Below are 72089 nucleotides of genomic sequence, written 5' to 3'. Positions count from 1 at the left end.
TACATTTACTTTTTTCGCACATAACAAACATTTATAAGTATCGACATCGACTTCAATTACAACACTAAACTTGTTATAAGTGAAGCGTGGATTTTCAAACATGTTCACTACTTTTACATCATTAATAGCGATGTCTTCATTTTGACTTTTTAAGTAGTCAATAAAGACATCGGAGGAAAACTGATCGCTCATACCCACTATTTTCAATCTTGGCACCGAAGTGGGAACAACAGCACTATATTTTTCACCCAGATTGCTTTCAATACCATTTTTCACATCACTTACGTTTGCTCCTGTTGCACACTCAACAATAATGGAGCCTAATCTCGGTGGAAAAACGTAAACGTCTCGATGAAAAGATCCATAAAATCGTTACTAAATACATCAACAAATGGCATGAAGCTAATCGCACGAAAGAGCGTATTTTCGGAATTGGCTTGATGGAGAATTTGGCATCGAGGAATTCATCGAACAGGAGCAATGTGTTGCCTCAACCTCGGCCTCGGGAACAAAACGTGGACGACCTTCAAAACCTTTCTTGGATTTGAGTGAAAGAGGAAAACGTCACGTCATCGATAAAGAAGCAGTTGTTCCAAAATTCGATACCATCAAGAAAGCTTTGTTATTTGCAAGACGGACCGCTTATAATCGAAAGGATTTTAAGTTAGTTAAAGTTATTGGGCATATTTTAAAAAACCAAAAAAGCTCTAAAACCATGCTGGCTCAACTAACTGATCAACGAGGAATGATGTCACCAGAAGAGGCTTTTAGTGTACTTATCGAGGCTGGATTGAGTAGATTTCAATACGAAGTAATACATAGTGAATCACCTTCAAGATTTCCACCTTATTATGTGATCGGAGCAGTGAAAAAAATATGCGCCCCTCCTAGTGAATTCATCGAAGAAAGTGCGTTGAAAATAAGAGTGAAACTCCAGGCGCTGATGGAAAATACAGTGAAACGAATCGTCCAAATAATTGATGCAGAGCTCAACGAGTATATGGATAGCAACGATCTAGTTTCTACGGAACTGGTTCTTCTATGTAGCTGGGGTATGGACGGATCAACTGGATATTCGCAATATCATCAAGTGCTACAAGAAGGATGTCAGGACGATTCAGATGTATTTTCGTCCACTTTAACACCTATTCAGTTGTTCGTGTACAATGATCGAAAGGAAAATATGTGGTTTAATCCCATGCCTCAAAGTATTCGATTTTGTAGGCCATTCATCCTTGAATTCATTAAAGAGAGTAAAGAAGTTATTGTGGCTACAAAACAGGATGTAGAAAAAGAAATGAGTGAACTAACGCTAGTGAAAATTGAACTCTCAAACGACAAGTTTATACTTGTTGATTTTGTCCTCAGTATGATAGACGGAAAAGTCTTAACTTATATCACTGGAAATTCGTCGATGCAGAATTGTCCAATATGTGGGGCAACACCAAATGTAATGAATGATGCAGAGAAATTCGAGGAAGGATTTATATCAAACGAAGAAGCCTTGCATTACGGCATATCTCCACTTCATGCTTGGATAAGATTTTTCGAATGCCTTTTGCATATTGCATACAGAATGGATATCAAAAAATGGAAGGTAACGAAACCGTTCAAAGAACTAAATGAACAAAGAAAAAAACATGTGACGACACAGCTTTACGAAAAATTTAGAGTAAGAGTAGATCAACCACGATCGGGTGGAGCAGGTAGCAGTACTACAGGAAACGTTTGTCGAAGAGCATTTGGAAATCCCAAGCTTTTAAGCTCCGTGCTGAACATTGATGAAGAGTTAATTTTCAGATTCCGGAATATATTAATTGCTATTAACTGCCAAGAGCCAATAAACCCGGAAAAATTTGATGCATATTGCAAGGAAACATAAAGGCTCTATCTTAAATTGTATGATTGGTACAAAATTCCTGCAACCGTGCGCGTCTCCAGTATTTTACTGAGAAGCAGCACAATGTTTTCACTATCGAAATCAATTTCAATAGAAAATACAGACTACAAAAGAAGACTAGAGAAAACGATTCGAGACCGAAGACAAATTGAGACTAATACTTTTATGAACAGAGTTAGCCCTTTTTATACCGTTGAAAATAATCTTAGGTATGAACATGATATAAACCACAGGTAACATTTAGTCTGCTAGGTACCTTCTAGCACGATGTATGATGTTTAAGATTTTACCTGAATTAATTGCTAGTTACAGTAAATGTTTAATCACCCAAGTAACATTGCTAGTTTTATCCCAGAACACCAGAAATTCTGCAAAGATTTTATTTAATTATATTCAGAATTAAGTTCTTTTGAAATATGATCGATCTTTCATTGGAGCTCTCTCTCAGAATTATTTGTTTGATAAACTTGATTGATGATTTTGACTAAGATCGGTCTCGTGACCGTTGGCAGAAACCCACGTAAGATACTACAAGCCATCATCTGGTGAGTCAACCAAGCTTTATCTTTTTTGTGGAGTGTTTCCATCGCCACGGAGTAGTTATTTGCCAGTCCTAAGGCTGATGTAATTTGAGTTGAGTTTCGTGACGACTTGCCGAAACTCGTGACTCGTCGATTCCGCTGAAAGCATGCGCGCGTAATTCGACGCTGCAAATAATTGTCACAGGACAGGAGCACATGCCTTGGTAGAGCTGAGCTACCGATTTGTGACGACACCCAACAACACATAACACCGAGTACATGAGCCCATGAGATAAACGGCGCCGGTGGTGTAGTGGTAAGCGTGATTACCTCTCACCCCAGCAGGCCTGGGTTCAATCCCAGTCGGCGCCGCCGGGATGTTCTGAGGCATAACATCTCTGATCACGCCTTCCTTCGGATTGGTCCCCGGTCCCCGGTTCATGAGTTGATGGGTTGATAGGTAGGGTCCAGGTGTGGAAGCTGCCTTCCTGGCACGTCGGTAGCATTGGTGCTCAGCACGGAAAACCAGATCGACGGAAAAAAACAAACCAAAAGAAAAAAAAAATGAGCCCATGAGAGACAAAAACGAGAATGAGAGTATGCTAGGGAAAGAGAAAAACCGCACACAGTAGGAAAGCGAATAGGAACAAACACACAGAAACAGAAATAAAAACGAAATTTGTACAAATGTAAATAATCAGTAAGAGGCACTCAATATATCGTCGTTCATGTTATAAATAAATGTTGTTTTCCCGTTCCAAATTTCTATAGCTTTAATTATTTGAATGTTTTGACAATACTCCGCGTTCGTGTTAATTTTTGTTGCCCGTCTTCTTGTTGAGTTTAAATGGTAGGGAGTACATTTCACTACCAGATTAGGGAGACGTCTAGCGGCAGGTGACTGGCTGATGATGAGAAGTTCTCTCTCGTAGAGTTTTAGGGTATGCTCTACCGTTTCCCTGAGTGACTTTCTTGAGTGTGAATTCATGGGGATAATAGGGAATTCCCGTTTGGTCATTTAGTTGGAAGCTGCTGGAACGATCCGTAAATTCTTTCTAGAAATTAATGGACTCGCCCTTAGGAGAGCCTCATCCGGGTAAATTAACTTGGACGTGTGGTCTCCCTTGCAGAGTAGCGCTTAAGCCACGCGTATTTAAGCGGGATCGTCTGGGCTAGCTACAGGGTCGATAGGTAGGGTAGGGTCCAGGTGTGGGAGCTGCCTTCCATGCGTCGGTAGCATTGGTGCTCAGCACGGAAAATAAGATCGACGGAAAACAAACCAAACGAAAAAAAAAGTAAGAAATACTGATGGAAATTTATATTTACACAAATTCACATGTATGAGGAGTCGTGAACAGATTTAGAAATTCATATCAAATCATAGGGGCCTTGCAATAAAAAAAAGATCAGGGATCCCAAGGGTGGTTAAGACGGCCCTGGTCGCGACCTAAACTTTGAGAAACGCTAGTCTGAAAAATCATCGAAATCCGGGCTATCTTTGAACGCCAAATGGACTTGAAATCACAAAAAAAAATGGCTTTAACGTAACAAAAATTAACTAAAAATTGCCAAATTTGCTCAGAAATATAGTGATAAAATAACTCAACAAATCTAACATTCGTATTAATGAATCATGACAAACTGGACATGTGCCACAAATTTGGAAGGAATCCTTAGTGGTCCCTATTCAAAAAGTTGCTGGAACGATTAAAGCCGAAGAGTTTCGTCCCATCAACATGTTGCACACATTAGAGAAAATTTTAGAACTTTTGTTAAAGGCCAGCTGTTGGAGTATTTAAATAGTAATACTTTGTTGATACCAGAGCAATTGGGATATCGGGAAGGTAATTCTTGTGAAACCACGTTGAATTTTGTATTAGCGAAGTGGAAAAATAACTTGGAGTGTAAAGATACGATTGTTGCTGTTTTTTGGATCTTAAACGCACTTTGGAAACAATTTCTAGGCCGCTTTGGATTTACGAGTACTGCATATAAATGGTTTGAAAGCTATTTGTCTGACAGAACTCAACGGATGATTCTGTTTCCAGTCCCGTGGGGAATAACCTTGGAGTGCCCCAGGAAAGTGTATTAGGGCCCCTGTTATTTATTATGTATATTAATGACTTGCGACGTGTTTTACGATTTTGCGACATTAATCTTTTTGCAGATGATACTGTGTTATTCATTGCAGTTAAGGATTTAGATGATGCCGTTTTACACTTGAATGAAGATTTGGGATCTCTAAGTAGATGGTTGAAGTATTAGCAGTTGAAATTGAATACAAGTGAAACTTAATTTATGGTAATTTCGCGGAATCGAGTACATGAGAACGTTTCTGTTGTAATTGATGATGAGACTATTGATCGCGTTCGGGAGATTAAATATCTTGGCGTGATTATTGATGACACACTTAAGTTCAACTCTCACATTGACAATGTCATCAAGAAAATTGCCAAGAAGTATGGAATTCTATGTCGACTGAAAAACGATTTAACTATTGCCAGTAAAATACAGCTATACAAATCAATCATCTCTCCTCATCTTGACTTTTGCCCTTCCATTTTATTTCTTACCAATGCAAAACAAATATCGAGATTACAGCACTTGCAGAATAAAATAATGCGTTTGATTTTGAGATGTAATAGATTCACTTCCTCAACTTTGATGCTAGACGCTTTACAATGGTTGTCGGTGAAGCAAAGAATTGTATATTTGACTATGGTGTTCATTTTTAAAGTAGTTAACGATTTTCTGCCTCGATATTTGTGTGATCGAATTGAAAGAGGAAGTGACTTTCAAAGATATAATACTAGAAACGCGTTTGAAATAAGAACACCACATTTCTTGACTTATGCTTCACAAAATTCATTATATTATAAAGGAATAAATGTGTTCAATTTGATGCCTAGACATATCAAACGTTCAGCAACACTTACAGAATTTAAAAGACCCTGCACTTCATACGTTACAACTGTCTTTTGAACAGTTATCCAGTGATTTTTTTATGAATTGACAAATTATGTATCTTGACGAAGTTATCTCTAACGGATTATTTTATATGGATAGCTGTCATAACGACTTTTTAATAATTATTGTAGCACTGCAAAAACTATTTCTGTTCGCCAAGAGGGTGATGATGGATTTTTAATATATGATTTTATAGTAGATTAATTAAAAAAAAAAGTAGTCTACAAAGGTTTGAGCCTTGCGCGCGTATTACGGATATAGAGGACTGAATTTAACATTTGATAAAAAAAAAATGCAATTTTGAAGCTTATTTGAAAGATACCTTGAGTTAGTAGTAAGTTTTCTGGCAAATGTTGGGGGTTCGTGAGCATTCCTGACATTGCTGAAAATTATGATAGCATCAGATTGCGGGGTTGCTAGTGTAATAGGATGCTTTGTTGATTGTTCATTAACTCTTGATTGCTTGTAATACTTATGAATATTTTAGGTGGACAAAAAGGCGAACTAAAAGGTGGACGTCTTTTGCTTTTCCACATTTATATCGCTGTGAAGCAACTGTAAACTCTAGAGGGAATTTATATCTGTAACTGAAACCAGTTCGATTTTGTTTGCCAACCTAGTTAAAATGTCATATTTAATTATCTTATAGCTAAATCGTCCAGCTCAAACCTTTGTAGGGGTAAGAGGTGGGACCATCATCATCATCAACAGCATCAATGACAATGAATTTTCAAAAGGTCATTAATATTCTGAAATTGTTCGTGAATCGCTTAAACATATCTAAGGCTTTTTAAGTGGCCTCAGATAGCCTAGTCAGAAAAAGGCACGGTATTACCAAGCCATAGGCGGCGGGTTTGGTTGACGACCGGTCAAGGAAGTCTTTCGAGTTGGAAATTTTCTCGACTTTTTTTACCATACAGGGGGTTATTTCTAGTGTCGAAGTGACTTCATCACTAGTGAGTTGACAAAAGTTGCGTCGTGGTGATTTACAAGGATAGTCCCATTCCACCTGGACAATAGTCAAGATGTAATTGTAATCTATGATCACGATTCCTCCCTTAATGAGCTTTGTGGAAAGTTTTCAACTGGTGACGCTCTCCTGGTGTGTGGTGATTATAATGGTGGTGTTCAATTGACAACGTCATCCAATGTGATGTTTCTCCACTACCGCTGTCCAGTAGCACTATTTTGGGATGGTATGGATTATTTGTGTTTTGGCCAAGGGATCTTGTGCGCAATCCGCTCGATCGTATTCTCGATCTGGTTTTGTGTTTGCCTGATTGTGAGGCTACTGTGAATTGACTCTCACCACCCCCGCTCAAGATCACTCTACCAGCGCTTGTGGTGTGTGACGAACCGATTAAAAGACATAAGGAGCTACCTCTAAACTTTCAAATGATTGATTTTGCGGCCTATTCGGACTTTTTGCTAAACGTTGACTGGAATGTGATTTCTACTATCATCGATGTCGATGAAATGGCGGAAATGTTTTGTTCCATTTTGAACACTTGGCTTGTTTCGAATGTTCCACGCACTAGGCCGTCAGTTTCGCCCACCTGGAGTACTCTCCGTTTACGGGATTTAAAACGCACACCCAATGCTTGTCAACGGAAACTACGTCGTCAACGAAGGTCTGGCAACCAGTGCTGTAAATTCTCAAAATCAATTGAACATTTTGATGAAAATGAGAAAAGCAGCTATCCGGTGATATCAGTTGCTTAGTCATTTGACGAGGGCATGGATCATTCTCATTTGAGAAACGCTTGATATCATTCAATAGAGTGTAACCAACACATAAACGGAGCTCTGGTCGACATTCCAGCGAAAAAGCCAAGCCAACCCGACACCAACCTGACTACTACCAAACCCCAACCCGATGTTGACCCAACATAAACCCTAAATTGACCCGACAACAACACGAAATTGGGTCGACATCGACCTTAAATTTGCCTTACATTGATCCAACATCGAGTCGACTTGTCTGTTCGGGACCATTTTGCTGGGTTTCTTCCATACTCCACAGTCGTATATCAAATGATTGTGAGTGACTCAATTGACAGTGACGATGAGCTTCGAATGAGAAAGGGGCTATTCAAATTATGGTCATGTGAGAATTCGTTTTCACAGAATTGATTGAATGGTTGTATTGGTTCATCTTCAATCGAATGAAATGAAAATTATCAGCACTGCTGGCAACAAACGAAGTTTTCAATAAGCCAGCAATGCGTACCGGGTTTTGAATGCCACGCTCTACAAATCTTACGTATTGCGTGTTCAAATGGGTCTGAGAAGAAATTCACGTGGTTTTTGGCGCTCTGTTAACTCCAAACGGAAAAGTGCAGTGATCCCAACTAGCAATGGGCGATCTAGGATCGAAACACAAAAGATCGATTCTTTTGGTTCGATTAATCGATTTTTTGAATCGATCTAAACACGACAAAAATCAACTGGATCGATCCTTTTCATTCGATTTTTTTTTCGATCCAACAAAAAAAAAATCAGTGCATTTGCATATGCAATTTAATATTGACCTGTATCTGGAGTCTTCAGCTCACGCTCGGGCAGTTAAAATTGTGTCTGAGCAGATCTATAGTACCGAAAGAGTATACGATGATTGCACACATCTGTCCCCCCACCAAAACCAACCGGAGGCCTGTGGGATATTTATGACGAAATGGTAAAGAAAGTTATTAATCTACATATGTACAAACATTCACTTCTTATGATATATTTCAGGATCATCAGTCCTCTGCTATGTCAGAACTGGATCGCCATGGGGGCATATCGGCAGAATTACAAAATTTCTTGCATCAGCCTGTTTTCCCACGTTCTGTCGATCTTTTTCGATGATGGGAGAAAATCCGTAGAGTATATCCCCATGTAAATCCCATTGCTTGAGACTATTTATCAAGAATGGTGACAAGTGTTCCGTCTGAGAGGCTATTCTTCAGAACTGGTGAAACCACATAGAATCGATATCGGCTCAATGCAAAACGCATGGCCCAATTAGCTTTCTTGGGATCCCTCTTAGATGAGTTTTGGGATATCTGAATTAAGTACTTTCCGTACTTACCTGCTTTTACACTCCGACCATCTAATCGTTTTGTTCAATATGTTAATCTTTCGTTTTTTTTAAATCGTTTATCTAATACCAATAACACGAATATTATAAACAGTGAAATCATTAAACTAATCAAGAATCCTGAGCAAAAACTTCCACATGTCAAATATAGTCATTTACTATATTCTCACGTATACCATCCGTTAAAGAGTTCGATCCGCGGTACACGGAAAAGACCGTAAAGCATGGAGGTGGTAGCATCATGGTTTGGGGCTGTTTTTCTTGGTATGGATTAGGTCCCATTTTCCGTATTAATTCCATCATGACCAGATTTGAATACAAAGAAATCATGGAGAAGGTTATGCTCCCTTATGCAGAATAGAACATGTCTCTTATATGGCATTTTCAGCAAGACAATGATCCGAAACACACTTCTAAGTATGTAAAGGAATGGTTTCGTGCAAACAAAGTATTGGTTATTTCATGGCCTAGCCAATCTCCTGACATCAACCCCATCGAAAATGTATGGAACGAGCTTACAAGAAAGTTATCTGGTCGAGTATTTTCAAATAAGGATCAACTATGGACCCCAGTTCAAAAATAGTAGTATGCTATACCAAAGGAAACTTTTCAGTGCTTGGTTGAGTCAATGTCAAGAAGATTGAACAAGGTTCTACTTAACAATGGAGGGCACAGCGGTTGCTAAGCGTCATTAGTCTAATAAAACTTATACAATTCAGTGTTCACTCGGCTGTCGACAAAAGCAGACCACTCTCGATGTGTGCTACGCGATCGTCTGTTTTCTCGGCAGCAACCATTGTGTGGTCCTCCTCATTGTTCTTCATCAGCAGTTCTTTCGGTCGATGCGTCGTCGACTTTGGAAAGCAACCGTTTCGTGATGAGTGTGTGAGTGCTGACCACGTTTTGCGTCCATTGCTGCAATGGACGCGCTCTGACCCTCGTTGGCGTACAACAATTTGCCATACAATGAAACTACTGGAAGCGGCTCCAGTTCTGAGGGAGGAGGCTTTTTGGATAGCGGAAGATAAAGTGTTTATTGTATTGTACCTTTTGACTATATTTTTAAGATGTATTGTATAGTGACCAAGAATCCTCGGCTCTGTAAAGTTAATTCGGTTGAGCCTTACCAAATAAATTAATAAAAAAAAAAAAAAAAAAAAAAAAACTTATACAATTATTTTCAAGCTTATTTCACTGACCAGGCATATTTTATATATGATTCTAATGAGTGAGTCATTGAATATTTTAACTTTGAGTTTTCTCGTGCAATTACTTAATTTTTATTACACTATCAAATGCTTAACTTTAAAGTCGAATAAAATGCAGTTGAATGAACACAACCTAAAATTTCGCACTTATATTGCCTACACCACATTCACTGCGTACGTACAAAATTTATTTCTAAACGATATCAATCATCACACTAAATGACTATAGGTGAAATGTAATAACAAGATAGTCTATGTAACGTAATATCAACTCTAGGTTGAACTTGGCTTAATTTGCACCAACTTTCCTATAATCCGTTATATTTGAATCATTTTTCTGCCATTTTTAAAAATGAATCGATTCAAATGATCGATTCGAAATGATTGATTAAATCGGTGAATGGATTATTTGCAAAAAAATGAATCGATTCACTAAGATCGATTCTTGCTTCAAGATCGCCCAATGCTAGTCCCAACGAATGTCTATCTGAACGACTACAGCGTCAGCTACAGAGTCATGCCAGTTGTTTGTCAAGCATTTTGCATCCAGATACGCAACGAATCCCGCCTCAAACTTGGAAATTGATGAAGCCATCCGTGATGTTCCCGCTGATTTTGTTGAGCTTGGGCTATTTGCTGTAAATACAGAAATGGTCTCACTGGCTGCAGCTAAGCTGAGACGTTCGTTTGTCCCTTGTACTGACGATTTGCCTGCAGTTATAATAGGGTAGAGAACTACTTCGGCCTAATCACCCATTTTGGGCCTATCGAGCAGAAAACCTCAAATAAAACCATGATTTCAGAGTTTACAAGTCAATTATGCGTTTGGTACGATACTTTAGTTAATAAGCTACCGAACGAAGTCAATGAGAACGCGTCATATGAACGTTTGCACCCATAACTCCCAAAAGCAAAAGAAGCGCTCCGACCGAATAAATTTTTATCTTCATCCGATAGGCCGAAGTGAATTCATTATCGTTCCAATAGCGTTTCAATGCCTTAGGCCGAGTTTAGAATCCGTAGGCCGAGTTTGGTGTCAAGAAGCAGTGTTAGACTTTTGACAATATGTCAACGATTTGTTTTTCTGTATCAAATCTTACGGTACGTACGGAAAGGTAAATTAATTTGGAAGCCATCAGTAATAATAACATTCCGTTTGGTGCTAAACTGCGCTAGATTAAGAAAGACTAAATGCGGGTTGTGCTTAATAGGCCGGAAATGGGGTAGTTAACCCTATGTCATTGTATTGCCGCTTTGGCACAATAGTTGAGTGATATCTTCAATCGCTCACTTCAGCAAGCAAAATTTCCTCACATTTGGAAGCAAGCGAATTTATGACACACATTTTCAAAAGTGCACACTTAGAAAAGTTCATGTAAATTTAGGTGTTCTGAGGCTGACATATACGAGCGTCAATTTTGGCTTTTTGTTGAATTTTACGTCGTGCATAACGAGTATGGAGGAAAAAGCGCAAGTCGATGTATTTTATACCGACCTGAAGGCGGTGTTCGATAAAATTGATCATAACATACTGCTACACAAGTTATCTTGGAGTTTCTATGCAATTGGTGTCTTGGTTGGAATCCTGCCTTACAGAGCGTGTACTTCAAGTTAAGATTGAGAGTTGTGTATCTTCGCCGTTTTCAAACAAGTCTGGAGTTTCACAAGGTAGTAATCTCGGACCGTTGCTGTTTATTCTGTTCTTCAACGATCTGGGCGAAGGATTCAAGCTAGTATATGCAGATGATTTAAAGCTATACATTGTGGTGCACACACAAGAGGATTGTTGACTTCTGCAAAACTCGATGACTTTGTTTGCCGATTGGTGCCAGAGCAACGAACTGACCAATAGCGTGAAAAATGTCATATAATCACTCACCGCATGGTACATCCAATTAGGTTTGACTATCATATCGACGGCGATACTCTTACCTTAGTTACCAGTGTGACTGATCTGGGGGTTCAACTTGACTCAAAAAAGACGTTTGGTTTACACCATTCAGCGATCATATCGAAAGCAACGCGATAGTTTTGGACCCACATTGTTGGAAGTCATTGTTCAATTTTGGAAAATGCGTCCATCGTTTGGCATCCTCACCATGTCACGTGATGCCTAAGGATCGAACGGGTTCAGGAACAGTTCATTCGTCTAGCACTTGCCGTAGAGTGGTCCTGACAATTTGCCGCCATATTCTGATAGATGCCGACTGGGCTTAGACACACTGGGACGACGACGGAAAGTACAGCAATCGTTGCTTATTGCTAAGCTGTTGAATGATGAAACTGATGCCCCCGAACTGCTTGCAATGTTGAACTTTTGTGTACCGAGCACATCTCTTCGGAATACAACGTTACTGCAACCAAGTTTTCACCGAACCAGCCGAATCAGCGTGTATTCGTGCGTTTACGGCTGTCGAAGAGTTTTTCGAGTTCAATGAACCAACTGGACGTCTTGCAAATCAGATTAGGTCTGTGTTAAATTAGCTTTCATTTTATTCATTAATGCATGATTTTTGTTACCTCACTAGTGACAGAGAGTCACTTCGACTCTCGAAATAATCCCTAGAGTATGATTGTGCTTGCAATAGACTAGATTGGCATAGAAAGCTCTCAATTAAGAACTGTGAAAGAACATCTACAAAACTAAGATGAGAGCCGGAAAAACGCTTCCAACAGAAGCATAAAAAGCCTAGAAGAAGAAGTTATAATCGATTAAATATCAACTTCCAAGCTTATTTCGTAAATTACATCCTTCGGATCGTCGTACCGTAATGCTCTTCTGCCATTTCTTATTATCACTTTCATTACAGCCACTCACCTTTCGGTCGCCTCGAAAGACAGCAGATAGATCCATAGAATATGCCACTGAATGACTTTGAGTCTAGTCACGATAAATTTTCGCCATCGGAATAAGCTCCGGCACGTAAATATATGTGCACATGGAGGGATAGAAACGTGCGAATCGAACCTCCCACCGCCGCCGTCGGAGCCGCTGAAATAAATAAAAAGACAATAGAAAAACGGAGCTTCCCCACCTTGTCTCATTCCCATTTCAACTCTAAGCCACACGACAACGAACCGTTGGTTGCATGTTGGGATTTTCCAATTTTCGTATTCAACAGATGCTGTTTGATTATTGCCTCTAAAAATGTCTGACAGAAATCCAATTCTCAACATGCTTTTGTTTTGACGTGCCGGTGCAGCCCAGACAATACAACAACTTACCTGACTTCTAACAACAGCAAGACTCAACCTGGACCGGACCAACGACGAGGATACAAGGGATCCCCTTGGGGTGCCATCAGTCTTCTTTTAAACCTACGTGGGTAGGATAGTAGACGAGTGGATCCATCCTCAGTCCTTATCTGTGTGTACAAATAAATTTAATGAAAAAGGCTTACGCTAATCATCGGTGTTGGGACTCGACTTGAAATGGCCATGGGGACTACCCCCCCCCTCATCTCACGGCCAGCAGCTTGGACGAATTCATTTTCCCAAGCAGATGTAATGTTTGACCAAAGTCAGCAACCGGAGACTTTATTCCAGAACAAATAGCCGGGAAACTGCAGACGGGGTTTTCCATTTTGGGGTTGCTCAAATTGTTTGAGATAAGCTTTAGATGGGGATTCTCAACTGTTGGCCGATGTAATTCATAAACCAACTAATAAATTAGTTGGTAAAAAAGTGTTTCAATTTTGCAGACTACCCTACCGACGAGAAAATTTCATCCGAACAGTATTGACTTTTCCTTCGGATGCAATATTTATTCTCCGTTGCTTGAGTAACATTTACATTATTATTATACTGAAAAGTGAATATAAATTGTAATATTATACGGCACCGGTGGTGGTGCGGACACAAAAAATAACAAGACCTCGGTACATAGCTGAACCTTGCGAGAAGCAAGTACAACATTGCATCACCGAGAAGTTTTCATCATACCATCATACCGGCAGGTATCAACTGACTGCATGACTGACGTTCGTGAGGGTGGATGGTGATCCATTAGACTGATTCAAATTGACTCTACATTATGACAAATTGGCAACACTTCTAAATAAACTTGATAGCTGTAAATATTCAACAGTTCCAGAAATGCTAGGAGGAAATCAACAAGCGCAAACATTTGATTTAAGAAAAGTTCTGGTCTAAACCAACCTAGCTCAGATTTTGGGAAGTGAAGAAAGTTTAGAAATTTGAATCAGCTTAGTGATCCGTTCCTACATTTACATGTTTGCGCTCCACAAATTAGGTCCCGTCTTGGGTTTTCTCGGATGGATGAACTTACCCAGAGGGCAGCGTAGGCAAACATGGTAGGGGAATGAAACTGATTAAATTTATCTACGTCAAGTTGAAGTGATGCGTCGTCGGGTTGCGAAAATGAAGCAAGCGAACATCAGACTGTGATGGTACAAACAGTGCTAATTTGCGTAATTTATCAAAATCGCAATCGATGGAGCTTTCATCCTCTAGGCTTTTTTGACGCTTTCTTAGCGAGCGTTTTGCAGGCGCTCAATTGATAGTGTTTTAGATGTACTTTCAAAGTTATTAATTGAATGCTTTCTAGCCAACCAATGCATGAATTTGTATATTGTGTGGCAAGCACATATCCAGGCTTCTAAACTTCCAGCAAGAGTTTGCTGGGTAGAAAAAGGATGTGAAAATGAAGTACTGTTCCTTATCCTTTCGCTCCGCCGAAAAAGCTCAAGCAACTATTAATCTGTAAGCAAAGATATGGTAATAAGACGGATAACCACAGGTGGGTGGGAGCTCACGGTCCGCTAGTGTTTGTGAGTTATTTGCCGTTTTTGTTGATGAAAAGTTCCTTAATTTGCCATAATCAGTGCCAAAACAAAAACAAAAAACTTACGGGTGGAATTGGACAGATTTGGACCTGTTTCATACGACCATAAGGTGTATGCTGGTCACAAATGTCTTGCCGAATTGATTTCCTTCGTAAGTGATGTGAGTTTCACGAATAAACACGAGGTGGGTTGATTATAGCAAAACTTGCCATATACAATAGACTGATGCCAAATTTTAAATTTTCGCTCCACAGTGTTCAAACGGTTTCAAATCGGTCCTAATTAGCCTCCGAAAGTTTAAACTCATTTGATAAGAAACTGACTTATCACAAACCAGTTGAAGTTTATATGGAAATTACCATGGGAAAACAAAACTTTTTGTTCATTGTCTTTTAGCCTTTTTACATATTGTACTGTTAACAAATTCTATTGCTATTCTGACTTGAATCATTAATAACTTTTGTTCCTTACATTTGTTCGAAAACTGATCTTCAACAAAGTTGTAGCTGAATAATAAGCTTCAATATGCTTAGCTAAAATTTTCTAAAGTAGAGTGAACTGGTGAATTTTGAGATATTGTAATCTCTACCCAGTTTCCAACCTGAAATTCAATGTTTTAGAGGTAGTTTTGCAAATATACCATATTACAAAATTGTTCGTAAATATAAATCACATACAAGTTATGTTTTGGTTTATATAATTTAAAAAAATAAATGATTCAAGTAATTACTAAGTTTTTCATGGGATTTTCATATTATTTTAGTCTAGTATAGTAATTAAAGTAATGAAATTAAAATGTCCAAAAACACGAGCATGATGGCAAAAATAAGGGATGTGCCGTCAAAATGGCACTATACGCTACTCTACAGAGACTGGTAGGCGATAGACAGGGTATTTTCGAAAATAGGTAGTCTAGGCACTCTTCTGCTCGAATGGTCATCGATAGCTACGAACGAAGCCCGGCTCTCCCGAATGACGAAGAGCGCGCAATACCCGAGAGCGCGATTCATGCATCACGTGATCGTAGGTCATCCGATTTTGAATCTGCCCCCACTGAGCTATATAAGCCCAGCTTCCCCAAGGATCGGTCTCTTAATAAATTAGGTGTATATAGTAGTTGTAGGTTAGTTGTAGTTGTAAATAGTAGTTATAAATAGTCTCCTTTTTCCAATTCAAATCAAATCAATCCCACCAAGGTGGTCATACTTTAAAAACAGGCCTGATAGGACTAGGAACTGTAAATAATAATTAAAATCTCAAATGTACTAAAGTTGAAAAGACGCATCTGTGTCACTTGAAAATTAATACATGTAAACCACACAAACACAAGTAATAAAGATCATTTAAAGTCAAGGATCGGTCTCTTATTTCCTGGGAAAGCGACAAGTAAAGTTCGGTGATTTTATCTAAAAGTTTTTTTTTTCTAAAAAGTATTGCTAAGCGTTAAGGAGATAGTCTCGTAGTGTTATAGTGCTAATCGTATAGGAGTTTCGACTCGCACGTTAGTTGGCCAGTTAGAGCTAGTGGCTAATTGCAAAGGAGCTTCGTGCTCGCTAGGCCTAAGTGTTCAATGTCCCGAAACCACGTGAATATAGAAGAACGATCACTGTTGAAGAAAATCCGTGGTTCAGTGATAAGTGCTTCCCAGAGATCCGAACAGGTCCGTCCGTTACCATACGGTTCCTTCCACGGGATCTGTCTAACATCCCCATCACTTCTGGCAAGCAGTGCTGACAAACATGCTGGCCACGGTTCATCGATTACAGGTTGAGAACACAAAAAAAATTGAGTTTTTCGTAGCTACGGTGTGCCGACCCTGAGAGGCGTGAAAAAAGGTTTGCTAGCTAGCCGTTAGTTACAATATATATGAGCCGAAATGGTAATGGTTTATCCATAGTAATTCCCATATAAACTTCAAATGGCTTGTGGTAAGTCAGTTTCTCACTACAGGGTTGCTTCCACTCACTTGCTATAAAAACATATTTTTCGGAATTATGCAATCATTAGATGATATAATGATATGCTGTACTTGTAAGTAACGAGAAGAGGGTTTAAAGTATGTGTTTGACTCATAAAACTTGTCAATTTTGCTTTCAGAGCGTCACAATAAGCGATCTTATGATTCGTGAGCGTTCACTCAGAGTGAGCACTCACGAGTCGTAAAATTGCTAATTGTGACGCACTGAAAGCAATATTGACAGACTTTATGTATCAAACACATACTTCACGTCCTCATCTTGTAACTTACAAGTACTAATTATCACTATACCATCTCATGATTTCATAATTCTGAAAAACATTTTTTTATAGCAAGTGAGTGGAAGTAACCCTGCTCACTAAATGAGTTCAAATTTTGAGAGCGCCCAATTTGAAACCGTTTGAGCAATGTGGAGCAAAAATTTCAAATTTGGCATCAGTCCAATATACAATCATCATCGTTCATTTAAGTAAACAAACTAATATTTCTTCCTTCTGTGGCACCTTTGTTATCCGCCTTGTTTCCATGGGATTTCTAGAAACTTTTTAATACATTAACTGTCATCGGTACTGATAAAAATCATTTATTCAACATTGAAATTCGTTAAAAATTAAGGCAACCTCAAAAGATAAACCAACTACCTACCTGAATGAGTTTCGAGTAACCGTTTGTTTTTGTTCATTCGTGGTTGGACGTTCATTATCACCTGTGTTGTTGTCAATATCTATATTCATCTTCATCTTGGTAGGGATGATTTTGAGAATCAAATGCAAATTATCATTTCACACAAATATAGCACTGTAGAACGTGTTGTGTTGTTTTTCACACGTAGATCGATGGAAAATTGTTACCACATGCTAAACTGATGATAATACGACACAATCCACACACTTCTACGCCAAAGGGTCAACATTTCAAAAATGATGGCTCAAGCTTTAGAGAGTGTATAAAGGGGTATTCAACACTACACACCTTAATCTGTGCCAAAAGATTTAGCAGTGCCGAAAGCTGTGTCAAGCGTTGTGCCGATCACTCCGAAGTGGGCTGAAGTGTATCAATCAAGGTGTCAATATCCAATAAGTTTGGCAACCATGAAGTTAAACTGTTGTGATTGTGTTTACATTTAAATGTCTCTAATTCATGACCTAGGGGCATCCCACTCTAAACTATAGCTCTAGTATCAATTTAGTATTTCCAAGTATCTTAGATATTTTTAAATATTTTAAGTTTTTGATTTTTGTTTAATCGTAGTAACCGGTTTCTAATGTTGTTATTTGTTGTTGTATATTCTGTCAATGTATTACTTTAATGTGTTAAAATTAAATGAAGCAGTGTAATCATGTTTATGAGTAAGTACTTTAATTCTACCTATGAAATAGATCATCAAAACACAATTTTCTTTCAGCGAACCAGTTGGAGCAGAGACTGCTGTTGTGTCGAGAATTTATCCGATCAGAATTATTTGATTTCGATCTGGCTGATATCAAACTTTTTAATTCTATTGCTTAACTGGAGGTTAATGATGCCGTTGTCGTCCAGACTCGCAACCAGATTCCAAACGGACCTTCCTAACCTACCAGTCTGAACTGCCATAATAAAAGTGTATGTTGGACGGAATTTCGGCTAAGAATTACCGCAAGCTGAATGAGTATGGAATTATTGACTAGGATACTAGGACTACGCTCGTTATTTGTCAGAGAGCAATAGAAACACAATGAAGCATAACTGCCTTGAAATTGAACTGATTGCAATTGCCGCTGGCCACGGACTGGTGAGGGAGTTGAATGAGTATCCTGATAGTAGCCGAAAGATTTATGTGAAATCAACTTGATTTTCTAACTTTTAGGCATTGAAACCAGTAAGAATGAGAAGGAAGATAATAATCTGTTCTGTAATAATAATTAATTTCAAACCATTGATATACCAAATAAAACGATGTACTTCAAAAACTTAACTTATTTTTTCTCATTTTGTGTAAAATAATCTTAAAATAAAACATATGAATTTATTTCAAACAATTTCCCAAACAATGTTTAAAGCGATTCCGAGGTTAACACAGAGTGGATATGTTGGTTCGTCATGTCCAGCCTTAATAATAAGCCTTAACCAGGAGAGCATCGAAGGTTTGAATTCCGAGGAAATGTGATTCACTTCTACAATAAACTCATTCGGCGGAAATCTAGGAGATGTGGCTTTCCGGATGCCATAAGTACGGATGGCGCGGAAAGCTTTCACAACTTCGTATTCAGCTTCAATCAGCGTAAATTCCTGAGGTTATCGTCCCATGGTACAGATCCTAATGGATGAAAAATCCATCTCCAACCGGTTCACCTGTCATTCAAAGGAAGAATAAGGAGCTATTTTAAAGTTATTGTAAAAAAAAAAGTGCATTTGAAAGCAAATCCTCGAAACAAATTTGTCTATCCAAAAACCATCTATCGATAAGGTTTTTGGATAGACAAATTTCAGTGCCAACATTTCAATAACATTTCTAGAATAAAAGCTCACTCATGAAAAATAATGACACCACCAGGTAGAGGAATGTTTCCTCTACCAGCTAGCATAGTAATTTTGGAGAGGTAAGATTTCATTCGCGAGAAATCGACGGCTTTTCGGCTCATTGTTTACAAAAGCATTTACGCCCCTTTGAAATGTTGGCACTGATTTGTTTCGAGGGTTTGCTTTCAAATGCACTTTCTTTTACAATAACTTTTCAAATAGCTCCTTATTCTTCCTTTGAATGACAGGTTAATAGTTTGGCAATTTAATATTCCTTGAATCACAATGGTCTCCTCTTCGATTCCTACACAATAGGAATAAATTTAAAAATAATAGTTGAATTTCTAAATACACTCACACAAAATCCCAGATGACACCGGGTAAATAAACAATGAAATCTGTCTAGCAACGGTAGTAACAAACTAGAGCTAAATATTTCTTAAGTATTTTTAAGTATTTTCAGGTATCTTAGATATCAGTTAGAACTGTCTGAGTATAATGAGAGAAATACAAAGTTTAGAGTGGGATGCCCCTAGTTCATGACCATGGTTCATGGCAAACATTAAGCTTCATTCTCATTAGAACGAGAGCGGAGTGGACGGTGGAAGAGCAACTGGAAGCAATCCAACCTATACGGCCCATCCACAAGAAACATGTTCAGAAACGAAGGTGTAGCCTGATCGCTCCCCGACAAAATCAAACCCAGAACTCGAACGGGCGAAAGTTCAAGCCGACCCTAGAAACAATATCCTCGAAACAGTTCATCTGATTGACGCAGAAGTACGTGTCCTACCACCACCCAATTATACACGTTCAAACCTACCAAGTTCACGGTTCTTTGCAGTTATGATATTGTGTCGCCAGCACTAAATTAAAGTTCGGAAGTCTGACTTCCGACTTCCGAACTTTCTTCCAACCTATCTGTCAATCATGTCTTTGACACTTGACATTTGACATTTCTACACAAAACAAACTGTATTCTTTGAAAAATCTGGATTTCGATCATTTCGATTGAGTACATTTAAGGTTTTACCGTGATATAAAGGATTGAAACCGTGAAATATTTATCCTCAGCAGCAATGACCAATTCGATTATACAAACGGTGCGCCATCAACATGTATTGGGAACACGTGATCTTCCCTACATGCAAGCGATCTACGAATTCCTTTGTTTGTCTGATGTTAGAGTTTGATGTGACCATCCCCTCCTTTCCAAACAATTTCCCGCCATTGTGTCCCAGTCTTATTATCCTCCTGTTCCTGTGCTACTTGCCCCTGCCCAGCCAGGATTTGGTCAACCGTCCGAGAGTAGTATCTGAAGGAGGCTTCAGAAACCAGTTTCTTACCTAGATCCTTCCAATTGAAATTGTTACCCATTTACCTCGAGCCCGCCACGAGTAATTGGTACCCAATACTAACCTAGAAATACTGCTATTTAAAATGTAAATCAAACATTACTGATTTGGCTCCGCAAAGTGTCACACACAACTGAGCCTAGTAAATAAACGAACTAGTTAAAAAAAATCGTTAGCGACCATCAGCGATTGGATCACAAAATACGAACAAAACGGTTTTTATCAGCGAAAACAAAGATTGCAAGCGTATAAGAAATTCAGCGTAGAAATGAGGGAATGGCTTGTTGAACTCTATCATCGAGAACCTGTGTTGTTCCTTGAGGAGGCGAAACAGAGATTTCACCAAAAGTTTTTCATAGCGATTAGCGTGTCATCGATATGCATCATCTTGCAAGCAGCAGGACTAACGTGGAAGTGTATCGAGCGGAGAGCCATGCAAATCAGGGAAGATGACATTACACGATTCGTCCGCGACTTGCCATCCGTGCCTTGGGATCTTGGCAATCAGGTTTTTTTGGACGAAGTCAGTTTTGATAACCGTGATATGCTGCGGAAGAAGGGCTATGGTATGGTTGGTCAAAAAAAATCTGTATCGCGGTGAGTTTTGCAGAAAGCCACGAGTTTCCTTTATGTGTTTCCTCGGCGTAGATGGAGTGCTAGAAAGCTGCTGGACTGAAGGAACTTTTAACAGAAGAATTTTTTCGAATGCTGCCGGAAGTTCGCCTTGAAAACAGGGAGGTGGAACAGTATCCAGGTTTACATTCTGTTTGGATTCATGACGGAGCAAGAATCCATTGTGATGTGAATCTGATACGCTACCTATGTTCGATTGGCATAGTTCCGATATTTTTGCCTCCGTATTGTTCGTTTTTCAACCCGATTGAGGTAGTATTTGGCCTCATTAAACGGTTTTTGAAAAGACAACACCGCAAGGGTTCTCCAATATTGCCCGATATCTGTGATGCTGTTACTCGATGCAGAGTGGAAGAATTTTTCATTTCGTCTTGCTTGTGTGCTGGCGAGGAATGAATTACGTTTGCCCATAAGAGTCACGAGCTGTAATGTCCTATGTTTATCACTTTTTTTTTTTTTTTTTTATTTTTTTTTTTTTTTTTTTTTTTAAACTCTTTATTTGTTCCAATTTCAAAATAAATAACATTTCATTTTAACCTAGGTGCTCCAGTTACTGCAGTAACGTACCAGCCTTAATTGTTATGATATATATCTAAGTGTTTTTACATTGTTCATGTCTTGGCAATTCAGTATTTTAAACAGGTTTTTTAACCTGCATGTCAGTATAACAATTGATATCTTAAAACTAAAAACTAAAACTAAATCTTATCTAAGTATAAAGGGAATTAATCGTTGCAATTGAGGATTGCAACGATTTTTGCCTGAAATTATTAATTATTTTGTTGGACATTTGTGCTAAAGTCTCAACATTCGAAATTCTATGTACTTCGGTTGTACTGTACCAGGGAGGCAACTTCAAAATCATCTTCAGAACTTTGTTCTGAATCCTTTGAAGTGCTTTTTTCCTGGTAGTGCAACAACAAGACCATATTGGCACAGCGTAAAGCATGGCCGGTCTAAAAACTTGTTTAAATATTAGAAGTTTATTCGTCAGGCAAAGTTTGGATTTCCTGTTTATAAGAGGATACAAACATTTTATATATTTTTTACATTTGGCTTGAATGCCCTCAATGTGATCTTTAAAAGTTAATTTTTGGTCAAGAACTAATCCAAGATATTTCACTTGGTTTGACCAGGAAATTGGAACTCCGTTCATAGTGACTGTGTGACTACTACTAAGTTTCAAAAACGAAGCTCTAGGCTTATGTGGAAATATTATAAGTTGAGTTTTGGAAGCGTTGGGAGAAATCTTCCATTTTTGTAAATAAGAAGAGAAAATATCTAAACTTTTCTGCAGTCTGCTGCAAATAACACGAAGACTTCTTCCTTTAGCGGAAATGCCTGTGTCATCAGCGAACAAAGATTTGTGGCAACCCTGAGGCAAATCAGGGAGGTCCGAAGTGAAAATGTTATACAATATAGGCCCAAGAATGCTACCCTGAGGAACTCCTGCCCTAACAGGTAGTCGATTAGATTTGGAATTTTGATAATTTACTTGAAGAGTTCTGTCAGTTAAATAATTTTGAACTAATTTCATAATATAAAGTGGAAAATTAAACTTTTCCAATTTACCAATCAAACCTTCATGCCAAACACTGTCGAATGCTTTTTCTATGTCTAGAAGAGCAACTCCAGTTGAGTGGCCTTCAGATTTGTTTGAACGAATTAAATTGTTAACTCTTAAGAGTTGATGAGTAGTTGAATGCCCATGGCGAAATCCAAACTGCTCATCTGCAAAAATTGAGTTCGTATTGATGTGAAGCATCATTCTATTCAAAATTATCTTTTCAAAAAGTTTACTTATTGAAGAAAGCAAACTTATTGGACGGTAGCTAGAAGCTTCAGCTGGATTTTTATCCGGCTTCAAAATTGGAACAACTTTTGCATTTTTCCATTTATCAGGAAAGTATGCCAAATGGAAACATCTGTTAAATAATTTTACCAAGAAAGACAAGGTACTCTCTGGGAGTTTTTTGATGAGGATATAGAAAATTCCATCATCACCTGGAGCTTTCATATTTTGAAACTTTTTAGTTATAGACCTTACTTCGTCCAAATCAGTCCCCCAGGAATCATCAAAAATATTTTCCCGAGAGAAAATATTCAGAAAATCCCGAGCAACCTGATTCTCAATAGGACTAGTAAGACCCAAACTGAAATTATGGGAACTCTCGAATTGCTTAGCAAGTTTCTGAGCTTTTTCCAAATTTGTGATCAAAATTTTACCACCTTCTTTAAGCGCTGGAATAGGCTTTTGAGGTTTTTTCAAAATTTTTGTGAGTTTCCAAAAGGGTTTGGAACTCGGGTCTAATTTAGAAATATTATTTTCAAAAGTTTTGTTCCTCAGGGCAGAGAATCGCTTTTTAATTTGTTTTTGCAAATCCCGCCAGATAACTTTCATGGCAGGATCGCGTGTTCTTTGATATTGTCTCCTACGGACATTTTTAAGACGGATCAAGAGCTGAAGATCATCGTCTATTATAATTGAATCGAATTTAACCTCGCATTTTGGTACTGAGGCAGCTCTTGCTTCAACTATAGAAGTAGTCAGAGATTCAAGAGCACAATTAATTTCATCTTTGGTTTGCAAAGGAATGTTTGGATCGAAGTTATATTCCATAAATGTTCGATATTGCTCCCAATCAGCTCTATGGTAATTGAAAATAGAGCTGTTGGGATTACAAATTATTTCTTGGGATATTTCAAAAGTTACTGGAAGGTGATCAGAACCGAAGTCAGCATGGGTAACCAGTTGGCTACAAAGTTGACATGAATCAGTTAAGACCAAATCAATAGTTGAGGGATTTCTTGCAGAAGAAAAGCATGTTGGACTGTTTGGATATTGAATAGTGTAATAACCTGCAGAACAATCATCAAACAGAATATTACCATTGGAATTGCTTTGAGCATTATTCCATGAGCGGTGTTTTGCATTAAAATCACCAATAATGAAGAATTTAGACCTATGACGGGTAAGTTTCTGGAGGTCACCCTTGAGAAAATTCTTTTGCTGGCCTACGCATTGGAATGGCAAATAGGCAGCTATAAACGTAAGTTGTCCAAATTTTGTTTCAACAGAAACTCCCAAAGTTTCAAAAACTTTGGTTTCAAATGAAGAAAGAATTTTATGTTTGATTCGTCTATGAATAATGATAGCAACACCACCACAGGGTTCATCAAGACGACCATTTCTATAAATCAAGTAATTTGCGTCCTTCTTAACCTTATGGGCAGGTTTAAGGAACGTTTCAGTTATAACGGCAATATGCACGTTATGAACTCGCAAAAAGTTAAATAGCTCGTCTTCATTATCTTTAAGAGATCGAGCATTCCAATTAACAATATTTAATGCTTTAAAATCCATTACTGAATTTTAGAGTCATGACAATATTATTTGCAAATTTTACTCCAGTTTGAATAGCATCAAACATGGAGTTAGATTTAAGCATATCAGAAATCATGTCAATTAATGAATTCTGTAAAAATTCCATTTTGGGAGCAGTAATGCTTCCTAAGTCAAAATTGTCAAAATTTCCGTTAGAACGTTGGTTAGTATTTTGATTTCTACCCGCTGCAATAGCAGCATAGGTAGCTCCATTAACTCGCTGAACATTGTTAGCAGCGAGGGGAGTAGGTACAGATGAAACATTTGAAGCAGGGGAGATATTTGTACCTACGGGTACGAATGTAGAATTTGTTCCTCGCTGACCGTTGTTAACAGCAGAGGAATTTGTACCTGGTCGGAAACGTGGAGCGTTTCCTACCTGACGGTTAGAACGAGATTGTAGGATCGCTTTGCGAGTCTTACATTCCCAAAAATTGGATTTTATTCTAAGGCCTTAAGGTTGTTTAGTTCACTAGACTTGAAGTGAACTAAATAAAAATCATTAGAAATCCCGTTGCGCGAATCGCCAGGACGGGATTTCATTTTCATTTTGATTACTTGGAGTGGCACAACTCCAAGTAATTTTGCCAGTTCATCTTTGATCTGATCCAGGGATTCACCACTGGGCAGTCCTTTCATGACAACCTTGAACACACGTTCAGTTTTGGTGTCGTAAGTAAAAAATTTGTGCTTCTTCTCAGTAAGATACTTGAGAAGACATTTAAATCCGTCCAAGGTTTCAGCCAATACACGGCATTCACCCCAACGTCCAATTTGTAGTGAAAACTTAACTTTCACGAAATTCAAAAGTTCCATGCGAAGAGCATGGAAATCGGTAGTGGTTATCACAATAGGGGGAATCTTTTCCTTCTTGGCATTAAGCCGGGAAAGTTTACTAGAATTACATTCTCATCATCCGTGAGCAAATCAAATTGATTACTCAAATTAATTTCTTCAGAAGGGGGGTCAAGAGTTTGCCCCTTTCTTTTGCATTTAGGCGCCATGGCGGCAGTAAATTTTTTATCCAAATCGACTTCCAAGCAGATTACTATAAGAATCTGAAGGATCGAAGAGGAATTTTCCAAATCGATATCCAAGAAGGATTACCTCGGGTAGGGTCCAAACAAGGATCGATGAGGAATAAGAGGAGTTGAACAAGGTAGAAAATTTTTACAGGTTGAGCACTGAAAAGTGCTGTTTAAATTTGTTGTAGCTTTAGGTAGTAGTAACACTTCCTTAAGCAAAAAGCAAATAGATGCGCACGGCAAGAGAGCACGATGCGGACTGATGTCACTTTCATCCATTCTTTCTTTAACTTCAACTCGTTCTTAAACACCTTGGACGATTTTCGAAGTTTGGCCTTCATTATGGCCCAAAATCTTTCCACCGGACGAATATCTGGGGAATATGGGGGGTTGGCGGTTTTTGGTACCAAAACAACGTTATTGTCTCTGTACCAATCCAACGTCGATCGCGCGTAATGGCATGATGCCAGGTCCGGCCAAAATAATGTTTCGCCTCCGTGGGACCGCAGGAAGGGCAACAGACGCTTCTGGAGGCACTCGGTGCGGTAAATTTCGCTGTTGATGGTACCCATTGTGATGTACGGTTTACTCAGTTTACCGCATTGGCATATGGCCTGCCAGAGCAAGTATTTTTTGGTGAATTTGTCCACTTTCTTCTTCCTTATGTTTTCCGGAACATCAAACCGTGATTTGGCAACGTAGAACTCCAGCCCCGGTATCTGCTTTGCGTCTGCCTTGATGTAGGTTTCGTCATCCATAACCACACACATCGGTTTGTTAACCACTCTCGATACAGCTTCCTTGCGCGACTGTGAATGCTTATGTAAGTTCAAAAGCCTGCTTGCACATCGGTGCTAGGCAGTACCGTGAAGACTGCTGTCCTGTGAAGAAGGATCCTAAAAAAATCAAATGGTCAAATTGTGGGGAAAAATCGCAAAGCGATCCTACAATCTCGTTCTAAGCGACCGATAGGAAACGCTCCATGTTTCCGACCCGGTACTAACTTATCTGCTGTCAACAACGGTCAGCGAGGTACAAATTCTACATTCGTACCCATAGGTACAAACAGCTCAAAAGGTTCAAATTCCTAATCTATTCCTGGTGCTAACAATGCTAAATCCAAATGAAAATTCTAGCCATCATAATTCGAACGGATATTTTAATGATTTAGACTTGCATTACTGCTACTAAAATGGATTTTTTTTTTCAGAAATTTTTAGTTGACATGATTACTGATATGCATGAAGCTAACGCCATGTTTGATGCCATTCAAACTGGAGCAAAATTTTCGAACAATATAGTCATGACTTTGAAATTCAGTAATTTTCGAATGCTCGATCTTTTAAAGATAATGGAGACGAGGTATTTAACTTTATAGAGTTCATAACAAAACGTTCCTTAAACCTAACCATAAGGTTAAAAGGGACGCAAATTATTTCATTTATCGAAATGATCGTCTTGATGGTGCCTGCGATGGAGTTGCTATCATTGTTCGTAGACGTATCAAACATTGATATCCAAAAAGTTTCTCAAAGGTGACCTTTAGAAACTTACCCGTCATAGGTCTAAATTCTTCATTATTGGTGATTTTAGTGCAAAACACCGCTCATGGAATAATGCTCAAAGCAATTCCAATGTTAATATTCTGTTTGATAATTGTTCTACAGGTTATTACACTATTAAATATCCAAACAGCCCAACATGCTTTTCTTCAGCAAGAAATCCCTCAACAATTGATTTGGTCTTAACTGATTCATGTCAACTTTGTAGCCAATGTTGACTTTCTCGTAACTTTTGAAATATCCCAAGCAGTGATGGAAAAGTTCGCAAAAAATCACTATGACTCGCGAATGTTTCCCTTGGAGAACTTCGTGAAATATCGCGGACTTTTGCAACACTGATCCCAAGAAGCAATTTTTAATCCCAACAGTTTCAATTACCATAGCCAATATCGATCATTTATGGAATATATTTTTGATCAAAATATTCCTTTTCAAACCAAAGGTGATATTAATTATGCTCTTGAATCTCTGTCTACTTCTATAGTTGAAGCAAAAGCTGCCACATCCTAAATGAGAGGTTAAATTCGATTCAATTATAATAGACGACGATATTCAGCTCTTGATCGATCTGATGAACACCCGTAAGAGGCAATCTCAAAGAGCAGACGATCCTGTCATGAAAGTTATCTGGCGGGATTTCCAAAAACAAATTAAAAAGTGATTCTCTGCCCTGAGGAACAAAACTCTTGAACAAAATGTTTTGAAATTATACCCGAGTTACAAACCACTTTGGAAGCTCACAAACATTATGAAAAAAACCTCAAAAGCCTATTTTAAAATTTTGATCACAAATTCGGAAAAGCTCAGAAACTTGCTAAGCAATTCTAGAAATCCCGTAAATTCAGTTTGGGTCTAACTAATTCTATTGATAATCAGGTTGCTCGGGATTATCTGAATATTTTCTCTCGGGAAAATATTTTTGATAATTCCCGGGGGCTGATTTGCACGAAGTGCAAGCTCCAGGTGATGATGGAATTTTCTACCAGACCCAGAGAGTATCTTTCTTGGTAAAATTATTTAACAGATGTTTCCATTTGGCATACTTTCCTGAAAAATAGAAAAATGCAAAAGTTGTTCCAATTTTGAAGCCGGATAAAAATCCTGCTGAAGCTTTTAGCTACTGTCCAATAAGTTTGCTTTTATTACTTAGTAAACTTTTTGAAAAGATAATTTTGAATAGAATGATGCTTCACATCAATGTTTGCAGATGAGCAGTTTGGATTTCATCATGGGCATTCAACTACGCATCAACTCTTAAGAGTTACCAATTTAGTTCGTTCCAAGAAAGGCTGCTCAACTGCAAGACAAAGAGAGATTTGATTGCGTAATTGACGAAGTTTAATTTTCCACTCTATATTATGAAATTAGTTCAAAATTATTTAACTGACAGAGCTCTGCAGGTAAATTATCGAAATTCCAAATATGATCGACTACCTGTTAGAGCTGGAGTTCCTCAGAAATGCAATTTTTGAACTATGCTAATCTATTCAAATAAATTTAGTTCGTAAGATATCAATTCAATCGGTCGTAAAGAACGACAAAATGCCGCAGAAGTGATAAAGTTCCACTTATAAATAAATATAATGATAATAATAGTGACCCTATGGTCTAAAGGTAGTATATAAAAAAGTCTTATACGTTTCAAGTTTATAATAAACCACTTAAAATTCAACCATTTTATCACAATATTGTCTGGTTCCTTTGCTTACCCGAATAATGCTTGGTGTGGTTATGCTTTAACCTCCATCCTACTGAACGATAATTGACGTCCATCGTCAGCGTCAATCTCCATCGCTTACTGAAGGATCGGGGTTATTCGTCTTATACTGAATGAGCTCCTTTTTTACTTAGCATCGTCGAATACTGATCAACGCGGACATAAGAGCGTCATTTGTCTTTAACTGTAGTTCCCTTTAACTAATTATGTTTGTATTACTCCATACGTTTAGTTGACGATTTACCTAGTTTGAGATATTTAAGGACACGTATCGGACTTAAAGTGTTGTCCCTCCGCATGGACATGGAGGTTGACGGTACTGAAGCAAAGGGCTATGTTTAATTTCTTTATATTTGCAACGATGATGTTTTCCTATAGTGACACATATCACCTTCTTAATGCTTCAAGCTGCAAGCTCTTCCACAGCACAATAAATCACCACCATCATTTAAATATTTAATATTGAACATTAACCTTGGAAACTATTTGCATATCAAGCGAAAACGTAGTCCTGTATTGTCGCGGAGCGTTATGGTTCTGAGATGCTCGATGACCCTGGAGGGATCGTTTTTGTTTACTGAGCAGAAAGTCATGGGTTTAATCCAAGGTTGCAAAGACTCATTTCAGCTAAAACAATGTTTTTCTAAATTATGAAATAATTAGATGCCATTATCAAATTTTGAATTGGTAGGATACAAGAAGAGGTTGCAAAGAATGTGTTTGACATATTAAACCTGTTTATTTCACTTCATGAGAGTCACAGTCAGCGATTTTTCACAAACTCACTCACTCACTCACTCACTCACTCAGCGATCAGCAAATCGCTGATTGTGACTCATAGAAAGCAAAATTTACAGGTTTTATGTTTCCAACGCATACTTTGTAACCTCTTCTTGTAAGTTACAAGTAAAACATGCCACATACCATCTTTTGGTTTTATTATTCCGAAAAACATTATTTTAGCTGAAATGAGTCTTTGCAACCTTGGTTTAATCCCAAGCTCTCTGTCATGACTCTTAAAAGTCATGATCACTAAACAAAATGAATATGTTCTTAGAGAGATTAAATAAACAACAAATAAACAATACATACTTTTGGTTGCATCGCCAACTTGAGTTGAATCCTAACCGAATACCTTACCCAACCCTTCAACTCCGTAGCACTTATTAGAGTGTCGCTAAGTCGGTGGCCTCTCGTTAAGTAAGTACTACATCAACATGTCCTTCCCTATCCCTAGTTATGGTAAAGATGGGCGTGGCTGGGAATATTGACAGTCATGCTTCTGTTACTCTTGTTCAGATTGGAACCAATGTTTACTCCCCAGCACACTGCTGTGTAATGGACGATGAAACATACATAAAAGCGGACTTCAAACACATTCCGGAAAACCAGTATGTGACTGCGAAAGACAAGTTCGATATTTCAGAGTCCCTCAGGAAACAGCAAGCGTCAAAGTTACCCAAGAAATGTATGATTTGACAGGCGATTTGTTCGTAACAACTAGAACCGTAAACGGCCAAGTGCCTGCACGGAAAACAAATTCGTTAAGTTAAGATAACAATCCTAATAGTTACTTTCGCATGGAAGAATATTGTTGTTTGAAAGAAACCTATAGTTATTCCAACATTAATTTGATCGTCAACTCAATCATATCAACCTAGTAGATTCATTTGTTCATCTTATACTCATTTCAACTATAACTTTGATCAATTATAACAACCGTCAAATGTAATTTATTTACATAATTTGGTTTCAAGTCATCATCATAAATCAACATACTTTTAACTTGTGATGCGTAGAGCAGGCGATAAGATAGATGGCTTTCACGCAGATGAACACGGTTCAAATCTATGTTGAATGTTCTTGTTCACTTTTTTATGATTTTGCAGTTGTGTTTTTGAGATCGATAATGAAGCAAAACAAACTTCCTTAATAATGTCGATAATGAAGAGCAGTTCGTTTAATAAACATTGTAAAATTTTGCTTTCCTAACAATAGTTTTCTTGAATCAACTAAAGCATAGTTGTATTTTGAAGTTTGACGTTTGTTCATCTACTTAAAAATATAGTTGGGCCAACTTCGGAGCCAACTATGGACTATAGTTGTTGCCCTCTATATATAGTCAAATCAACTATAGTTTTGGGTTATCTCTAAATCAATTGAACAATATAGTTATTTAAACCGGAAAAATAATTGCGTCTGCTATAATTTGTTCTCCGTGTGAAGAAACGACTCCTTCCATTTCTCAAATCACACAACGTTCCTACATATTTTAACCGGATCGAACCTCTTGTCACTACTCCAAGGACGATCTAGAGTAGTGCAAGACGAATAGCCCTTGGATTTGGTGAAGAAATATAGTTAAATGGAGATACGTAAATCAAGCTTATATATAGTATTTCATTTCCTGAAAATTTCATGACAATCGGTTGAGAGACTTATTTTTGGCGAGTACTTCTCTCTAAGTGATGCAATTTAGCTGTGGACACCCTTTACCCCTCCTCTCGAGGCATCCAAAATCATCGGAGATTTGCAAGACAATCGAATCTGCTTTTATACTTCCAATTCTACTGAACGTGCCTTATTGTTTTTCAGTCAACTCAATATCTTTGCACAGGGGTTCCCGTCAGACGTGATATGACCCCTCCTAAATCGCTCCATCTCGAGAACAGCGAAATCGATTTCAAGTCTGACTGAGGATTCATTTGGGTGGCCAATTTTCTGGCCGCACAATATACAAGCTGAGAGTAGGCATCAGCTCCAGAGCTGGACCCCGTCCCAAAATCAAATGCCAAACCACAAAAAGCTCCAACATAAAATTTCTCATTCGACCAGAATGGACTCATACCCAGGGAAGATTTTTTGGTTCCATTAGCAGCAGCAGCAGCAGCATCAGCCCATCTTCCACGGGTGGAAACGACGTCGGTCGACGTGACGAAACAAGAAGCACTCCGAATGTGAAACCGATCATGCTGTGAATGCTAAACATGTGAGACGATGCGAAGATGCGCTTTCACTACAATTGGCCATCGTCGTCGTCGTCGTCGTCGTCGTCGTCGTCGTCGTCGTCATAGTCTGCCATTTGCCTAATGGATATTGTTTTTAATCGGAAGCATTGTAACAACGTAGTACGCGACGGATCGACGGAGATTAGCTTTGGAGCCCCATCCCGAAGGCAACCGGATGTGAACTCCGTGTGAGCGAGAGGAAGTGTGGTTTTGTGGATGCCGGCTGGATCTGTCTGGGAAACTTTTATTCACTTCTCTTTCGGCTAGACAAAGCTCGGGTTCCGTCGTCGTTGCGAGTCTCCTTCTGGTCTGGCGGTGGTCTGCCGGTCTGCCGTCAGCTGGGATCGAATTGGAACTTTTGTGATTATGCAAATTTGCACTGGGTGTTGTACATGTTATATGTATGCAACAGTTTTAACAGGAAATTGGCTCTCGTTTTCAGTTTTCGGGAAAATTATTCGAAAGTCGGGAAGGAGTTGATTTGCAAGCACATTGTGACTGTCGGATGAGTGGATGCCGAGAGCAGCAACGGTCCGCCTAAAGGTAGATGATGATGGCTACGCTTGGGATCCACATGTGGACGATGAATTAGGTGTAAAAAGAAAACGAAAAGCTTTTGGTCTTACTTGACGAAGATGGTAATACAGCTATGCTTTCAAGAGTGCGCTTAATGCGGACCGCATATGTACAGCATTCCATCCATATGTGCGATGCGTGTTACCATTCACCCACCGCTTTTTTTCTGGGCTCTCTTTCAAGCAATTGAGCTGATTTTCTGTAGATATCTAGTTTATGGTTGACACTAATCACATACAAAAATTCACCACAACCGAGAAATAGCGGTGGGTGGGCGGTACCACCCACCGCATATATGGAGGGAATGCTGTATACCGAAGTCGCATATACGGAGGGATAGCTGTACCTACATAACATTGAAATAGAAAGTGAATTGAATTGTAACTGATGTTTTTTAAGTTAGTTTACGTTCGTGCACGTGTATGTATGAGTGTTTTATTTGTATATATTTAGAATCCATCAGGCGTACTGTATATTAATTTCAGTTGGCAAGCAAAACACTGAGAACTTAACGCAACAATGCAACAGTCTATTAATAATCAACAATTTGCTTCAAAACATTCACAGGTTCAATGCATTTGTAAAAATCAACTTATCTTATCAACACAGTCTGACATTTACTGAACTGCGTTTCAACATTAGAAATAGCCGATTGCCCATTTCCTTCGAAGGTACGCAATTTCAAGCCAATCACCGATATTGTTTTCATTAGGCTCGTTTCACCCAATCTACGAAAATAGCTGTGTCTGTATTGTTTTGTAATTTTTACCGTTCTGTCTCGCTATTGAAATTGGAATTTGAACATAATAACATCTTATGTCTAGTCAGTTCAACCCCCTCGGCACCGCCCCAGCCGCTGCTGGTCCAGGGCATTGAGATACACGTGGTGTCGTACGATTGTCCTCTGATGGAATAAGCCAAATTTGTGCGTCCTCTGCAAAATGCTTATTGTTTCATCTTATACCGTTTCGCCTTGTCTGATCTCATGGTGGCACACCGTCACCGAAGGGACAGAGTGCTTTTTTTAACGGCCCTCCCCCTTGTAGCTAGCGAATCGCCCGCCCGTTGACTGAAATTGGTTTACAATGTCTTTTCCCGAGCGACAGCAGCCGGTGTGCCATCTGATAAACAATTTGTGAATAGCTAATTTTATACAAGCTTTTTCAGCTCGTTTGCAGCGTCCATCGGGACGACCAACAGAGTCACTTCTGTGCGGCTCCTGCCAGTATACTGTAATGCTACGCGTGCTGCTGGCTGACGGAGGTCGACCATCAGAAGCGCAAAATTTAATTGCATCGTTATCCACGGACCGTGAGCTTTCGCTTTTCGGCTTGAACGCTGACTGACTAAGCTGATAATCTTTAGATTTATGATTATCAAAACAACAAGAACAAAACTTAAAAGCTAGACTTGGGGGCTACGGAATCAGGTTCGGATTCTTCACAAGAGCCGTTTTCAAAAATTACGGTACTGGAAATGGTTCCGAATGGCCAGGCTCCGGATGGCCAGGCTCCGAGTCTCCCGTAAACGTTGGGTGTCGACTGCATCTCCAGATCCTTTTATAAATCTAAATGCTCATCCTGTTGATTGCTAGCATCTTCCACCAATTGAACTGCTCCAGGCCAAACAGCAAAACCTAAATTAAAACCAACTATGGTGAGATTACTAAGAGAAACTAGCCACTTCTCTAGGGATACCCAGAACATGACCTGTTCCAGGTCAAATAGGATAAAACAATAAAAATTTAATACTCGACCTTCTCAGGTTTGCATGAAACTTTCTATAATTATGTGTCATGGGTAATCATTTACATTATTGCAAAAATTCGGCCACTTGTAATTTAAAAATAACGTCTTAGAAATTGTTCATAGGTTGAAGCACATCACTTTCGGTCAAAATAATTATGAGAGAAGGTTGTTTTTAAAAGTAATGAAATTCTACAAGCAATGTACACGACAATATTTTTTCAAGATTTTTTTGTAAAAATTAAAAACTGATTTATTCAAAAAAGTTTATATGAAAAAATCAAACGATTTTTAAGAGTCCATGGTTTTAAATATTCGTTTATGAGCCTTTTTTTTTATTAATTAAAAAAAATAATGATACAGTGTCTGGCACAAAAAAAGATCCACCTACTCAAATATAAAAAAATGGCTATTAATGTCTTTATATCATATCAAATCTATTTCCAAAACGTGTTTTAAGTTTGCTCTTGCATCATTTTTTGAAATTTATGCCTCTTTATTAAAAAAAAATCAATCAACTATTAATTAAATTCATAAGGATGCTCTGATCCCGGTATGACATTAAACATATCCATCAGCGAAAGAAACATTCAGCCATCTAAATTACATTAGTATACCCGTCGTATTTCATGGTTTTGACATTCCATTGTTTATATGCATCCAAAAAGTCTACTGTAGAACTCTGAAGTTAACATGTTGTGCTAAGTGAAGTATTTTTGAAGCAGCAAACAAGGAGGGAAATAAAATTTCTCTGCAGGTCCAAAATCTCATTGATATTGATACATTCTTTGTTCATTAAAATGTTAATGTTAATTACTTTTTATCGTTTAACATATAAACAATTTCCTTTGAATACAGCCATTCCATAGCAAAACGATGTACCAGTAATGTAAAAATTCGTGTTCCTAATCGCAAAATATTAGACCCGTATTTGTTTTTATTTTGTCATTAAGATGCCCATTTTCATGTTAGGGTGATCCAAAAGATCGATTTTTTCAAAATTTACTTTTTTTTTCAAAACATCATAACTTTTGAACCACTTTGCCGATTTCAAAGATCCAAATATGAAATGAAATGCTTATTAAAATTAAAAGTGATATTGAAAAAAAAATGTGTTGAAAAACAGTAATTGTACTGTTTTTATATTATTTTCATGATTTGTAGATAGAAGGCGCAATATGTTTTAATATTTCAAAAAAAAAATCGTTTTGGTTATATTTTTTGAAGTTATCAAGTTTTGGGTTTTCGCTCAATTCTCCTAAGCAACTAGAATACCATGAGTTCTGCATTTTCGAAACAAAGAAAAGAAAATGAACTCTCCGCAGAATCGCTTCATTTCGAGCAATATCATTTTCGTGTAAGTCATTGTGTTCCTTGTTACCGAGTCACGATGAACATTCCTCGCATCAAACATGACTTGACTATCGCTTGTTTCATTCGTCAAGTGCATCAGTTCATTTCATTTGAAGCAAAGACTTATTTCAATTGACGCAATGAATGATTCGAAATCTGCTTCCTTCGTTTTTTCCACTTTCACTACAATTCGGGGATCATTCGACTTGTGACGCGTCGCGTCGTCAGGCATCGATATATAGTATCCAGATAGTATCCACACAATATCGGTTGCCGATAGGGATGCCATCTGGACTATGTAGTAATAAAATGTTATTTTATATCAAACGAAAATTAATTTAACGAATTCAAGATGGCGGCCATCGGGATATGGAAATGTCTCAAATACCCTACAATATGGGTATTTTCGGAACGGGCACGACGAGAAGGTGCCGAAAATCGATGTCTGACGCCATTTCAGAAAAAAATGTAAAATATCCTAAGATATGGGTATTTTCGGAACTGGGACGACGCGTGCATGCAGAAAATCGATATTCGACTCCATTTGTAGGGTATTTGACACTTCTCCTAAAATCGGAAGCCGCCATCTTGATGTCACTCCGATTCCTAAAGTACCCACATTGATCGAGATTTGACAGTATTTCACACTATTTCTGAACAAAAGTCGCCATCTTAGCTTTTAACATGGCATCAAACATTGGTTTCTGGACTCTAGACATTGCTGAAGTTTTGAAAATACCCGCATTGATGAGTATTTGACAGTATTTCCCACTTTTCTGAAACCAGAAGTCGCCATCTTGGTTTTAAATATGGCGTCTGACATCGATTTTTGGCATCTACGTTCTGAAAATTCCCTTATTTTAGGGTATTTGACACTTTTTCTCAAATCTGAAGCCGCCATTTTGGATTTCACAATGGCATCGGATATTGATTTCCAGCTTCTAGACATTACCCTGATTGAAAACTGTATGTATGGATATTTGATAGAATTTTCATTTTTTTCAAAATTTCAAGAATTTAAAAATGACGTCGGACATCGACTTTCATTCTCGAAACGACATCTCGATTCCAAAAATACCCATATTGATGGGTATTTGTTAGTATTTCCCACTTTTTCTAAATCTGGAAGCCACCATCTTGGATTTCAAAATGACGTCGCATATTTATTTCCAATCTCTAGTCACCCCGATTAAAAAACTACCCATATTGATGGGTATTTGACAGTATTTCCTATTTTTTTTCTTAAATCGGAAGCCGCCATCATGAATTTCAAAATGGCGTCAGACATCCATTTCCGGCCTCTAGATGACATGCCGATTACTTAAATACCATTATTAATGGGTATTTGACAGTATTTCCCACTTTTTCTGACATCGGAAGCCACCATCTTTGATTTCAAAATGTGGTCGGATATCGATTTACAGTCTCTAGATTTCATTCCAATCCCAAAAATACCATATTGGTGTGTATTTGACAGTATTTCCCACATTTGTTTGAACCGGAAGCCACAATCTAGGATTTCAAAATGGCGTCGCATATCTATTTCCAATCTCTAGACGTCACCCGATTTTAAAAATACCCATATTGAGGGTCGGCATCAGTATTTTCCCCTTTTTCTGATATCGGAAACCGCCATATTGGATTTCAAAATGTCGTCGGATATCGATTTTCAACCTCTAGACGTCCCCCTGATTAAAACATTACCCTTTTGATGGCTATTTGACAGTATTTCCCACTTTTTCTGGAAAAGGAAGCTGCCATCTTAGATTTAAATATGGCAACGATCATTGATTTCAGGCCTATAGATGTCATCCAGATTCTAAAAATACCCATATTGGAGGGTATTTGACAGTATTTCCCACTTTTTCTGTTATCGGAAGCCGTTATCTTGGATTTCAAATTGGCGTCGGATATCGATTTTCAGCCTCTAGACGTCAGCATCTTTTTTAAAATGGAAGCCGTCATCTTGGATTTTAAAATTGTGTCGCATATCGATTTTCGATCTTCAGACGTCACCCCGATTCCAAAAATACCCATATTGATAAATCGTTTCTGGAATCAGAAGTCGTCATCTTGGATTTCAAAATGGCGTCGGTCATTGATTTCCGGTCTCTAGACGTCACTCCTATTCCAAAAATACCCATATTGATGGGTAAACAAACCACGCGACAATGACAAATTTTACATCCACGTGCACAGATCTGTATGAGCATGCGTTTAAATTAACCGAGTGAACAATCAACAAAAGTCAGAAAAACTGCGTGAAATAAATCGATTGCGCAAGTAAGTTCATTTGACAATGAAAGACGAAATGAACACTAGTCAAGGCTATACAAACAGCATGAAAACTGATCGAAAGTGGTTCCGTTGATGTTGAAGAGCATCTGCTCGAAGAGAAGACAGAATGACTTTCAATGGTAAGGGATGATTGACAGCTTCGTCGTCGCTTGACGATTATCGATTGAAAGTGACTTTGTTGGGCCCTGGTCATGACCATGTTACAGTAACTTTAAATCAACGGAGACACATGGTAGTCTTGTCGCATAGGAGTATTCAGCAAAACCCCAAAACTTGATAAGTTCAAAAAAATATAACTCAAAACGATAAAATATGAAAAACCTCTGTCTACAAACCATGAAACCCATAAAAACAAATACAATCAATGTTTTTCTCAATACAAAATCAAAACTTGAAATATCATTATATATTTAATTACCTTCCATTTGATATTTTGATCTTTGAAATCGGCAAAGTGGTGCAATCTTATAAATTTGTGAAAAAAAGTTATTTTTGGGAAAAATTAATTTTTGGACCATCCTAACATGAAAATGGTCACCTTAATGACAAAAAAACGGGTCTTATATTTTGCGATGAGTAAAAAACTACCACTACACAATTTTTTATGGAATGGCCAGGCTTCAAAATAATCCGGATAGGCATTTATAATATAATTATCCGGATAGGCGCATCCAGTGGATGAAAATAAACGGAGTCTATCCCTATCCACATTTATTTCCCATCCCTTAATTTTAACTTGGATATTATCCTTTATTTTTCTATGTGGGTAGTATCCGGAGTACTCCGAACAGTTTATGTGTGGAATAGGCATGTTTGATATCAAATATGTACCCATCAATATGGGTATTTTTGGAACCGTGGCCGGAAATTGATATCCAACACCATTTTGAAATCCAAGATGGCGGCTTCTGGTTTCATAAAAAGTGGAAAATACTGTCAAGTACACTAAAATATGGGTATTTTGGTATTATGGGCTATTTTGAAATCCAACATGGCAGCCATTGGACTCAGAAAAAGTGGCAAATAACCTACAATGTGTGTATTTTTGGAACGGGGACGAGATAAAGATGACAAAAATTGTTGTCTGATGCCATTTTGGAATCCATTATGGTGGTCATTGAGTTCAAAGCCAGTGCCAAATACCCTATGGGTATTTTTTTGGAACGGGGACGATCGGTAGATGCCAAAAATTGGTGTCCGACGCCATTTTGGAATCCAATATCCCAACCAGCACGCAAGTTCTATAACAGTTAATATAACCTTTATATATCTGGATTTAGTTGTGAAGAAGTTTACTCAACACAATTGCATGAAGATGTGTTACTTGGGATGGTAGCCATTGGTTTCAAAAAGAGTGTCAAATACCCTACAATATGGGTATTTTCGGAATAGGGCCGACGAGTAGATGCCGAAAATTCGGAACGGAACTAAGTTTCCGCTTGTTCAATTCGCTCGCTGTTAAAATTTGCTGAGTTTCTCGTGTGTTAAAAATCTATATTTTGCCCGAAAATTGATAGTTGACTATGCTTGTGAACGAACGTTACGTTCAATTTTTCCCGTTCTGATTTTTTTCCTTTACTTGGGTGCTGATCGAGTGAACAACTTTTGAGGATATCAAGACTAGCTCTACAACTGAAAGTCAAGCAAATAGAGATATGAACCGTGAAGTCTGAGCAGTGATACTCAAATTGAATGGATCTGCTGTGATCTTCTTTTGGGCTGGTACCACATTTCTTTTGTGGTTGGCCTTAATAAGAGCTGTACTGCAGTGGCTGCCTCTGAGCCTCAGGAAGCGATTATTTTACCACAAGTGGTTTTGAAACCAAAGTGGAGCCTCAAACGAACTCGTGACTTCTCGCTAGTGTTAATGAGGAGTGTCGGAGTGCTGAGCCGAAATCTAAAATAACGTCGCGTGAAAGTGGAACTTAATGATGGCCTAAGTGCTTTTTCGTAGCTTTTATTTGAAAGTTCGTCGCTTCCAGTGGCTTTATTACTGAACAGAAAAATACGGTCCCAGGAATATTCATACTGAAGAGATTTATGGTCAATTCGCTTGTTTATCGTGCATTTTGCGAAACTTGTCGTCGTCGTCGGTGCCGGGTTTGAGTGGTTACAACCAAGGTTGCAAATACTCATTTCAGCTAAAATAATATTTATTTATTTTTTAATTATGAAATAATTAGATGCTATGATCATATTTTGAATTGGTAAGATACAAGAAGAGGTTGCAAAGAATGTGTTTGACATATTAAACCTGTTTATTTCACTTCATGAGAGTCACAAACAGCGATTTTTCACACACTCACTCACTCACTCACTCACTCACTCATCGATCAGCAAATCGCTGATTGTGACTCATAGAAAGCAAAATTTACAGGTTTTATGTTTCAAATACATTCTTGTAAGTTACAAGTAAAACATGTCATCATACCATCTTTTGGTTTTATTATTCCGAAAGACATTATTTTAGCAACAACTCGAAAAGCGGTATGATGTGATATGAAGGGCTCGATGGCCTTAGAGCTTACTGAGCAGAGCATTATGAGTCTAATCTCAAACCCATTGTCAATCGTTTTATTTGTTAAGATGACTACATGGTAAAAACAGCAACTCGATGACTAAAAGGAGCTCGTTTGCCTAAAGGGCGAACACGAAATTATTGCGACACCGAAAATGTCATGCCAATTTTCTTATAATGTTTAGAATCAAACCAAAGTTTTAGGGTAGTTTTATACATATATTTACTTCAAAAATCAAAAGAAAAGTTAATCGATGGAGCCTTGAGTGTAAAATTGAACGCATTTTCGCTTGATACCCTCCATCAAAGTCTTTACAGTGTCATCCGGTACCAGTTTCTCAGTTTTTTTTTTTCATTTTCTTAACATGTCCTTCTCGTCTTTGACTGTCTTCTTGCTCTTCCGAAGTTCCCGCTTCATTATTGCCCAGTACTGCTCCACCGGGCGCAGCCCGGACAGTTTGGCGGATTCATGTCCTTTGGAACAAAATGGACAGAATTGGCCTCATACCACTCCAGGACACTTTTAGAATAGTGGCATGATGTCAAATCTGGCCAAAATAGCGGAGCTTTGTCGTGCTGCTGCAAGAACGGCAAAAGGCGCTTCTCGAGGCACTCAGATTTGTAGATCTCGCCATTTACTGTGCTCTTTGTCACGAAAGGCTCACTCCTCAGTCCGCAAGAGCAGATGGCCTGCCAAATGAGATAAATGGAGGCGAACTTCGACATTTTCTTCTTTTTAAATTTGTCGTCCACATCGAACTTGCTCTTGCCGGTGAAAAACTCCAACCCCGGAATTTGCTTAAAATCGGCTTTTATATACGTTTCGTCGTCTATCACACAGCAGCCATATTTTGTCAGCATCTTCTCGTAGAGCTTCCGTACCCGAGTTTTAGCCGTCGATTGTTGCCGCTCATCGCAGTTTGGGAAGTTCTGTACCTTGTATGTATGTAGTCCAGCTCTCTTCTTTGCATTCTGGACGTAGCTCTGCGACATGCCGATCTTTTTAGCCAAATCACGGCTTGAGACGTTGGGATTTGCTTTAATCATCCGCTTCACCTTTCCCTCCGTCTTTTTGTTCTCCGGTCCCGGTTTTCTTCTAGCTCCTTTGCCGTGGTCCAACGTCAACCGCTCCTGGAACCGCTTCAACACTCTGGAGACGGTTGAATGGTGAATGTTCAACATTTTTCCCAACTGCCGGTGCGACAGGTCAGAAAATTCCAGGTGTTTGGAAAGAATTTGTTCTCTCAACTCGCGTTGGTTCACCTCCATTTTCGTTGAATCGAAAAACACGACTTCGAGTTTGACAGCATGTACACAATACACATCAATGAGAAAGTGTGCAAAATTTGGTTGATTTTTACCCAATAGTAAAAAAGTTATGCCCTGTTGAATGTGTCGCAATAATTTCGTGTTCGCCCTTTAGTAGCAAACGTTTTTGCTTACTGAGCAGAAGACCGTGGGTTTAATCCCAAGCTCGTTCACGATGTTTTGTCGTTCAGACATTAATTCAGCTTATCGTTTACCAAAACGAACCCTGCTGCAAACCCTACCCTCTTACCCAACATCCCAATGATTCTTCGTGGAAGTGCAGAGGTGTTCTCGGTTTCCATCACAGTGAGTGTCACGTCAACATATTCCTATCCATTCCTTTCTTGATCTGTGTTCGCGCGCGACCGGCGCTGGTAGTGCCATACCAACATTATAATTAAAAAAAACCAAATATTAAAGTTTTACTTAATATTGAACATTAAGAAATTACATTATGTCACATTAAGATCAAACATTATATCATTTCAAATTAAAAATATTGTCAATTACAACAACCCAATTTTAAAATTTTAATTTTAAATTCAAAATTTAAAATTTTAAACAAAGAATTTCAACACTACAAATTTAAAGTTTAAATTTAACATTTACTTTGCTAAATGGGAAGTTTTCTGTAAATCAACAATATTTGTCTTAGCCAGATTCACGCTAGGATAAGTGTGCCAGTTATGGCACTAGGACTTGGATCAAATTTAAAATACATTCTCATGGTATTATTTGCGTCGATACATTGCTAGATATATGTTTAATCTTTGTTTTGTTTTGTTTATTAATTAATTGGATAAGGCTCAACCGAATAAACTTTACAGAACCAAGGATTTTTGTTCACCATACAATACATCTTAAAATTATAGTCAAAAGATACAACACAATAAACATTTTATCTTCCGCTATCCAATAAGCCTTCTCCACCAGACCGGAAGCCGCTTCCAGTGGTTTCATTGTATTGCAGATTTGCCAACGGGGGTCAGAGCGCTTCCATTGCAGCAATGGACGCAAAACGTGATCAGCACTCACACATTCTTCACGAAACGATTGCTTTCCAAAGCCGACGACGCATCGACCGAAAGAACTGCTGATGAAGAACAATGAGATTGGTTGCTGCCAAGTTAACAGACGATCGCGTGACACACATTGAGAGTGGTCTGCTTCTGTCGACAGCCGAGTAAACACTGATGTTCTATCCTTGTATCGAAATATATTTTATAAATATTGAAAAAAGCTTCAATGCACGCCGAATAAACGCCCAAAAACTCTTTAGACCACTCTTCAGTTTGATTCATAACCTCAAAATATGAGTCTGTACAAAAAATTGGAAAAGACCGGTGAATGTTTAGAGGTTGCGTAAATGATAAAAGTCTATGCCAGTTAGTATTTGGCCGCTTCTTTTTAATTAATTGTAGCGTCTCTAGTCGTCGTAGCAAGAAACTGTTTTGATCTGCAAGGATTGTTTATTCAGTGGTGGCATTGACGTAGCTAGAAAATATATCTGGAGGAGGCCTAGAGGGGGTCTGTTGCATATTCTTTTATTTTGCTAAACTACGTTTAGTTAAAAACTCACGAAGATGCTATTCAATCAAATTGCATCAAGGGTAATTTTTTTCTGTGACCAATAATATGACATTGAGGCTTTTTTTTTCTTTGATGGTCAGACAAAAAAATTTATTATATTCATTTCATAACAACTATTGGGACCTCAATTGGTTAAACCTTAAAAGCCTACTGATTTTGAACAAGCAATGATCGCGTGTTTATGCTTTTTGTAATGAAATTACATAGCGTCCGGATCTCATAGATTTAAGCATCTCAAGCATTAGGACTTTCTTAGAATTAGCTATTTCTATGAATTTTGTAACTAGAATCTGAATATAACAACATTGGACATAAGAACCAAAATTAAATTCTTATGAAAATGTACTAAATATATTTGCATGTACAATTCTTAACATGCTGAATGTTAAAATAAAAATAGTATTGAGTTCTCAAACCCATAAATTTCCAAGATTTTGTAACTTAAAACATATATATATATATTTCTGATACAGATTGTAAGTATAAATTTTTCGAATAGCAATGTAAATAAAAGTCAACGAAATCGGATGAGTTGTCATAATAATAAGACTATCTATATATATAAAAATGAATTTCTGTCTGTCTGTCTGTCTGTCTGTCTGTCTGTCTGTCTGTCTGTCTGACCCTTATAGACTCGGAAACTACTGAACCGATTGGCGTGAAAATTTGGGGCCGTGGAAGGTTCTTATGATGGTTCGAGACCCCTCTTCTGTAAGGGGGGGCTCCCATACAAATGAAACAGAAATTTCTGCATAACTCGAGAACTAATCAAGCAAATGGAACCAAATTAGGCATGTGGGGGCGAGTGTGGGGGTATAAGAAGATAATCATAGCGGGTAGCCCCTTAGATAATAGGGGGGGGGGCTACGTACAATATAGCATGCTTTTTTTTTAAATCGGTGCATAAACTCAAGCTAATATTGAATCCCGAGCAAGACCGGGCACACTCAGCTAGTTTCATATAAAGTATAGTAAACGAATATTGAAAACAAATGAAAAAAGGATTTGAATAATTATAATATGTGATATGTATAAATATACCTGAAAAAAAAATCGAGGAAATTTTGTTCAAAATCAATTTAAGAGATTTAAAAAATTGTTTTTTTTTTTCCTTGATTTGTTTTCCGTCGATCTTGTTTGCCGTGCTGAGCACCAATGCTACCGACGCCAGGAAGGCAGCTCCCACACCTGGACCCTACCTATCGACCCATCAACTCATGAACCGGGGACCAACGGCTTTACTTCCTTTCCGAAGGAGGGCGTGATCAGAGATGTTATGCCTCAGAACATCCCGGTTGCGCCGACTGGGATTGCCCTCAGGCCTGCAGGGGTGAGAAGTAATCACGCTTACCACTGCACCACCGGCGCCACTTAAAAAATCTTGATATCATAGGCTTATACAAGCTTTAAATCTCCTGGACTTCAAAATTCGTAATTGAAGATCTTGGGAAACCTATCTATACTCCTGATGAATGTAGGCGTCTTAGTGGAATACCTGTATAATGAGAGAGAGAGAAGGATTAGTATATTCCATTTAATTCCACTACTTTATTTGCGTATCCTTGACAGATACGCGTATTTCGTCTACAACGTGCAGACTTCTTCAGTGTCTTGTAGTAATACTCGACTAGTCACACTGACACTGAAGAGGTCTGCACGTTGTAGACGAAATACGCGTATCTGTCAAGGATAAGCAAATAAAGTAGTGGAATTAAATGGAAAATACTAATCCTTCTCTCTCTCATTAAACCTATCTAGATTCTGAGATTTACAGCATTTTTCGAGAGGAAAATTCGCTGAGATAAGAAAGTAAGAAAATATTAAGATTTAAAATTTTTTAAAGATCTTGACATCTGACAAAAGTTATGAAAAATCAGGTTATAATTTAATTTCATCAGGTTTTAAAGATACTGGATTTAGAATGTCATGATGCTGATATTATAAGCGAAAAGAAAATAATAAAGCATTTATCAAGAACATGTTTTTAGTCGATGCATCGGACTAACTAAGTTTCGAAGTTATGTAGAAAATCAATATTTAACTTTAATTCTAATCGAAAGAAAAGAACTCGAAACTTGAATGATTGTGTCCCTTTCTGAAACTAGTTAAAAATTCAATTTATTTTCCGAAAGCATTGGAATTTTTTTGCAAGGAGTTAGTTTTGGATAAACCTATTCGATAACAATTTATTATTTACACGTATTCATTGCGGGTAAGAGCTTTTTCAGTGTTTTTGATGATCATTGAGTCAATTCGTTAGTAATATGTTTAACGGAATTAAATCATTTGCACTATTAATGCTCTAACGGAAATGCCCTAAGCTACAATATGGAACCAGTGTTTCCAATTCGGAAAAGTCGCAGAGAGTAAATTTAATTGTATAGTACTATCAATGTTACCCGCATTATCAAAGATACCCCGTTTTATGTAACCCCACTATCGGTGAGTCACTGGGACAAAACGCCAGACAGACAGACAGACAGACACAGATCAAAAGAAAAGGCCGCAATGGAAGAAAATGTGCCTAGTGTATTTATTTAAATTTGATATAGGGTTACGGTATGTAATGTGGGTCTAGTCCTTTCATTCGGCCTATCACGCAAATAAATAATTAATTAAGGAATATTACACAAAAAATAAGGAAAATATTGATCACTGATGATTGATAAATGTGTACCACACACAAATCAATTTATATCACAACATTTCAATACATTTTCAGCTCTCGTAAGTAATAAAACTGGTTGAGAATATCACTCTGTTCGGAGTTTTTAGCCGCCATGACTTCTAAGGTTAAGATGGGAAGGTTGCACTGACGATCATCAAATGGCCTGATTATGGCATTTATTGAATGGAATTACCTGATAATACACACTAGACGTAAAACTCACAGTTACTGTTTGAATATTTTATGTTTATTTTAATTGTTTAACAACGTTTTCACAAGTAAATCATGGACCCAACTTTAGGGACACATTTCTTTTCTATGTTCCTAACTTTGGCCCATGAAATTCATTTGACAGCATATAGCAATAAGAGTAACGTCAACAATGTGGTTTGCATTTGGATGATAAGGAACGAACAGGAAGGGAGATTTTTTCTGCCAAATCTGTATAATGAACATCACAATGTTTTGATTTAGATATTCTGCGGTCGAAAGACGATAAGCGAAATTTTTAATTTTTAATTTTTAACTTGAGTGATTTAATGTAGTTTTCGTAAAATTTTCTCTAAGAAATGTTTTGAGGAATGAAGAGTATTAAGTTAACAGTGATAGTGATAAAAAAAAATACATAAGAAAACGTTACCAAGAGCGTTTTTTTTTTGAGAATCAAACAGGATAGGACGAAGTTGCATCCATAAATAGACCCAATTTGGGGACAATAGACCGATATTACATACATTTCCCTGGTGAGTTTTTGTCTTAAAAAAAGTAAGTTTTTCAACTTTTTGCGGTTCCTGATAGCAAACGACATGATAAGCATATCTAAGCATACCATTTAGCAGTAGAATATCGTTTGCAGGTAAATTAATTGATGAGTTATGATTAAAAACGTAATCTATGGCTGCATATTAGACCGAGGTTAGGGACGTATACCCTAATTTCTTCTTATTGCTAGTGAAAATTAATACAAATTTGCTTACCCTATTTAAATTAGTGAACGTAATGCATTTGGTAATAAAAGTGAACTAAAACGTGAAATACCCAAGTAAACAACAAGCCCGCTAATTCGTCTTTTTGCAATATAAGGCCAATATGCGGCTAATATAAAGCTTAACATGCCGTGCATTATCCATGTATCAACCTTGTATTGCCTACGAATAATCTTTAATTACTACGTACAACAGCAACAAAAACGTATACTACTGTACAATTACATTTTCGTTCATTAGAGATTTGTTAACGTTCTTCTTCTTCTTCGCATTTCAAGCTTATTGCATATCGCATATTAGCTTATTGCGTGCTCTCAACTTAGTGTTCTAGATGCACTTCCACAGTTATTAATTGAGAGCTTTCGATGCCTGTTCCATTTTTGCATTGGTATGATTGTGTGGCAAGTTCAATCATACTTCTATGCCCAGGGAAGTCGAGAAATTTTCCAACCCGAAAAATTCCTAGACCGGACCGGCAATTGAACCCAGCCACCTCCAGCATGGTCTTGCTTTGTAGCTGCGCCTTTACCGACTGAGCTAAGGGAGGCCCTTGTTAACGTTATCAATTGAATAACAACGTTCAGAAAATCGGAAAATATAAATCCACCAATTTGTCCTGATTTTCGTCCCATCAAAAAATTTCGGACAATTATCAAGCGTAAATTGAAGGAATGTGGCAAACCAATCAAAACACCATCTGATTTGGAGAAGTGGTGGAAAAAGATGGCAGATAAGGTTCACTGTGTAAGCCAGAATGGGAGGTTTTCAGTGAAATGTTTGAAAATTAATTCATTCAATTTTTCTTATTTTTTCCCCTTAAAGTTAAATGATACCTTAAACGTTTTTGTATATTTTTTACTCTTAGAGAAATGACCCATTTTGAGCGACCAAATTCTAAATGGAACAGACTTTATTTATCATTGAAAGAAATAAAACAAAAACCTTCATTGCTTATCGCTTTTAATCAAAAAGACTTTTCACCCTTTGACTACGAATGAACTAAGCATAACGGGATTTTCATCAACTTCAACTTCATTCAATAAAGCCGTAATTGACCATCCCAGAAGACTCGGCGCTGAGTTGTTCCATCGGGTCCCATTTCAGCCCACGGTTGTCCACGCCAGAGCATTAAAAATAACAAATAGCTATACCCAACCTTCTCGCAGTATTGGCGTCATGCTGTCTGTTACATTTTCCCGTAGCGTTGTATTCGACGTCGTTGTCGCCAAAGTCGTCGTGAGTATTCCGAGAGCCGGCATTTCGCGGCAGAGACGACGACGATGACGACGGTGGGGACAATCCTACGCAATTTGTTATGTCTGGGTATGGTTCTGTTTTTTTCTGTTTGTATGCCCGCACGCATACGATCCACCCCTACAGTTGCACCCACTTCTCGGAAGCCTCCGAAAACCGTTTTGAGCTTTGCTGTTGCCAGTTGTGTCACTAGAAGTTTTAAACTCGTCTTCCCTTCCGTAAGGCTTGGCCCTGAATACACCTATGATTCAACGGACTGACTTTGTGGTTAGATTTTCGACGATTGAGTTTGTTATTCTGTGTTCCGTTTCGCCTCACCGTCACTGTAATTCGCCGGGACAGAAAACTTCCACAAACAAAAACCTCAAACGATGTAGATTTCATATATGATAACGATAATTTGTTTCTACAGTTTTATGTTTCAATCTGTCCCTCCCAGGAAACCACCGCATCTCACTCCAGACTTCCATGCCTCACCCGCCGTGACAACCCCAATGGCAATGACGATGATCCCGCCTGATGGTTCACGTTTCCGAAAAACCAAACAAAATGAGCCGAGTGTCGTTTTGTCTGCGGCGGCGGAGGAGTGCACTTCCAGCGAATTGGAGCGGTTGGATGAACGATTCCAGCTAGCTAGCCAGTCAAACGAGCCAACAACCATCATCGTGTACATTGTAGTGACATTGACATTGGTCGAATGTGACGTGGAATAAAAATGCTGTCTGGGGAATAATTTCCACCCGCAGGAATGGAATGGTGGTCCGGTCCGGAGAATGAAAACAATACAGAAAAGCGATGAGAAGCAATACTTGAACTTGTCGAAAACACGTCAACATCTCATTTGTTTTGTGACAACAAAACATTTTAGAGAATGACGGTTGGGATGGGATAAAGTTGGAGATGTTTGGGCAATTCTCTTTTTTTTTATGTGATATTGAAATAATAAGTCCAGAGTGTAACATTTACATTCATAAAAAGTATATCACTATTAAAAATATTGATAATAGGGAACCGAGAGACCAGATGATAGTCAAAGAATCACACAACAAAATTAAAAAATCAGTTCACGTAATTCTGAACAAAATTTATCAGTTAGAAATTACTAATGATCTTTGTCATTAAATAGACCACGTAGATGTAAACCGAGGAGGACTGCAATCCGAAACGCATTCACGTACATAAATGCATCTAAATCCACACATTTAATACAAAAAACTTACTGTTTGTATGAGAAGTACAGATTTTAGACGCCTGCGATACAGAGTCTATTTTATTTAAACATATCAATCTTACCATTTGATAGATGATTTGAATCTTTATTTCACTTATTTTTTAATCCTTGTCGGGTAGTTTCATCACTGCGACAATTTTTCTGATCTATTGTGATATATTCCCCATTTTTGTTATAGCTATATCAAGATGCCGTATCACTATTATTAGTAGTGATCGCCATTGTTTGACTAATAGCATTATCCCAGCAAGGCATTACACTTCGAATAAAGTACACTACCATACTGGGAGTTGTTCTCCAAATGTCAAAGGATTCTATCAGCCCCTTGTCGAAGAACTTGCACCTTTTATTGAAAATTGCTGGACAGTGGCATAGCAAATGCTCCGAGTCTTCCTTTTCTATGCCACAGAAGCGCCATCATATTGAAGTTTTCCAATCAGCTTCAAGTGATAACGGTTCGAACAATGACCTGTTATAAGACCTGATATATGCCAAGATCTTTCTTAGAAAGTTCCAGGATTTTGTAAGTCACATAAATGTTTGGATTAATGAATCGCTTCGACTGCCTACACCTTCTGAAGAATTCATGTAGATTTCTGCGAGATATAGCGCACATAAAATTAACACTAGATTTCGCGTGTAAATTAAAACGCAATATCGCATGAATCAACAATATTGTATGCAAGCTTGTAAACGATTTCGTTGTTTATGCCAACTATAGCTCAAAATTAAACGAAGGGAGATTATAGGCAAAACTTAAATTCAGAATTTTTTTCTATGTAGCAATGGAAGCGTTCTTCCAGTTTTACTCCACTTTTGCAGATTTGCATGCTTTAGCTCCATTCTAAGAGATCCAGCCACAAAAGAGCCCTGGCCATATGAAGTTATGAGAAGATCCGAGTCTTGCTAGTGTATCTTTCATTTCCGTCAATCCTGCTTTGACTAGGAACCCAATATAAGCTGACTTGATTATGACAAGACAATTTTTGAAGTGATTGAACACACTCCCAGACAAGTTTTGATGTACATGTCGCCGATTTTAAAGCATTTAGAGCAGCTTGACTGTCGGACATTATACATATATTTGACCATCTGTCCATAGGAACCGATATGTCTAACCTGGGCCGATTACTCTTGCTCCCACTTGATCATTCAATCTTGAATCATCTGTATAAAAAACAATTGATCTTGGACGAAGAATTGGACCACCAAATTGACATGAATTACTTGAAAAAGTCGATTGAAATTGAATCTTTTCTCCATCCATCCAGTCTTCGATGTTCCTTACTAGAGAGTTGATGCTAACAGTTTTTAGAATCCTAAGATGTCCTCTAAGGTCTCCTTCGGAGAGTTTCACTGACCTTGTAATTCTTAGAGCACACTTTTCAGCTTCTAATTGTACAAATTAATGCAATGGTAGCATATAATGTATATATAACATATGGCTGCGTTCGACTCAGTTAATCATGATATTCTGTTTGCTAAGCTGGAGCGACTAGGAGCATCTTCGAGAATTTGTAGTTGGCTGAGATCATATTTGACTGGCCGTCAATTGTTCGTGAAAATTGGATCAGCCGTGTCTTCACCTTTCATTCTTCGATGTGGGGTGCCGCAAGGGAGCAACTTGGGGCCGCTGTTATTCTGAATTGCTGCCTAATGTTCTACGCAGGCGATTTGAAAATCTACCTGGTTGTTAGGAGCACCAATGATCCACCGTCAATTGCAACAACAGCTAGATTTGTTTGTCAGTTGGTGTGCACTGAATCATCTAGCAGTCAGTGTGTCCAAATGCTGTATCATATCCTTTCGAAGAACGAGAAATCCTATCCTACATGACTATACTATCTATGGCACTGACTGTACTGAATCGGGTTGATCATGTTAAAGACTTGGGTGTGGTACTGGATTATCAACTCACATTCAAAATGCACTATTCGGAAATAGTTGATAAAGCAAATCGTTAACTTGGATTTATTCTTAAGATAGCGAACGAATTTGATGACCCTCTGTGCTTGCGATCTCTGTATTGCTCGCTAGTTAGATCAATTCTTGAATTTGCTTCTGCCGTCTGGTCTCCGTACGATGCTGTGTGGATTTCACGAATCGAATCAGTGCAGCGGAAATTTGTGAGATGTGCTCTACGAGGCTTGCCATGGACCGACTCATTACGACTACCACCCTACGAGCACCGCTATGCGCTGCTTGGTATTGAACCGCTAGTGGATAGACGCAAGTTCAGCCAAGCTATCTTTGGAGCCTACATTTTACGCTCCGAAATAGATTGCCCTGCATTGCTGAGTCAGCCCAACATCTACGCTCCTCAACGAGTGCTGCGATCTAGACAGCTTTTGCGCCAGCCAACGAGACGAACACAGTACTGATCCAACGATCCCATCGATTCGATAAGTCGAAGACTCCAAGACAATTACAACTCGTTTGACTTCAATATCTCTACCAACGTCTTTCGAAGCCGCCTACGCAATCGACCAGAATGATTTTGTTTTTTTTCTGTAAAACGTGTTAAAGTTTTTTTTTAGTTAAGTTTTATTCATTAAGACCACGATGTCAGATGGATTTATATAATAAATACAAATACAAAATAAGAAGCAAAGCATCCAATGCCTTCGATGGTGTACTTCTCATTGCTGTTGTTGAGTGAGTTGCTAACCTTTGGAGTTTTTCTAACTTTCTCTGAACAACACTCTCTTTTGTTTTTGGCCACCAGATTAATGCACCATAAGGAACCCTGGGTTTCACAATTGCCGAGTTAATCCAATGGCAAGTGACTATAAAAGAAAAACCTCTCGTGGAAGTTGGAGCCAGGAGCAGCTCAGCCTTGCGAAGAACGCAATCGATAGTGGAGTTTCTGGAATCCCAAATAGCATACTGCAAGACCACGTCCAAGGCGGTGGCAAAATCAAAGCTAGGACCAAAAGAGACCGTCTTCACTTCAGACCAGGCAGCAGAACTGCTACAGCATTTTCTTGACCTAGAAGGCCGATTCTACGGGATTACGATGGGAGACATGAGAAAGCTAGCATTCGAACTCGCGGAAAAACACGGCATTTCTCATCCTTCCAATGTGCAGAAGAAATTGGCTGACTAAATTTTTAAACCGAAATCCGACAATTTCATTCAGGTAGGCAGAAGCTACATCAACTGCAAGGGCTAGAGCCTTCAACAAGGTTTCGGTCAATGTCTTTTTTTCAATGTACGAAGATGTTCTCGGAAGGATGAAGTTTTCTCCGGACCGGATCTTCAATGCTGACGAAACGCCTATTTCCACGGTATGTTTTCTTAGGTGAAATTTTCTTTAAATGTGTTTTGACATGTTCTTATGTTCATTTCCAGGTCCCCTCTACTAAGAAGAAAATAGCAAAGGAAAAAAACAGGGTGGGATTATTTCGTCAGCGGAACGAGGAGAGACAACCACCGTTGTTATGAGTATGTCGGCAACTGGCCAATACCTTCCGCCGTTTGTCATACTTCCCAGAGCTCGAATGAATGATGCACTCAAACATTGAACACCACCAGAAACCAGTTTGCGTGCAACTCAACAGGTTACATGATCATCGAGGTGTTCAAACGTTGATTTGATCACTTCCTTGACCACGTACATACTTCAGAAGCTAATCCTGCTTTGAATAGCCAAGATTCATTGCATAATTCATAGTATTCTTTGAAAGTTTGACATTTTATTTTTCATTTTATCGGGTTCGTGGATTTTTCTATGTTTCGACGGGTACATCAATTAGCTAAGAACCGAAGATAGTACCAGAGCTGGGCCAAAAAGTTGAGCACGCTTCTTCGGGACCTTCTGGTCTTAGAGTTACCTCTATGGTAATAAGCTGCAACCGCTAGACGGCTCGTTCATGGCCCCCTTCAAATCATATAATTCAAGCACTGCAGAAGTATTAATGCGATCAAAATCTGGACACATCATCATTCAGTATGATATTATACAGGACCAACAGCAGTAAATGGTTTCAAGAAATGTGAATTGAGGCCATGTGACCGATACGTTTTCGATGTGAATGCATTCGCATCATCTTTGGTTACCGATCAAGAGTTACCGAGTACAGGCCAGTATCAGTTACAGGTATGCAGGAGAATGGCACCTAGGGTTTAAGTCAGACTCACCAGTCTGCAGAGTCTTCCTTCACGATTTCTCCAGAGAAAATACCGCCACTACCAAAAATAAATACTCCACCTGCTACAAAGAGAAAACACCAAGCAGAAAAGGCTGCGGAGATAACTTCAGATGGTTATCGTCAAGGTTAAATTGATTCACAAGCTACCAAGGATATTTCATCCACCAAGAAAGGCCAGTAGTGGCGCCGGTGGTGTAGTGGAAAGTGTAACTACCTCTCACCCCAGCAGGCCTGGGGTCTAACCTCTCCCCCAGAAAATCGTTACGTCATTGCGAAGCCAAACAAACATAAAAACAAAGCTAAGAAGAAGAGTTTTAGTCTTATCCTTTATCTTACCCGCACGTGCATATAAGCCAATTTTCATCAAGTTTTTGCAATTAAATTTTTGTGCAATGATAAGGCATGAATCACAGCAGTCTTAGCTCACTGGAAATTTTAAACAATCCTAATGCGTAAGGGGCCGGGCCTACCCCCAGTTCCCCTACTAGGATATGTTAAAACTGGTAAACAAGATCTACAGAGTCTAATCCCATTGGCATAACGATAGCCCTGCACATCAAAAAATTAATTTTAATATTACATCCAAGAGGATGCACTTCAATCATGTCGAAAATCTCATGCAATTTTTATGACCACAAAAAATATCAAATGCAGTAAAAACAGCGTAATGTCAGTTCATGCACCGTATTAAAGATTATTTTGTCCTTTTTGGCAAGTAATATTAAACCATATTTTTGACTCGATTGAAGTGTATCCACAATGCATAGTGGTCTAAAGACTAATGAATTTGTATGCATTAGACTGCATTTTAAGCATGCTTTCAAGTGCAATCAATCTGGTTTGCCCAATTTCGCCCAACTTCGAGCTTTTGACCTTGGAAATAGACCTGTGCGCCGCCACGCCACGCCGCCGCCGCCGACGATTTTCATACGCCGCCGCCGCCGATGAAATTGAACCGGCGCGCCGCCACAGTAAAATTGTCCACGCCGCCGAATAAATTTATGTCACGCCGATGATAAATCCCCAACACCTCTTCGGCAAAATGCATCTTGAACGCGTTGTAATTAGAACGTGTGTTCACGCTCGTTCATGGCTACTCAAAATTTAGTGAAAACTCACTCAATTTCATTACAACCGGATCTTCTCTAAATTTAGTAACATTGCCAGAACTAAATTTTGAGTAAAATGGCGAGGTACTTGTTGATGAGTTATTTCTATTCATTTCCATAGAATTGAAAATATAGGAAAATGAGTCAAAAATACACAAATGGGCAAATATTTCGTGTCTTTTCGTTGTTTCTTTAGGATTAATAAACCAAAAATTGAAAAACAGCTACATCAAGCATCAAATAAAACAAAATGCAAAACAATTACCATTTAATTTGCGGTACGTTTCTGCATCCACGGCGGCTGCAATTTGCATCATTTTCGAATAAATTCTTTCGAAATTTTAAAATTTTCTTCTACAACATTTTCACAATCAGGGCTGAAAAATTTCATTACTGCTAAAATGCTACTTTTAGAAATTATGAAACTATGTGATATTGAAATAATAATTTTTATATGTAAGATACAAGAAGAGGAGTTAAAGCTCGTGTAGGACATAAAACCTGTCAATGTCACTTCCAGAGTGTTAGCTATTAGAGTGTTAGCTATTAGCTATTAGTTACAACGAAGGGTATTCACTCATTGAAATATCTCATTACAGCTAAAATAGCTAATTGTGACCCTGTGAATGCAAAATTGACAGAATTTATGTGTCTTATACAAACTTTACGTCCTCTTCTTGCATCTTACAAAAAAAATATTATTATTATTATATCTCATAGTTTCATAATTTGGAAGAGTGGCGTTTTAGCTGTAATGCGATTTTACAAGCCTGCTCAAAATTCCAGTTTGTTTCTTTTTGAGTCAACAAATGTGCTGAAATCTTAAAATTGAGATCTGCCTTTATTTATTTATTGTTTAGTCAATGTTGCTCATATTCAGAAATCCCAACTACTCATGCTTTGACGTTTCAAAAGAAGTTATGAAAATGAAAATGTCTGACTCATGTTTGAGTAACCTCGAACAAGCCTGTATGAGGCAACTATTTAGCGTCATTTATAGCGAATTCGTTTATTATCAGTGCGAAACCGAACTTTTTGGCAGAGCGAACCTCAACCGGAGCTGGGTTTTAAAAACAAACGAGCAAACTGACGTTTGTCAGAAAAATAGCAGACCCAATTTTGATACCCGATCCAGATTGGAACTGAATAATAAACGAAATCGCTATTAGTTTTTTGACGTTTGTTCGCACTTGCTCTATCTAGCACACAGGGATGAATCCTCTTTGTCCTCCTGCTCGTGCTTGTTCGAGATTGCGTTTTGGTGCGCTGATCAAACGTCAAAAATCTCAGTTCACTGGTTTCGTCTCGATGAGCAAGAACGGCCAGATCTACAGGTGAGCCGACTCTTTCTTTCTCTCGATCCGACGAGAACACCGGATGAATGAAACAGTCGACTTACGGTTCCTTCTGGCTCACCTATAGATCCTGCGCATCGGTCTCGTCTTTACGCATTTGATTTTTGGAGGTTTTGTTTCCATTCACGACGATTTCAGCGATGTAGAATTTGAATTTAAATAAAATTCCCTTGAATTTTCTGTCGATTGATACTTCGAGTGGAAAAAACCTTTAAAGTTAAACGTGGAAAGAGTGACGTAAAAATACATATATTGAAGGAGAAAGTGATCTGCTTGTAATGCATGTCAGAGGCTAAAAAGAGGCCGGGTGATACCGAGGTCCGGAATTGTAAGTCGAAATGGATACAATAAACAGACACATCTTAACCGATATCGAAGAATCTGGAGATTGACTTGATATGGATGGGCAAAACCCGTTATCTAGTATGGAGAAGGAGCTAAATGCTCAACTTCCGAGTTTGTGTGAAATGAATGTCAATGTTCCGTCAAGGACCTAAATAAGCCCCAACACTTATAACAATCAGCGTAACACGTTAGCATTACTTACGTAAGATGATTTTTTTTTAAGATGATGAAAAGTCTCGAACTAAATAGAGCTGCCGTGAATGCTGTATTGAACCGTCTCACGATCTCATATTCACAGCACATGAGTGGGCGCTAGTTGAATACTTCCGAAACTTTCTTGAGCCGTTTGAGGTGAGTTTTTTAAGTTGTAGTTCTGAAACTATAATTGTAAACTATTGTTGCTATATCTCTAGTAACTAAGCCTACTAATAAGTTCCATCTGACCGATTGGTGACCATATAGGGCTTGAAAATTAATAACCAACCAGTGCATTGAAGATCAGATTTTCGTTTACTGACACACTAGCCATTCGATAGCTGAGAAAATAATGTTTGATTTTCACCTAACGAACGGAATTCACTAACTGAAATGCATTTAAAAAGCATCAGTGTTCATCCAGTTAACCTTGACATTTTGAAATTGCATCATTTTGGAAGAAAATGTACTTCAACTGAAAAATTGTCTCAGTCAGAGGACAAGTTAAAAACGTGCCAGTTAAAAGTCGATCACGTAGCGCACGTCTAGTGTGAAAAGTTTCATTTTAGTTCCAATGTGATTTTACTCTAGTCTGTTTCTAAAACATGGTGACATAATGGTGGTGAAAAGATTGTTGTAAAATTCCGTTTTGGTTTATAGATTATAGTAACCCTGTTGTCTGCTGAAAAGAATGCAACAGTTAACATTGCCATGCTCTTGCGATCTGAGATTGAAACTTGTATCAGTGAAAAAAAATGAGGACTTGCTTGCCATGACACACATGAATCTGGGGATGAAGGAGCATCTGAATCGAAAGTTTCCTGTTAAGGACCTAATTTTGATTTCGACTTTACTTGACCCTCGATTTATAAACCTGAAATGCATTAAAAGTGCTTTGGATGAACGCTCGATTACCAATTTCTTGTACGTACTGTATGATATGAATTTATTGTACGGACATCATTAAAAAACGAATATTCAAATGGGTTTCTAATCAGATGAATGCGATGAAATTCCTTCTAACTCATCTTCCTCGTTGCTCAGTCTTGCTATGAAGCACTCAAACGTTGAAGATAGTGTGACCTCTGCCATCGAGAAAGAGTGCACCGCATATTTGGCTACGTCATACCCGAACAACGTTGTAAATGGAGATATTCTCTGCTTTTGGAAAATTAGAAAGCTTGGCAGCCTTTAACATAGTTGGGCCGACCGTATCTGCACGTCGGTCAGGCATCCACCATAAGAATGTGAATAAAACATTCTTAATTCATGACAATTACAGCATTTGTAAAAATAGAATTGTGCAATAATCACTGGCTTACTGACGGGGATCGGATTTACATAAAGGTGAATAAGGGATTATTATTAACAACACACTAAAATTTGATCTTTTTTTAATCTCTAACTGGTCCAAGTTGTGCGGGATTCTACGTATATCCGAAAGACTTCATCTTCAATTACATAAACACAAGTTATATGACTACAATGCGCGTACATTCAAATATGCATCAGAGTAATTTATTTATTTATTTATTTATTTCATCAACCGATGTAGACTAGTACAAATACATATACAAATTTGTTTTTCTTAAGAATATTAAAAAATATATTGTCAGCTATTATATTTTTACTTCCTACGAGTTATGATTCCGTATGGAGTTAAAATATTGTTTTAGTTTATGCCGAGACATTGAAAAGTCAATGGTTTCGCAGTATTGATTGTAAGACGCCATCATGCGATTTAATGGCCCAAATTTTGCATAATTTGTGCGATGATGGGTTACGGCAAATAAATTTCGATTTCTGAGTTGTCGAGTAGGTACATAAAAATTTAATTTTGATAAAAGTTCTGTTGAGTCAATTCGCTGCGAAACGATATCATTTACAAATGAAACCATTGCATATTCACGACGCTCTTTTAATGTTTGTATGTTTATAAGCATGCAGCGTGCTTCATATGATGGAAGAGGAAATGATGTCCAACCTAATTTACGAAGGGCATATAATAGAAATTGCTTTTGTACTGATTCTAATCTTTCTTCGTGCGTGATTGAAAATGGAGACCATACAATGCTGCAATATTCCAGTATTGACCTCACATAGGCAATATATAGTGTTTTAATTGTGTATGGGTCCTGAAAGTTATAGCAAAAGCGCTTGATAAAGCCTAGCATGTTATTTGCCCTGTGAATAATTGTATTGTAATGGTCTATGAAAGTTAGTTTGGAGTCTAAGATAATCCCTAAATCCCTGACTCTTTCACATTTTTCTACATTCTGATTTCCTAATGCAATTGAAATGTTTGATGGTGTTCTTTTTCTGCTAAATGATATTAAGTTGCATTTTTTTACATTCAGTTCTAATAGGCTTTTTTTACACCATGTGTAGAATATGTGTATTTCACTCTGGAATATATTGATGTCTTCATCATTTTTTATTTCCAAAAAGAGCTTCATGTCGTCGGCATAGATTAGCAATTTTATTTTTTTGAGAATGAAGGAAATGTCGTTTACGTACAGAATAAAAAGAAGAGGTCCCAGATGAGAGCCTTGCGGGACTCCTGAGGTGACTTGAATTGGGGTCGATTTCTTTCCGTTGAATTTAATTATTTGTTGGTGGTTAGTTAAATATGATTCAAGCCATTTCAGGAGTCCTGGCTCAATTCCAATTTTTTTCAATTTGAAAAGAAGCATTGGTATGTCAATTCGGTCAAATGCCTTGCTAAAGTCTGTATAGAGAGCTTCTACGTGGTTTCCATTATCCATTGCATTTAATGAATAGTCTATAAATTCAAGTAAATTTGTCGAGGTCGAACGTCCTTTAAAGAAGCCGTGTTGCATGTCAGTAATTCTATTTTTGGTTTGAAGAAATAATTTTTCATTTACAATTGCCTCGAAAAGCTTTGGAATGCAAGAGATAATGGCTATTCCACGATAATTACGTACGTCAGATTTTCGGCCAGATTTAAAAATAGGTACTAAAAATGAGCTTTTCCATATTTTTGGGAAGGTTCCGGATTCCAGTGACATATTAAAAAGCCAAAACAATGGAGCAGTGAGTTCCATTGCTAGACTTTTTAAAAATACTGGAGGAATTCCGTCAGGTCCAGGAACTTTTGAGGCGTCTAAATTCTTTAAAGCCTGCAAAATATCCTGCACTTGAAGTTGATTGACGCCAATGTCCCTTGAAAATTCTGGATGAAATGCAAAATAATCGCGGTCGCGATCTTCATCGGAAAATGTCGTATAGATTTCTTGAAAAAAAATTGCAAAAAGCTTACAATTTTTTCCGAGCTATCCCCGACACGTTCGTCAAGATGCATTATTGATGGAAAATTGTCAGATTTTAATTTGGTTTTTACGTAATTAAAGAAGTTCTTTGGGCAGGACTTTATTTCAAGTTCAGTTTTTGAATTAAATTCTTCAAATGCATTACTGATGGCTAAATCTAGTTGATCGCATAAGTCCAAATAGATAGCCAAATTTTCACTATTATTGTGTTTTTTGTAATGTTTATGTGCTTTCTGTTTTCGATTTTTTAAGTTTTTTATTTGTCTGTTATACCAGACTGGATTTTTTGTGCTTCTGTAGCGTCTTTTTTTCTTCAAAGGTATTTCTTCCAAAATTATTCCTGATAAAATTTGGTAGAAGATGTCTACAGCAGTTTCGACATTTCCTTCATTCCTTAGAATTATTTGCCAATTGACGCTGTTTAATTTATGTTTGATTTTTTCGTAGTCTGCTAATTTGTATTCAAAGACTTCCTCGTATTCGCAGTCGTTGGGTCTTTGGTATTCGTGTACAAATAAAGAATATTCAATTGCTGTGTGAAACGCTTCGTTTTTCCACAATGGGTTTAATGATTCGGTCACACAGAAATCTTCATAAATATTCGTTAGTAAAAAGTCCAAATAGCAATTTTGTTGATTTTTGATGTGGTTAATTTGGTTCAGTCCTAAATTAGCAGTTTTGTCAAAAATGAACTGCAATGTTTCATTATCCCCAACGACTGGGAGTAAGATACATTCATTTTCAGAGTCCAGAATGAAGTCAGCATGGCGTTGATTAAAGTCTCCATAGATGTGAACTTTAACCTCAGGAGGAAGCTCAGATAGAATTTGTTCAGCACTTTGGAAGAAGGCTTCATAAGTGCTTTTATGAGCATGGTCTGGTGGAAAATACACTGAGGCGAACACGTGCGTTTCACCGGCAATGTGTGATTTCACCCAAATATGCTCAAATTCTGTAAATTTTGGTGTAAAGATAATTTCTGAGTTAAAATTGGCCGAAAGAGCTATAAGGACTCCACCGCCTGACTTCTTCTGAGTTGCATGAAAATTTCTGTCGTCTCTGAATACATTAAAAGCATTTTCAAAGATTTCTTCACTTTTCACGCTTTCGTCCCAGCTTGTTTCAGTTGCCAGAATGACCGAGAAGGATGAGCATAATAAATTTTGATAGATTTCCTTCATTTTAGCTGGGCTTTTCATGCGATTGAAATTTTGACAGTAAATCAAAATTTCAGTCGCATTCTGTTTATGTGAAGAGATTTTTGGAAGTACGTCGGTTGATAAAATATTTTCATTGGTATTATTATTTACCTCTTTCTCGTCGAAAGGAGTCATTGCTTCCGAAAATTCGGGTTGTGAAATTTGTCGGCGCTTTCCCTTATACGCTGCAGGTGTTGGATCCTCTGGTTGTTAAGATGACGCCGATAGGATTCCAAATCGTCAGATGCCGCCTGTTTTGGTACACCATGTTCTTCATGCACCTCGAAAAAGATTTTCCGAAGTTCCTCCGCTGAAGTCGGTAGTCCTTCGGATGCCAAATTAATTTTGATGCTAGTAGTGATCATTCCTTCATGGCAAAACGATGGCTCCTTGTCATGCATATATGCCAAATAAAGGCGAACGATGTACATTATTTTTGTGTCCCGTAGTCGTGCTTTCAGGAAACGCCCGTCCCCATCAGCTGATTGCTGCGTCAAGCTTACGATGGGTGGGCGCATAGGGTCGAGTGACCATCCAGATGTTTGATTTGATGTATTTGTATTTGATTGCAATGATGACGGCGTTTCAGTCTTGTTGTTGTGTTGTACCTGCTTTTCTGTCCGGTATTGGTTGATGGTTTCACCCTTCCTGAAGTTGATGAATTTTGGGACCGAGAGGGCTGCAATTGGGTGGTCGGTGGTCAATGGCGGACCAGCAAATTGTACTTTCGCTGTGGCCAGTAGTTGCTTGTCCGATCCCTTGGCGCGGCTGTATTCATTTCCTTGGATGATGTTTTTGGTACTGCTGGTGTGGATTTGTTGTTGTTTTCGTCGTTTTCTGCTGCGTTTGGATTTTTCAGCAGCTTTTTCCTGCAACCTGCGAGTCCGTTGTTTTGCGTCAAATTTAGACCAGTCCTGCTTCCAGTGCCATTTGTTGCCTAAAAACCGCCATCCAGGAGATGAATGGTCAGTTTTTGGACATATTGTATTTTTGTGTACTGGAGGACTTTCAGCTAACTCTTCCTCCAAGGTCTTCTGATGAGGTTCTGCAGCATTTATCTGAAGACTAGAAACAGCCCCAGATACAAATTTCACTTCCTCAAGAATTTCCAGAAGTTTCGGCTCTGGATGATGATGATGAGGTGATGATTCGGCCCCTTTTATTGAAAGTGCCATGTCATTAGATAAGCTTGATAGCCGTTCGTCAAGTAATTTTGTAATTTTTTGTGACATCAACGAATTTGATTCGTTGATGCCGGTTATTGTCGCGTGCGCTTGTGAATCACACGTTTTCATATGCTGGCCGACCGCGCTGCACATGTTATTATTGTTTTTATTTATTACTGCCAACGTTTCTTTTACGTCATTTAGCAGGTGCTCAATGCTGTCGAATAATTCTGATACTAAGCAGAATTTTTTTAGGTCAGCAGCAATGCGGTGGTTCGCGTCCGTTTGAGAGTGGATTGCTTCCACAAGTTGCTCCTGTTGATGAAGCAGCTTCCTCACGTCGGCTTCCTTCCGTAAAATGTGCTGGCAGTCAGCACACATAGGCACCATGAATGCCGTGATGAAATGCTCCCGTTGTCGCTGTACTCCGACACAGGCAGCATGGTATTTTTTGTTGCAAAATTCGCACTTCCATAGAAAGCGGTCGTCGTTGATGCTGCATGATATTACACCGCACGGCATAACTGCTTATGTTTTAAATATTCGACGCGATACTATAAGGAACAAATGGCCAGCGAGACCCACACGCGTCGTTGTCGAAGTGTAAAAAAAAAAATATATATATATATACAAATTACTTGCGGACCAAAATGCAAATGCGTCCGCGCCCAAAGACAGCTCGTGGCGAAAAAAAAAAAAAAAAAAAAAAAAAAAAAAAAAAAAAAAAATAATAATAAAAGCACATCAGTTATCACTATCAACATATAAATAACGTGTAATTCTCAATAAATGATAAAAGATAACTTTTCAATACTATCCACCTCTACATAACGTACTTTTCTATACTTAATAAAAAGGTTGCTTACACTTTGCTATACGACTCAACCCCCTGCAAATGTAAATAAGCACTTGACTTACTTTTCTAAACAAATTCTGAATGCACGGCCAATGAGAACGACTCAAAATTGAGTAAGAGTTACTCATATTTGAGTTCAGGTCACTCAAATTCGCGAAAACGTAGCTCACCCATAGAATGAGTCAATTTTCCGACGCTTTTCCGAGGAAAAGTTCTCGAATATGAGGAAAACTGAATATGGTTGTAGTCGTTCCACTAGTGCACTTCTAAACGTGGGTAAAATTTTCTTAAATTTTCCATATATTCAGGAACTTTTTCCCGGGAAAGTGTCGCAAAATTTATTCACACTATGAGTGACCTACGTTTTAGCGATTTTGAGTAATCTGAACTCAAATGTGGGTAGCATTTTTTGTACATGTGGGATTAGTTTGAAAACTATTTTTTTCTAAATCATTAAATATACACTCACGCCAACCCACGCCGCCACGCCGCCGCCGCCGAAAGCAAACGGCGTGATGCCGCCACGCCGCCGCCGCCGGCAGAAAATAACATATCACGCCGCCGCCGAAAATATTTTGATCGGCGCACAGGTCTACTTGGAAATAGTGCTAATTTTGGATCAAAACCTTGAATATCTTAAGAAATATTGAAGAGAGGGACTTGCTTCCGAAGACAAATTGGCGTATTTAAAAAAAAAACAAACATTTGTGTACAATTTACTAATGCCAAACAATTGCTTCCTGAAGAGTAATTTGCAAAAAAATAATTTGTTGAGGCTCTTACCAAAAAATAACATATCTCTGTAAACATAAGAGATAGAGGGTTGACGTCTTGAGCAAAAATGTTGGTTTTAATATTGTCTAAAACTTTGCTCAAGACACCATTTTGCTATCTCGATAAACAAAAAAGGAAATTTTTCATCTCCCTGCTAGGTGGAATTATCATGAAATGGCTAAGCTCAAAAGAAGGAGCTTTTTTAAGTGCACAAACTTCTTTGAAGACACTGCATAAACCAAAAAACGCACGTTTTGGCACTTTTAGACCACTGTGCAATTATGTGACATCAAAATTAGTTTTTTTTTTGCTGTGTACGGTTTTCAAATCGTCCATCCATTTAGCTGGGAAGTGCCAAAACTATGTTAAAACGATAGCTACTACTAAAGCATCGGAGATACTAGGAATCAAGCATGAGATTCTAGAAAATTATTGAATGCTTCCTTGTGAGACGCCGGAATTAAAAAAAAATCCCAACTCAATCTCTGCTACATTTCTTAGCAAGTAAAAATGTTTGATTGATGCTTTTGAAATAAACAGAAGCTCGCCTGGTAACTCTTTTGCCCTAAAAAAAACGTATAATAAAGACTCAAATAAAAAAGAAAAAGTCCGCTATATTCCACTGTGCAACCAGACATTAAACGATGTCGATGTCGATCGTCTGCACCTCATCAGTACTTAGAATGTACTATAAAAAATACAAGTGCAACCAAGTGCTCACAACAACAATAACAACAACAAAACACAATCAAAGAGCGTACGTCCGGCAGAATAAAAAATCCTACTTCAATTCAACCCCGAAAAGATATGCTAGAGAGACCGAGCGCGAGTGAAGTATTTGGTGTCTAGACAACGACTAGACTGTTTAACTACCATCGTCACACTCTTTCGGTGCTTTTCCGCCCACTCCGGATCCTGTGCCTGGTCTGGTCTAGTGGTGGTGATGGTGGTGGTTGATGGTCCTCGCTGCTTGAGTGAGCGAGCGCTTTTGGTTAGGCCGGCAATTTGGTATGCACACGAGCCTATCATCTACCGACCGCTCCCCCCTCTGCTGGCTGGAAAAGCGTTGCGACGACGGTTTAGTGACATCGACTGGTACGGCCAGGAGTGCTGCAGTGGCGGTAGACTCGTTCGACAAAGTGCATAGTTTGAGTCCGCTGTGGTTTGAGGTTTTCCCATTGTCTCTGCGGTTTTCACCAGCAGGCAACTCGGGCTCAGACGATGACGATGGCAGTGGCAAATGTGCCTTTTAGGCTTTCTGGATTGTGTATAAACACTTGTGCGAGGGAAAGGATGTTTTGTGCTAAAATAGTTTACATTCCGTTTTTCTTTTTGTTCTTTTAAAACGTCTCAAGGCAAGCACTGCCATAAGATAAGCTAGGTTGGGGACATGGATGAATCTAATTTTTATTATATGTATGTATGCATAGTTTATGTTAAGACAGTTATTGTTATTTTCTTCTTTTCCTTTATTTAACGTCGGTCTCTGTTCCGCAATCTAGTGCCAATCACCAACGGACATCGATTGCCAACCGAATGTGCAGGAAGGCAGCTTCCACACCTACGTAGGATATCGCACCCATTCACAAACACACATGGGCCGGGACCAACGGCTTTACTTCCCTTCCGAAGGAAGACGTGACCAGAGATGTTTATGCCTCAGAAAAATCCCACCGACCTCGGCTGGGATTGAATCCAGACCCATTGGGGTGTTAGAAAGCAGTCACGCTTACCACTACACCACCGGCGCCGGCAAGACAGTTATTGAAGACATTCCTTATGTTATGAAGTTAACAGTTTTTGTTGCTAAATCGTGACCGGAAAAAAAATATATCATCGCACTAACGTTATAGGTTTAACCGAAATCTAAGCGAATCTTTTTCTCAACATTTATTTTCCTCTAGTATGTTCCTTTACACTTTTGCAATAATAGATTTAAATTTTACCCTTACGCTCAAACTTTCGGACCTTTGCCCTGCCATCAGGGTTTGGACAAGCTTCTCTCCTCTGGTTTTGTAAGCTTTTGTCCACTTCTGCTTGAAGTTTTGAACCGATTTTGACTCCTCTCTCATTTTCCGACAATCAGCCTTCATTATTGCCATTTTTTTATTTTTCTTTAGTGAAGAATTTATTACCAGGGATTTGTGAAAAGTCAGCCTTCACGTATGTTTCATCGTCCTGTACGATGCAACCTGTAACAATATATCATAAGGACTGTTCATTAATGAAAGTAGACACCTGTTTCTCAAAGGAATATATTTATTTTCGAACAAATCCATAAGTTCTAGAGAACTTTATATAAATGAAAATCAACATACATATGACCGATTCCACGTGAGTTCGAATGTTTACTTCTCATTTCTGAAGAACCCTCGGACTTTTCTCTTGATACAACCCATTAGATTCTGCACAACTTTCTTCTTAACTTTTCGTTGTGTTGCAGGCCAAATTTTCATGAAGCAGTCAACAGAGCTTGCTTCTCTTCCATCTTTCTTAAGATGCAGTTTAATTATTGCCTAGTATCTTTCGATAGGACGCAATTTTGGGGGATTTTGGAGTTTTCCGACAAAATCGACTTTTTCCTTCTTGAGCATCTCCAACGTGGCAGAAACATAGTGAGCAGATGCCAGATCCGGACAAAACAATGGAGGATCCGTATGCTTTCGGTATATGGGTAGAAGCCGTTTTTTTATGCATTCTTTTCTGTAATGTTCATACGAAATACGAAGAACTCTACAATCCACAGGAGCAAATGGCTTGCCACACCAAAACCTTTTTTTCCCAAATTTTTCGGTTCGGATGTATCGCACATCATCAGGCACATCTGTCCACTGCTCAGCGTTGAAAAATTGCGGCCCGGGAAGTCTACTGGTATCCAATTTAGCGTATGTACTAGAGATGGGCGCTTCGTTCTCGAACGGTTCAGAAGAACTAGGTCCCGGCAGTGAGTGAAAGAACGGTAGTTCTGAATTAGAGTGGTAGTTCACAATAAGAGTGTATGTCGCTCTCGTTCGTTCTGAGTGGTGAGTACTCCCGGTATGAACGAGAAAGAACGAACTAAGAGCAAGAACGAGAAAGAATGAACTGAAAAGACTGAGACGACATGTATGCCGAACGAACAATAGCTCAGGTCTGGTTCAACAATAGAAAAGGGCCCATCAGTATTTGTAAACAAACCGTTCCAAAGCCCATTCCTCACAAATCAAAGGCTGCTCACACAAATCAACACCATCATCGTGTAGGTGGAAGTTTCCCCTATCCGATGATGGTGTTGGTTTGCGTGGGTGGCCTTCGCTTTGTGAGTAAAGGGCTTTGGAACGGTTTGTTTACAAGACCTGTGCATGGGTGAACTTTAGTTCATCTACTGAAATTTTTTGACACAACAGCGGGGCCCTGTTTACTAAAAATGAACACATGAATAATACTCGCGTAACATTTGAAAAGGGCCTATCAACTTTTGTAAATAATTTGCTAGGTCCTTTTAAGGAGAACGGAAGTACGCCCACGCAAACCAAGAGCACTATCGAGAGAGGAGAATTTCCTCTGCCCGATGGTGTTGTTAGTTTGCGTGAGCGTATTCGGTTCGTGTGAAAAAGGCTTAACAAGTTATGTGTACATAAGTTGATAGATCCGTTTCAAATGTAACGTGAGTATTATTTATGTGTTCATTTTAAGTAAACAGGGCCGCGCTGTTGTGTCACTTTTTGTCGAGTGAGTGAACTCAAATCCATCCGTGCACTCGTCGATGACGGACACTGTTGAAGTAAAGATATAGAAAATAGTTTCCATCGCTTCTAGCGACGATGTTTATTTATCTTATAAGCGTGTGTGTTGAAGGAGGTAAATTACTTTGGCGCGAAAATTCGTCCCGTCCCGTCATTTGAATAACAAAATTAATTGTGAGTGAACTCAAACCCATCTATGCAGTCGTCTATAGATGAGTGCACGGATGGATTTGAGTTCACTCACTCGACAAAAAGTGACACAACAGCGCGGCCCTGTTTACTAAATGAATAATACTTACGTAGCATTTGAAACGGGTTTATCAACTTATGTACACATAACTTGTTAAGCCTTTTTTACGCGAACCGAATACGCTCACGCAAACTAACAACACCATAGGGCAGAGGATATTCTCCCCTTCCCGATAGTGCTCTTGGTTTGCGTGGGCGTACTTCGGTTCTCGAGAAAACGACCTAGCAAATTATTTACAAATGTTGATAGGCCCTTTTCAAATGTTACGCGAGCATTATTCATGTGTTCATTTTTAGTAAACAGGGCCCCGCTGTTGTGTCGAAAAAGTTTAGGTCTATTGTGACAGTAAGTTCTCCCGTTGTTCGCTCGGCGGATAATGAAGTTATGAATGGTTAAACATTTATCTCTATTTTTTTTTTTCAATTAACGTTGAGGGCATTTCAAGTTGAACATTGCATTAGGTATTAAGTAACATTAATCGATTGTCTTCGTCGGCTTTCTCTTTCGTTAATAACTTGAGCGGGTTTTCTTATTGTGTTTGTCGATAAGCTTCTTTTATTGCTCTGTGTGCTGAAAATACCTGGGAATGTCTTTACATGGCCGTGGGGCAAAGAGAAAGTCGACAAAAATAATCTGTCAATGTTACTCAGGGCCTAATGCAATTTTAGCTTGATTTGTTCTTCACGCACAGAGTGATAATTCCTCATGGATTTTTTCTTCAGTGGAGCAACAGAGTAAGGAATAGTCTGCCATGTTTCACGCACGAATTTCCTATAGGAGAAAAGAGATAGAGCATCCCCGTCACTGCGAAACGCTTATGCTCTGTCAATAATTATTGAATTATTTGCTCAACAGAAGTAAGAAGCTGTGGGAATAAACGTCATTCATTCAGAACACCATTCGCTGACATACAGAATTCTTCTTTCTCGCGTAGTGTGAATTAAAAATCACTTAATAGTCATACCTATACCGTGTATTCCGTGCTCCTGTGGACTTGGAGACATACTTCAAGTCCCCGCGTACATCGTACGGGCTAGGCAAAAATGTGCGTCTATCTTGAAAACTGTCGCTTTAATGGCCCTTCGCTCATTTTCAACTTCTATTCAATTTTCATACTGCCGTACTCCAACGAAACTATCCACCTACCCTCTTCTAAAGATCATTCTCTAGCTAATAAATCATCACACTAAAGCTTCATGTTAGCATTTCCAACCAACTCTATCACCATATGTTATTAAATTGTTTTACCTTTGCAGAGTTTTGCTATTTCAAGAATTAATCATTGATGCTTATTTTTATAACTCTTGTATGCTCAAACAACCTCGATTATTTAGCAAATTGATTCTTTACTTAAATTGTGGATTCATTAAATAGGCAAAGTTGAGTTCAATCATACCATGCAATTAAAATATTCATATATAGCTTGAGTATAAAGAATTTGAGTGACTAAAATCGAGGTTTTCTGTATTTTCCAGTGGCGTTTCCTTAACCTCGATCTACCTGTGCACCAACTCTCAAAACATAAATAATAATCAATATACTGCTTGCAATAGATAGATATCGAGTAAACTAAAAGATTGAGTGTATTTTCAACCGATTCGAATATGAATATGGCATTAAATCTGGTTTTGAAAGTTAATGCACAGGTAAATAGTGAGGTTACGGGACGCCACTGGTATTTTGTTATATTTTCTGTGTTTTAAGGAAATACCTGCATACATACATACATTTTGCATTTCACTACATATATTATATAAATTATACATTGCATGATATACTATTACCTTTAGCTTATTATTTCAGTTTACCCAAGCAAGTCATCGAAATTAATAAGAAACAGAAGCATTAAATAATATCATATGTTTATAATTATTAAGCAGGTTATTTCTCGTCATGTTAGTTATTCATCACAATTTTTAGCATTATTGTTAGTATCATTCGAGCAAAATATATATATTTGCTTAATATATCCTATACATTACAGTGTTGCATCCACCTGTTGTGAGCTGAGGAGGTGTAGAGCTGCATCTTATTATATGTAAAATACTTCTTCATTGCAGTAGCAACTATATTATCCATATAAATGTATTTCATTATGTCATATTTTAATGTTCTGATATATTTCATTTCTCCATTGCATATATTTTTATTATATAAATAAATACTGGGTTGGGAGGGAGCATCAGGGTATCATTCAAACTGAAACTGGACGATGCACAGAGGAGTAACTGGAACAAAAACCTGGCTTGATTTTTCATGCTCCAATATTTTTTTATATATTTCAATACATGCAGCATAAAGTGGTAAAGGAATAAAAACGTTAAATTTTGTTTACAAATTTTGAGACGTGTTCAAAAACTGAAGAAATTCGAAGCTTCTTGTTTTCCAAAAAGTAACCATGTAATAATTACGCCTACCAGATATGAACAATTTGATCAAGAGACAAGTGTTATAATAAAATGGGTACTTTGGGCTCTTTTCTAACAAGTTATGAGATAAAAACCTTTAAATTTATATAATGTCTTATTTTTTCAACAATATGAATTTTTTTTATTTTTTATGTTCTTTTGTGCTGTTTCAGACTTGAAAAAGTTGTAGAATCTTGCGTGATCAGATCATATAATCTATGGACGAATGAAAGTTCACGTTATTATTAACACATTGGCATTGAAATCTCGTCCGGAGTCGTCCGGAATGGCGATTGCGAGCCATTTGAAAATGGCATGTTTTGCATCATTTCGTGGCGCTATTTTATCCCTTTATAAAGTCATACTACCAGAAAACTTCCGTAACACAACGGTTTTCTGCAGATACCTATGACAAACTTACCGAGTACTACATCTATCCTTCTTTAATCTATTATATTAATTGTGGTACTAGATTAAAATTACACTTCAGTAAACTACTCCCGGTTTGATACCCATGGCCAGCATAATTTTACTAATGTTGTTAAGTTTTTAAATCTAAATTGATATACTAGCATAAAGGAGTGTAACGCTAGAAAAGCCATGTGTCATTAGTTTATTTTTATAATTTGTGTGTGTAGCAAGAGTAAGGTTTCTTTGCCTTGTAATTTAATGTTTATCACAGACCGTTTACCCCATAAATTATTTCACTTTTCAGGTAGATACTGTAAATTTTGAAAATTAGCGAGTGCCATTTGGTTGTAATACTCTCTCATACACACACACACACACACACACATTTACCCATTCGATTTTACATACACATAGGTTCGTTCAAGCTAAACTAGCAGAGCGTCATAGCTGGCGATAACGAATGAAAATAAAGAAGAATCTGTGCACGGTAACCGCAAACTACTCAATATTGAATACAAAGTACGCATTTTCGAGGGAAAGTGGTACTACCAAATAAATGAGTAAAATTTTACTCATAAATGAGTTATTATTACTACACAAATTATTCTATTTTGAGTCATAATTAATCAAAAATGGGTAAAATTTGTAAAGTTTCCCTCGAAAATGCATAATTTTTAGTCAATATTGCGTGATTTATAGTCTGCTGATCGAAACAATCGTTATGTTCTTGTATATATTACAATCAGAATTGTTAGTAATTTTAAGTTCTTTGTGCATGAACTTACAGGATTTGGAGAAGGTTGCAAAATTTTGACAAGACACTATTTTTATAAGGTAATGCAACGCTTATTGGATGAAAAATTGGTCTACATGGAAAATGAACTTTTAAAAGAACTCAACTGCCCGGAAGATAAGTTGCACATTGCTAAAAGAAAGTTAACAATATTCAGATCAGAATTTAAACAAAAATGGTCTAGTTGCGAGTATCATAAAGAGGCTTTTGTTCGAAAGCATTCGAAATGGCTGAAGGGACTATTAAGCTTTCCCATGAGTAAAAAAACGAGAACTTCAGGTGCTGGACGCCCCAGCAAAGAATTTGTTGAGTTGAGTACTCGTAGCAACCGACGTAAGACACAGGATCTCCGGGAAAATGTTCCTATTGAGGAACTGACTTACGCAACGCAGATGAGCCAGCGAGCTGTTGGGAATGCGGCGGCTGCCTCGGTCATTAAAGATATTAGCGAAACTCCGTCACAAGCCAGCACCTATCAAAAAGCATTTTCAAAGTTTGAATCTCCTAAAGTAATTAAGAAGTCACCATCAGAAGCACTGGCCATTTTTGTTGAAGCAGATTTAACCAGAAGCCAGTGGGAAGTAATTCACGCTTCAAATAAGTTCATTTATCCATCATATTCAACAATTCAAAAAGCTAAGACGCAATGCTATCCCGAAGAAAAATGTATTTCTGTATCTGAGGTTACCGTAGAAATTCAGCTCCAGGGTTTACTTAATCATACTGTTTCAAGGTTATGTTTATATCTCGATGCAATCTTAACCACTTTAACACCTATCGAACAACGAAATTTTGAACTTTACTCAAAGTGGGGTTGTGATGGTTCTCAGCAGGACAAGTTCAAACAAAAATATGAAAACTACGAAAACACTGACAATCACATTTTTTTA

The sequence above is a fragment of the Ochlerotatus camptorhynchus genome, unplaced genomic scaffold (assembly GCF_037179485.1).
Source record: "Ochlerotatus camptorhynchus isolate MF236.1 unplaced genomic scaffold, CSIRO-AGI_Acam_v1.1 ptg000408l, whole genome shotgun sequence".
Taxonomy (NCBI): Eukaryota; Metazoa; Arthropoda; class Insecta; order Diptera; family Culicidae; genus Ochlerotatus; species Ochlerotatus camptorhynchus.
Note: the sequence above shows the minus strand (reverse complement) of the source record.